We start from the raw sequence: 72089 nt of genomic DNA, 5'->3' as shown, positions 1-72089 counted from the left end.
AAAATCTGTCCTTAACTCTTCTTTCTCTGACAGGCCCATGCCCAGGAAGCATTACCAGAGCAAATGACCTTGAGGCTATACAATGGAATGAAAAGTGTCGACCTGACTGGGAAGTCACCTGGCTCAAGTGAACAGATTGTTAAGGAGCAGTTCATAGTTTTTATGTCAGCCCTTTTAAAAGGCAACGTAGAGGAGAAGAGTAGCATAATAATGAGAATGATATCTAGTACCGAAGGGCCTGTGAAGGGAAAACAAATCCAAGAGGTAAAGGGGAAAAAAATCATGTGTGTGTATTTTGGTTTTCTTAAATGTTTTGGGGAGGTAGTGGTTAGAGCCCCGGGCTGAGATTCAGGACTCCAGGGCTTTTCCTAGCTCAGCCACTCACTCACTCTGACCGTGGGGAAATCATTTGAGGGCCAGATTGCGTATGGCAGTAGTGCTGTGGGGATGGACGTACGTAGGCCCCCTGTGAACCAGTCTCAAGAGTCAGTGGCTGCACTGGGAGGAACAAATAGACTGCTCCCTTGAGGCACACTCAGGGTTCACACACCCAAAGCGGGTGTAGAGGAACCCAGAGGGAGAACAAGCTGCACAAACAAACGGGATGATGCAGCCCGAGCACTCCCAAGTTCCTCTGGGGGCAGTGTAGCTCCACTTCACCCCCAATATGGGCCAGATTGTAAATTACACGGTCTGACCCTGTTTCTTCTCAGTTTACCCATGTGTAAAAGTTGTTTAATAGTTACTATACCATGGAAGGATGTTTGAGAATTAAGGTTTACACTTGAGATCATTGGGGGAAGGGTGCTTAACAAATGCGAACTATGATTATTTATGAAATTTAACTATACTAGACAGGTGTTATTCATAACATTTACTTATGGCAACGACGTCCATATCACCCAGACCACTGTGATAAGCACCGATTAATGCCCTTGTGGGGTGCTCTGTGGTGTTCTTGACAATTTTCTTTTAAATATGGAATTAAGGTTGTAATGGCAACATTATGCCCTTTAAGTTCACAGAGGATCTGATCACTTCTGTAGTCCATGTACTGAGATACAGGAATCTGCTGAAGGGCTGGAATCTGGAGATGACTCAAGATCCTGCCAGTGGAGTAAAGGCTCTGGCTTCTCAGCTGTTATCAGAACTGAAACTTGAAGGTAAGCAGTGAAAATACTGAAATAATTTATGCCAAAATGGTGCAAATATTGCAGAGTCAGCTGTTTTTGCAAGATATTTACTCTCTCTGACTGGGGTTCGAAATTCAGATCAAGAACCAAAACAAGAGGGTTGAATTCAGATCTGGAGATTTTAATTACCCACCTACACTTCCTGACAGAATTTGGGATCCGTTTGGATTTGAATTCCCAGTTCACTCTAATTTGTAGTCATGCAGATTTATAGCTACGTGTTTTATCTCATTAGGCCTCGTCAGCATTGTAGAATTACTTGGCTTACAGTTGATTGGTGTTTTGTGCATTTATATCCATTTATGGCTGTCTTTGCTTATGCTTTGAGACCATGCTTTCTATGCCATGGCACCATGCTTTGCTATGCCATGGCATTAGACCTGGTTTGAGCATTGGCCTGCTAAAACCAGGGTTGTGAGTTCAGTCCTTGAGGGGGCCATTTAGGGATCTAGGGCAAAAATCTGTCTGGGGATTGGTCCTGCTTTGAGCAGGGGGTTGGACTAGAGGACCTCCTGAGGTCCCTTGCAACCCTGATATTCTATGATTCCATGATCTTGTAGAAGCCATCTGATATGTTATAACTGAGGCATCATATTTTTCAACCATCTTTCCAACACAGCTAGAGGATGTCCCAGATTAGCAAGTGCTCTGCCCCTTTCCAATGCATACGTTCACTTAATCTTGCGGACAGTATTAGCTCCTTCCGTATGCAGTTTAATATTTGTTTGAATAATGAACAAAAGCGAATAAGTGTTTCCACTGTAAAAAATTAGAAGGCAAGTAATTATATACTTGGATGCTATAAGCAGCTTTGCAGATCCCTTGTGAGAAATGTACAAACTATCTTGTGTTAATGCGTTCATTATGTAGATGGGAAGAAACTCGTGGGACCTCCTCTCATGGATGCCATGTGTGATCAAAGTACCATTGAGAACTGGGTGTTCCAAGTTCCACAGATCTCTACTTTCCTCAGTGTTATCATCAGGCAGGGGCTCCTTGTCCTGCATTCACTCCCAGATCAGGCTAACGACCTAGTCAAATTGGTTCCAAAGTGCAAGGGCATCAAAGGAAGAGGATTTGTTAGTCTTCTTGACATCCCATCCATCATATACATCAACTCCCACCTGCCCTCGGAACTACAGCACAAGTGGAGGCTTTTGTTTTCTTCTCGGGTTCACGGAGAAAGTTTTTCACAGGTCTGTGGGCAAATCATAAACCAGGGTCCCTGTATATTGGTCTTAAAGGACTTGGATGGGTATATCTTTGGTGGGTTTGCATCAGACTCATGGGAAGTTAAACCACAATTTCAAGGTAAGAATTTCTTTATTTTTCTGCAAAATCTCATGGCTTAGAGTAGCTGCATGGCATGTGTTAGTGAAGACTTTATCAAGGAAGCGAAGGGAAAGGAACTCTTGCAAGACAGTTGAATCTGTCCTCTTCCAAATGTTAACATGTGGCTATCTTTTGACTTAATTTCAAAAGCTTATCTGTCTCAGTGGAAGAATAATTTGTTGACCCTGTAGTTCTTCTCCACTCCTTATTTTCTGTTTTCTCACATACAGAGTTGCCCATGATATTGATACGACAACATCCAGTAGATGAACCCTTACAAAACATAGTTTAATCAAACCATTCTTTCTGTCATTTATTGTTTCCCTTAGAAAATCTCTCTTCACCTGCTAGGTTGATGCTCTAACAAAACCAGAATGTAGCCATACTGGTCGTTGATGTGTGATTCATTGGTATCTGTTGCATTGCATGTTGTTTAGCAGGAATACCTTTCTATATCTACTTCTTGAACTCAGGAATTTTACTGGGCTAACACATATCTTGCTTCTCTAAAACATAGGAAATGCTTGCTTCCTTACTTCAAAATGAAACTATAATTCTGTATGTTGGTAAAAACATGGCTAGTTCCTCTGCCCTATTGCGAATGCAGACCCAATACTGATGGTTGCTTTATAGTTTGTATCTGTTATTCATTGACAGTTTTTAAATCCGCAGGACTTACTGACCACAGAATAAATACCCTAGAACAAATTATCTTTTCAGTTCTACCCACTGACTTCACTGGAGCTCCATTGGTATAAACGAGAGAAGAATGTGACCCACCAAACTTCATTATTTAATAGATTAAAATAAACGTCCACTAGATGGCGGTCTTATGTTTGTTTGGCTGTTGCTCTACACAGTGAAAAAATATACCAGTACACACACACATGGCCAAATTCTGCTCTGTATCACTGGAATGACTCGATTTACATTGCTGAAGCTCAGCAGAATTTGTCTCAGTATGTTTACATCTAACAGATGGATATTTCTGTATATGGATGGATGGATTTATGTTCCTGTTTAAAATACAGCAACAAGGGGTTTCCCTTGGATCTAAAAGCTCTCACTCATGCTAGCTGAACCCTTTATTTTCCCTTTACAAAACTTGGGCAGAGGGGACTTTAGCTTTTGAAGTAGTACCTGAAGAAAAAATATACACAAGGTAACATATAAATATGATTTTTGTGTTTCTCTCACTCCAGCAGGTTAATTTACAAAATATATTGCCATGTCAATTGCTAATCATGTGGTTTAATTAGTGCCTTTGGGTTGGTTGGAATGTGAGAGGCAAGGATTTGAAAAATTTTAAATGGCCAAGTTGTTGTCTTTTAAAATGCAGCTTGCCTCATGCATTATCACAGTTATTTTCTGGTGAGAATTCATGCAACAGGTCTTTTGCACTTGCCCTTAGAGAACAGTTGTGGTAGACAGGTTACAGAAACTGGTGACATCTTATTGCAGGAGACACTTTTTAACTTGATTTGTGAGTGTAGAAACTCTGTTTGCATTGATTTAATAGATAACTTACCCGGCTGAACATTCTCATTTATTAATACAACTCCCTAAGTTATATATTTACTCATTTTACTTCATATTACTCATTTTTAAAACCTTGCTGGTTTTAATTAACCTTTCAGTCTGGATCCCTTGCCAACTGTTCAGTAGGGCATTATCCAAGATATTGTTTCATGTTTTTAGTTCTGTGTTTCTTAAACTCAGGGAAAATGCTAGCTGAGGTCTTGATTCAGCAAAGTACTTAAGCACATACTGTGCTAAATTGGGGCCTAATTTGGGAAAACGTAGGCCCTGATTCGCCAATGTCTTGTACTGTGTGTAAATACACCTGTACAAAATAAAAATAATATGCTACATGCTGATTAGATGGCATTTTACACCTAGCTTGTACAGGTGTAAGCAACAACAGCGGTGCAAGGCGGTGAAGCATCAGTCCCTTACACCTTCTCTACATATAAAACTTGCATCAAGCTTAACTAAAAGTTTTTTACGTCGATCAAGCTGAATTGATGCATCCCAGTTGTAGATAGACCCAAGAGTGTCCACACATAGGGGTTTGCACTGCTCTAACTGAATGGATTTAAAAACTATGTAGGTGAACCTGTGCATGTTTTGTGGGTAGCCCAGTCGTTACATTGTAATCAAACATACCCATGATCCCTAGATTCTGTCCTCATTTACAGCTATGCAATCCCATTGATGTCTGTGGTGCTGCACAGCTATAACGGAGAACTGTGGCTATGTGTCTTGACCAAGCATTGGTACTGGTGCTGCTGACATATCTGTACTTGTTCTGAACTGTTTTGCTGCTCCTTTTTGGGATCTTGCTTTCCTGTCCTATTCAGAAGTAAGTCACACTTTGTCCATTGTTTTGTCTCTGACACTTTACACGGCTGCAATTTATAGGTGACAACAGATGCTTTTTGTTCTCCGTTTCTCCCTCTCTCATGGTGTACACGTACACTGGATACAATGACCACTACATGTATTTGAATCACGGGCAGCAAACTATCCCAAATGGACTCGTAAGTACTAAGAAATGACAGTTTGGAAATCAGATTTGTGGCTGGTCTTTGAAAGTGTCTTGTGTATTTGTTTCTGCCTTTTTAAGTTGACCTATTTCACGTGCTGTGAGTCTTAAAGGAAGTTTTCACCTTGTGTATTCGCTCAGCACTTTTACTACAAGGATTTCTCACCTTTAATACATTTTCATTCAGAGTAAAGATGCCAGTTTATCTGATTATTTACAGCTGATGTTCATATTTAAACAGTAAATTATTTAGGGTAAAATCCATTTGATGCATTTCTAACCCAAGTAACTGGGCTTTGGGCAGGTGAAGTTTCTGGGGAGTTAAGGAGTAGAATCCATCCTCAGGTTGTGAACAATGTTCAGTGTTGGCATGGACCCGTCTGGATGCGGCCACTCCAACCTGTTGGCTGGAAGAGTTGGTTGCACGTGTCCACACCATTTACATGGTGTTAGATTCCCTAGACCTGCATAATTGAAGATCCATATGACCCATCCTTAGTCTCTTCTCACTGCCACCCTCATGCTGGTTTATGCATGGCTGCATAAAGAAACCCCCATCAAAAACTATGCACAAAGGTTGTAAAGTCTGTCTCTGTGTGACTACCCCCTGGAAGTTCTCTGTTGAGTCCCACACAGGGTCTTACAGGTGGAGAGGACTTTGCACCAGTCCTCAGCACCATGGTGGATTTCAGTTATTTTAAACAAGCAGGCAAATGTTTTAAGACAGAATGTGTCAGCATTGCCTCAATAGTTACTTCAGTAATCACTGCATCCCAGTGAAATCTTGCTTTAAAGAAAGCCACATCAAATTGTTCTTGTTGCTTTAAATGGGAAAGACTTGGCTAAAATGGGTATCGCCTTGTTAAAACGGGCGTGTTGTCAAACAAACAGTAGCTGTTAGACTACATGGCGGGTTACATTTCCAAAGCAAGGTACAGCTGATGTATCTGCAGAATTGTCATGCTCCTATAGGACATGCAAGGTGGGTATTGTACAGATAGTTTGCACATGCAAAGATTCAATGTAGATATGTAAACAGAAGCTTATCTGAAATGCCCCATTTTACCAGCTTTGGAAATTTGGCCATAAATACTAAAACTAGCAACTTACAATCTACCCCTGAGCCCTGGCCTAGTTTCTGATTTATATGCGTTTAATAAGTATTTAATGTGATGCTTTATTTCACAGGGCATGGGAGGACAGCATGATTACTTTGGGCTCTGGATAGACAGTAACTATGGGAAGGGACACAGCAGAGCGAAACCTACCTGTACCACCTTCAACAGTCCTCAGCTGTCAGCTAATGAAAACTTTACGCTAGATGCCATGGAGGTGTGGGCAGTGGGAGATCTCCCAGAAAGCGCAGTGGTAAGTGAATACAGTGTTTCAAAAGCTGGCAAAATTCGCCTACACGTGTAGAAGCATACATGGGAGAATATAGTTAACATATTTCTACGATGTTTTAAACATGTTGACTTTTTGTCCATATTGTGAGAAATCACATTTTATTTATTTCTTTAGCACCCATTGCTATGGGAGCTAAATACTTTCAGAAATGTAAAACACATAAAGTACGTATGCCAACTGGAACAGGAGGCATAAATGGAACAAACCAGGACTACTGCAGCTGTCTGCATGAAACATTGGCTGGGCTGTTGTAATCCTTTTAAATGACTCTACGATGCTGTATATTTGAAGTATGTAAATATCAAGGAGGGAGTGGGATTATTTTGGGTGTTAAAGAGAAGGGAATCAAGCGAGCCATAATTTAGTCAGGGATGCAGGAAATCTTTGTGGGGCATGGTATCAATCAGAACAAGTGGGGAAGGTCTTACTGCCTAAGAGGTGCATAAATAGACTTGTGTGAAAGTTTCTCTGCTCCTGAGGCCAGGTTGGGAACTCTGTATAGTAAATCTTCCTCAGTTGTGCCGGTCACATTGTCTATTTTACGCAGCTGATATTTTCTTTTCACATTATGTAAACATGCCAGAGGCTATACAGTGCGCACAGATCTGTAAATAGAAACAGAACCGGTCTTTTAGGAAGATTGTCAAGTTGTGTTTGAATCACTTAAAAGTTCATGTCTGTACTTGAAATATTGGTCAGATTAACCAGTATACTCTGACTGGTTTGTGAACCAAAGCAACCGTAAACAGTAAACTGGCCTGCTAAGCCAACTTTACAGCTCTCTTGTGTCACTGGAGTGGCACAAAGAAGTTTGGTATGTCCTAGTGAATCATTTCCGTTTACATGCACCTGGGAAATCATCATAACAATCTTTAAAACCAAACAAACAGCTTATGGATATTCAAGGTGACTTGACCTTATTGACATTTGTGATGACATTTTAAATTGCCTTTTTTATTTTGTTTAAGATAAAGGGTAAGAAGAGCATCCTCGATACAGACCCCGAGGCTCAGGCCTTGTTAGAAATGACTGGAAAAAGTCGTCAGAGCGATGGTTTGCGAGAGCAGATTGAAGATGATGACGACAACTAAGATGACCCATGTGACTTGGATCGCTCTGCTTGATCCCATCAAGTGCTGATATTCCTTGGACAGGATATTTTCTCATTTGTTTCCACTTGTATAATTAGCTGAAACAAAAATACAGTGTAAAGAGTACTAGCGTAGTAAGTCCAGGAAGATGTCATGACTGCATGTGGTTTCTTTTGGAAGAGTGGGAATTTAGATAGCTGGCTAAGTCCTGGTTGTAGCTGGAAATAAATTTGATAGCATTTGCAATAGGTTCATTTTCCTCTTTGTGTGCAGATATTAAGCACAAATATTATTATTGCTGCTTAGTCACCTGGCGTATTAACTGTTACTATATATAGAATTTTAAAGATGTCAAGCTTTTGATACCTCAGCTGAAAATAATTCCTTGCATGCAGTGAAATCAGCTTCATTATTTAAATGTCTATGCAGTGTACAAATTGTTATTTTAAAATGATATCTGTAGAACCGTCCAGTTCAGTCTTTATAAAGGGTGGGCTTCATTTGATTTGCTGCTGTAAAAGCTGCTTCAAATTAGGATCTATTTCTAAGCTCAGCTTTTCCATAAATTACGGTATATGGATTGTACGCAGAAACATAGAACTCTGGATATACTGCATCCAGTTCTGCACTGACTTATGCTAGACTTCATTTGAGTGAAATTTCACTTAATTAATAAGCCAGCACAGAATTTGGCCCTTTGTAAAATAGTCTTTGTGTCATTCAGGGATTCAACCGCAAAGACTCCTATCAGTGGGCCCAGTCCTGTGGTTCTTACTCAGGCATAACTCCCATTGAAGTCAATGGAAATTCTCTTGGAAAATGCCTTCAGAGGTAGTCTCGCTTGAGACTGGAGTGCGCGATTACGCTATAAGGCATCAGACAGCTAAAATCCGATACAAATGCCTTAAAAATGTTGGAGTTAATGTCTATAACTTGAAAATATTTTCTAATTACAGATTTTGTTGCAATGAAATCAATGATCACTAATTTTTAAAAAAATATGTTGACCTCTGATACACTACCTTTTTTTTTTTTTTTTTGCTCCTTCTCTGTCATTTACAACACTCGTCTGCTGGTGAGTAGCTACAATCAGTCACATTCAGGGCTTTTTTCTACTAGAATCCATTGGTAGCTATCAATATTTCAGTACCTGGAGTATTGCTAACCCTCTAGCTATGTAATTTACTTGCCAACAAACCCACTTCTACTGAGAACTAGAATTTTCACCCCAGCAAGTGACATTGGGAATTGAAAATCAGTATTTATCTCTTTATTGATATGTATAACTGAGGAATCTTTCTCCCAGTAAAGCAGAAGATCACATGAAAGCATCTTTGTATTAGACTGGATTCACTATCATATAAAGGGTCTAGGTTTTCACTGTTGACACTGCATGGTGCACAAAATATACTTTAACAGTGTATATGGTCATTTACTACTTTGATCAGGTTCCAATGAACTCTAATGCCACCCTGAAAGTATTTTCTGGTGTACCCTTAGCTATCTGGTGCTTCTTCATTGGGTGCCAAAGTAGGACATTCAAATTAGCTTGTATTTGTGACTTCGCTTTATATGTGAGAAGTAGGTGGTATTCATGATTACTATATATAAATTATTGTTGAAAGGGGAACATGGACAAATCCCTCCTCCTGTAGACCCTGGTAATCATCTATGCATTTTATACCCTACCCATAATAATGGTTAGCGCAGGGGTCGGCAACCTCTGGCACGCGGATCGCCAGGGTAAGCACCTTGGCGGACCGGGCCAGTTTGTTTACCTGCCACGTCGGCAGGTTCAGCCGACCACGGGTCCCACTGGCTGCGGTTCACCGTCCCAGGCCAATGGAGGTGGCGGGAAGCAGTACAGGCGAGGGATGTGCTGGCCGCGGCTTCCCCTGGGTTAGCGTATATGTGGTACCTATTCGTCAGTATATGTTGGGAAGGCCTAAGCTAATATGTGTTTATCTAAATGATCAAGTTAGGTTCCAGAGTCTTAAATGTGCTCAAAATTCTGTATTGAGTAATTATACTGAAATTTTTACACAATTGTTTTGTCCTCTGAATGTTTTTATAATAATTTTTAAATATGTAGCAGAACTACTGTAGAAAATAAATTAATAAATGTATTTGGTTCTTCCTGTAACAGGTTTTTGTTGTTGTTGTTGTTGTTTTACATCCTGCCTCCTGAAATTTCCCCAACAATTTCAATTAACTGTTATTCACTGCCTGAACTAGACGATTGTGTAGTGTGACTGAGTGCTGTTAAAATAGCTTCTGGGTTCCATGCCAGAGATTGCTACATTTCTGGAATCTTCTAGAAGAAAACTTTAGTAAGTTATTTATGGGTTGTTTTTTTTTTTTAAGCAAACCAAAGAGCCAGTTCATAGTTTATGATGAGCAGGAACAAAAGAATTGTCACCAAAGAATAGCTACTGTGGTTAGTTGTGTTTAATTTTGTTAAGTGAATTGCAGAAAACTGCTCTTCACCAAAAACTTAACATCTGAAGAGCTGACTTGTCTTTGAACCAGTCTGAGTCAGAGCAAAAAGGAGCCACACTGGATTGGTATTGTGAAGGAAATTCATGTTGAGCTACACCTTATTGCAAACCAGCGTAGCATTTGACTGCATTGACGTCCTATGATTTGTGACCTTGGAGGAGCTGGACTTTTTTATCTTTCAATCAGATCATATAAGGTGAAGGTGGTTGGAGGGGGAGAGAGAAATCGAACAGGGTGGTGCTTTTAGTGAGTGTTCTTAAGGAGGATCTATTTACAGACTTGCCCAGCAAGATGATGCTGACACAAGGCACTTCCTGGTAAGTGAACAAGGAACTTTGGATGTTGTAATTGCTGACAGAATGCTTACTGTATTGCAAAAGTTGTATTCTGCCACAATAACCTTGCCCAGCCCTCTCCACACTGTTTAAACAAAGGGAACAAAAACTGCTTTATATTTTAGCAGTTCTAAAAAAAACCCTCCTACATCAGCGAGTGTAACTTTAACAAAGTGAACAAACTTATGGATGGAGTGATGTTCCAAGAAGTGTTTCAGCAATATCTTCTGTATGGAAATGAAGCTCCCAAGTTCTGTAATTACATAGAATCTTATGGATAGAAGGGATCACAAGGCCTCTCTAGTCTATTCCCCCTGCCAAGATGTAGGATTTGTTGTATCTAAACCATCCAAGACAGATGGCTATCCAGCCTCCTTTTGCAAACCAACAGTGAAGGAGATTCTACAGCCTCCCACGGCAATCTGTCCATTGTCCTACTGTTCTTGCAGTTAGGAAGTTTTTCCTGAGATTTAACTAAATCTGCTAAGCTGCAGACATGGGAGTGCAGAAATGGAACATGCCAGTGTACAAAGCAAGCAGTTCATTTGCAAGTGAGTCTCTTTTCCCCCCTGGTCTTGTCTGTCAAGCCGAAGGCTGTTTCCCATGCACCACTGCATTCCAGTGCAAGGATGTAGAAAGGAATGAGCTAGCAATGAAAACATCCCCTCCTAGGTTTTCATTGTTGTTCCGGGTTTTAATAATGCCTCCCTCCCACCAAAATATTGTGCACCTTATCTACTGGCCAACAGTATGCTGTATCACAACCCCTATCCTAGGCTATGGTAAAGGTCTTTGAATGATGAAGGGGAGCAACTCCTAGGTCAGTATAACCGTCTTTCCATGGTGCTCCATTACTGTATTTGGCACTGCAACACCTAACTGATTTAGGAGCCTAAATCTGATTTTCAAAAGGGATAGAAGCATTTAGGAGCTTAAACCCCATCAACTGTCAATAGGATTTAGGCTCCTACGTGCTTAAATCCCGGTTAAAAAATGAGATCTAGGCTCCTCAGTCAGTGCTGAGCACAGAAATGCTTAACTAGCTTTACAAATCTGGCCCACAGCCTGTAAATCCAAGAAGCTTTTGATCTAAAGATTCCTGTAGGGGTGTGAAAGAAGATGAGCAGTGCTGAGTCACAGATGGGGCTGCTGGGTATCTTGCTTTATTACACTCCTATAAGGTGAAGGCAGCTGAAAGGCTTGGATTCTGCAGCCTGATGGGGAGGACAACCTAAAACCAAGCCCCCGTTAAGTCCCTATTCAAGCATGTACAGCTCTTGAAAAAGAATGTAAGTATCCCCAAGCTAGGCACTTGCTTAAGACCTTTGCTGAATCAATGTCAGCTGGTCACAGCCTTCACCAAGGGAAATGGGATAAGGTGTCCTGGTAATAAAGGCAAAAGAATGGAAAGACATTTTTAAAAGTGGAAGTTACTGCCTAAGTCAGAGATGGCTAACCTGAGCCTAAGAAGGAGCCAGAATTTACCAGTGTACATGGCCAAAGAGCCACAGTAATACGTCAGCAGCCCCGCATCAGCTCCCACTCCCAGTGCCTCCCACCCCCTGGCAGCCGATCAGCATCTCCCGTTCCCTCCCCCACCTCCCGATCAACTGTTTCGTAGCATGCAGGAGGCTCTGGGGGAGAGGGGGAGGAGCGAGGGCATGGCAGGCTCAGGGGAGGGGGCGGGAAGGGGAGGACTGGGGGCAGGGCCTGTGGCAGAGCCAGGGGTTGAGCAGTGAGCACCCCCCAGCACATTGGAAAGTTGGCACCTGTAGCTCCAGCCTTGGAGTTGGTGCCTATACAAGGAGCCGCATATTAACTTCTGAAGAGCTGCATGTGGCTCCGGAGCCACAGGTTGGCCACCCCTGGCCTAAATAACAGCAAGATTCTCCCTCAGACAATCACTCGTTAACTTTTTAAATCCAGATTTTATTAACAAAAATCCTTGTGATTTAAATAAACAATCATCAGCTGTGTGCAGTAGATTGTTCTGTACAGGTGCATGGCCACATTGCGCAGAGTGATAGCTCCAGCTCAAACGGACTGGTCAGCGTAGTATGAAAATATATATTAAATCTGTGCAACAGAGGTAGTGTTTCCGCCCCGGGGCAGACCGCTTGAAATAGCCTGGGTGGAGAAAGTGGCAGGAATATTATCTGATATGGGAAGGGCTATCGATCTAGATTCACTTTAATACTTTCCACAAGGATTTGCACAGTCACAGAAGGACGCATTTGAATTACAAAATGGCAGTTTAATTCAAAGAACATTCTTTAGCGAAGTCTGTATCCGTTATACTTCATGAAGATTCTTCACTTTCTTTGTTCTGCAGCAATGCTTTTCACACACTTTGATGAGCTCCGACACAATAAAAACTGAAGACGACAAGCCAGTGAGAAACAACAGATCTGCCCAGGAGTGAGGGAAGAAAGGGGAACACAATGGGTCAGCTGCATTTTTGTGCTGGGCAAGAGTATTCAGATAAGGCTCTGTCTACATTAGAGAAATTTGCACTGATGTAACTACATTGATCTATAGCTGAACCCTGATCTTCTGAGCACTGATCTTATAAACGACCAGTTATATGACCCATCTTTTGGCTGCCAAATGTGACTTCGATCCTTCAGTTAATGGTCAAGCGGCTGTACAGTTTGAAAAGGCTGAGAGATTTGGCAGCAAAGAAGAGATGCTGCTCTCTCAACCAAAGAGAAATCAGGCCCACTGTATCCATTCACTACCAGTTGTTATGTACACTATCACTGAATGATTAAAAAATAACTCAGGGACTGGCCCTGCTGTCATTTGGACATATTCCGTTTTATGAACTTTTGGATTTTATGAACTCCTCATTCCCCAGTTAGTTCATAAAATAGGAGTTCTGCTATAGTAACAGTAGCACGACCATCTATGCACCAGTGGGAAGGAGGCTTTGCATTGCTATGACTTAGTCTGGTAGTAAAAACACGCTCACATAAACCTTGACACAGGTGCATTAGGGGTTTGCACTGGTGTCATGATTCAAGATAGTTCCACCAGCACAAATGTCTCCAATGGAGACTGAGGCTAATCTACAAAGCTGTGTGAAGCACTTGATGTGTCTAAATATGAAAACATGAATACAACCCTCAGATATTCTGTCTGGAATAGGAAGGGAGTTGGATAAGGGTGTGAACATAAACATTTATAACCTATGCAACCAGAAATAAGAACAATCAAATCAAACTGATAGCCTGGAGGGAAGAATCTTCCTCCTCCCCAGCAATGTGCAACATAACACAACTGGCTGGCTGCACTGTTTCCCCACCTTCTTCTGAGTCATCATGTAACAATGAGAGCTGCACGAGATGGCACAGAGGTCTAATCTGATCTGGTAAATCTCATATTTCTCTTAAATAGCTTAAAACCACAAGATTATTGCTATTTCCCTAATAACTTACCTAATGCGCCTAAATTCTCTGTTAGGAAGATCTTTTGTAAAGGCGGGATGTAAATGACAGCCATCTGCCCCAACAGTGACCCCAGCACAGAATATAAGAACATGCGGTTTCGGAAAAAGCCGATCTCAAAGATCAACTTTGTCTGGGGGAAAAAAAAATGAAATGTCAAATCTTTCTGCCTCTTGTTTGTATGTGAATCTACATGTTTGTCAGTCTGCCAGTCCAACAGCCAACATAAATATCCCGTTAACAAATTAAAGTTATGTGTATGCTAACTCAGGCAAGCGTAACTTTGTTGTAAATTGGTTAATTGTTACTGTTGTTATAAAACTTAGTTGGTTAATAAGATAAAACCTGAACTTTTTTTCAGTTACAATGAAGAAAACATGCCACTTCCTGTTCAGAATATTTAGATTACCACTAACATGAAGCATACATTTAAGCTGCTATTTAAAGACAATGCTGACACGGCCATCGTCTGTCTCACCTGAGAACGACATGTCAGGGCATTGAAGAGGTCAAAGAACACAAAACAAGTAAAAGTCATTGTTGTGGTCCTGGGAGTTGTGCCACTTTCAGGAATCTGGAAACACACGTAAAATTCAAGGTTATTAAAAAAAAGTTTGGGCCTTATAAAAGCGTGTTAACACAGCACTTTAGTTTAATAATAGCCACTTTGTTTAAAAAGAAGTCACGGTCAACTTGAAATCTAATCCACTTATAAAAAGAGAGATAACAGTAGTTCCAGGCACTGCAGTGAGCACCAACCTCAGATTTCAATGCCAGGTACCTAAATACCATTGAGGAACTGGGCCTAACTCGCCACTGCCACTATTTCTGTTTTACAATCAAATCTTCAAATATTTTAAAATCAGTGGTGAATTTAGCCAAAAGACCTTTAGAGAATTTATTTTCATGTTATGTCTAATTAGCAATAATTATTTATGTACTACTATACAAATACAATATATTCCAAATCTAGCAGCATAATCTCCCATTTAGGGGTCAAGTGCTGTAATTTTAAATTTCTCAGTAATTGGGATTAACCTAATATTACTGAACCTGGGCATCAGGATCAGTTTGTAGCCCGACATTTCCCTTCAAAAGGGTAATTACTGATACTTATGTGGTTTATGGTGATTTTACTTGGGTACAAATACTCCAGTGAAGGACCCAATTGCAAAGGTTTGCAAACAAAAATAGAGATTACATTGTAGCTGAATTTTGTGGCATAAAAAGTCAGAAGCTAAAACCCTGCAGCCAAAATGTACTCCTTGAAATACCTAATAATAGTATTTGTAGTACCTGACACGTACATCTCTACTACGTACATCACGTACTTTTAATCTCTAGACCTCAATGAACTTTTGAAGGGAGGTTAAGCGTTCTCAGCCTCATATTATAGGTGGAAAACTCAGATACTGAAAGGTGAAGAGACTGCACAGCAAGTTAGTGGCAGAGCCAAGTTTCTTGACACGTCGTCCCGAGTCCTCTCCACTGGACATTCTACCTTCTGAGAAAATTGTCCTTAAAATGTGAAGAATTGTGCTCCAATTGTCCAGTGCAAACAAGATGGGATTAAATATTTATCTCACCTCTTTCCAAAAGACAAAGAGGGTCCCACTGATGATAATTATAGCAGACATAAAGATTTTCAGGATCAACGCTCTGCTGAGAATTGTATCCGTAATATTTCGAGGGGGTTGTTTGATGGCATCTTTGTCAACTGGTTCAACTCCCAGGCTGTCATCAAACAAAACATGTAACACGTTTAGCAGATACAGATCTGTTACATGTGTTCTAAAACTTTAGTGCTGGTGTGAGGAAACAGACAGAGCCCAGGAGGCTAAAATCTTTTGCTTAGTCGCTGAAGGTGCAAAGCACGAGAAACATTAGTGCTAGCTCCTCTATGGTGTCATCATGCCTCAATCCTGTCCGGGATGGGTGGGGTGAATGTAGGGGTGTCTGGTCAGGAGTTACTGATTTGTGTCCCAACATGTGATTTATGTATTCGACTTGTAAAATGTTGTGCTGGATTAACAGAGGGGAGCTGACAATTTCTATACACCATCCCACAGGTAGATTCAGTCACAAGACCAGTGATTACAAGGCATGATGGCTTTCTTTCAACTGCTACCTAAACATATTTTGTTTTTAAAAAGCTGCTGGGTGCTATATTACTGGACACAGGTTGCCGAAGGCAAGAAACCCAGATGACCAAAACCCACCTGGACCTGCATCTGATAGGTGGTGGGTACACACAAGGTAGTGGATCCACTCCCAGTCTATGGGTGGAAGAATTTGGCGATTCCACCCCAAGAGGCCCAGCACCTGACCATGACAGCTTTTGTCAACAAAGCCTTGTTAATGCCTTTCAAGTCAATGGAGTTGCATCACTTTTCTCCAAGACTAATTTTGGCTCATTGTGTAATTTCATTACCTTTGAGCCGGGGGTCCATCCATTATAATGTTGATCCACAAGATCTGCATGGCGTTGAGTGGATTTGGTAAATTCAACACTGTCGACAGAGTGATTAAGCTCAATGCTGAAATGCTCCTGCAAAGCAGATGAAGCAGGAACACCACAACATTACTTCATCCAGCCGAGCCAAAAAGCTGCCCATCACTGGAGCTTCAGCAAGTGTCTACTTACGTGCTAAGCTGAAACCGGACAAAATTTTTTATATTGTAAAATATTCCCTTTCCCTCCTCTATGGCATTCCTGGAAAGGAGAGATGTGGTAATTTATAAACTGGGTTTATAAACTGATGGGTATTCATGATATTTCATATCTAACCTAGTAATCACCTAAGAAACTTTATAGACAAGAGAACAGACTCTTAGTTTATATTCTCCCCTTCCCTTTCATTTCAATTGAAGTCCAATACCAGGTTAGTACAACTCTAACATGACAGGGATATCTATACAACCCTTTGATTAAGGGGCTGCTGTTAGAACTAGGAAGCCTGAGATGAGATCTGTCCATTCTGTTTTGGTACATGGACATAAGTGTACATGAGGTATATGTCATTCTGACCACTCTGCCTGCTGGCTCTATTCTTGTGAGCCGCAGGGCATTACAAGCTACAGGAGTCCTTTCTATGAGCTTCCTGGGGAGGCAGGCAGAATGGAGCAAGATATGGCGGACGTAATCCTCCATATGTGCCTCCAAAGACACAATGGGCTAGACCTGCAGTGGGTGTAAATTGGCATAACTCCATAGATTGCATGCAGATTTGCACCAGCTGAGGATCTGTCCTTTGACATATTTTCAGTGCTAGTCACATAGAAACTCATTGCATTCAATGTCAAGAAAGTATCTGAAGCGCAACCTACATTATAGTTGAGAAGTCATCGTCCACCAGTATCATGTTGGCAGCCTCCTTGCTGACATCTGTGCCTGCTTGTCCCATTGCAACCCCAATATCAGCAGATTTTAGGGCCACTGCATCATTGACCCCATCCCCTGTCATTCCCACAATGGCACCAGTGGCTTGCAAAGCCTGTGGAAATGGAGAGAGGAATAAATTCAATGCTACCAGGATGGGCTCTTCAAAATAAACGTGGTCCTGCAGCGGTTACAATGTTTGTAATTTATATTCCGCCGCAGAAAAAGGGTTGCACATCTCAGATGGGAATATGGACTTTAGGAACCCAGAGGTGCACAAAGTACCATGGGTAGTGCACAGAGAAACAACTGAGATATTTTACTCAGGGGCTGGATTCCAGAAGTGCACAGCCCCCATTATTTCAGCTGAAGCAGTGGATACTTCCACTCTCGTAGATATTAAGTTGCCCATGTAACCATAGCTCTATTCTATTGACTCCTGTTTCAAAGAGCCCGGTCCTATTCAGCAGGAGACCTGCCAGTGACATGGGCTGGAACAGGATCGGTGCCCTAGTTTGGGTTTCCATTTCATATAACAGTGTTGGGAGGAAATCAGTACCTTTATGATTTTTAGCTTGTGCTTTGGGCTTGTTCTGAAGAAAACAGAAACCTGGACGATGAAGAGGAAAAAAGGGGAAAAAAAGCTCTCAGACTCATGCTGTTTTACGTGGAATCCTACAGCACTATTGGAAACAGTTTTAAAAGCTTTACATTTTTGACTGCAGATGATAACTCTGACTCTGTCACATGGTCCAGCTCTTCCCCAGACATGGCTTTCAGTTTCCCATTACTGAGTCCAATACTTCGTCCTGCACAGAAAACCCAACAGAAGAGCAGTCCATTACCACCAGGAGTGGCTAATTATTTTCTGATTTGAAACAAAAGACCCCGTTTAAGAGGATCACAGAAAATGACTATGAGCTGGTGTCACCTATGGAGGCATGGGGAAAAAAAATCTCTTTTGAGGTCTCTAATCATGCATTTTTTACTCATTGAGAATTTTGCGTGAGCGAAGCGTTAGATGAACAGAACTGAGTACAATATTAAGGTGCATTTCCACACAAGGTAATTTAGTTTTGCAGGGGAATAACCTTTGGAGAGAACAGGATACTTCCTGTTTCCATTTGCAGAGACTCCTTCTGATCATTTTCTTTGGGTGAAAACGAGGCAGCATTTAAATGCCTCTGCCATGGACTGCGCAATGGATTCATCTCCTGAAGATATAGTAAGCAGAAAAGAATCACAATTTGCTAAGTATGAGATCACTGGGCCAGACCCTCAGCTGCCGTCAATCAGCAAATTTCCAGTGATTATAATTAGAGCAATGAAAATTGACACCATCTGAGGATTTGTTGTTCCAGTTTCTGCTGCTTGCATGATTTATTTCTAACGGCGATTTGAAAACCCTAAATGTAATAATGGGATATACAGAGATGTTTGCATGTGATATTAAAAGAGACACTAATCCCAGCGATGACATTTTTCTCATTTGTTTAAGGGTATCAGCAGTAACTTTACATCATTTATATTGCTGCTACAGTGGATTTTGTATTGCTGGAAATGGATCCATACTGCTTTTGTAATTAGATCACTACAGTTAACTAGATTTGTTTCAGTGGACCAGCAAAATGACCTCATCACACATTAAGTGGTGGGGACATTCGTGTGGCTTGTCGGAAAAGGCGTATTGTCCCTTTAAGGGTGGCTAGAGAGCTGGTTACCTGCTACATTGGAGTGGCCAACCTGTCGCTCCGGAGCCACATGCGGCTCTTCAGAAATGAATATGCGGCTCCTTGTATAGGCACCGACTCCGGAGCTGGAGCTACAGGCGCCAACTTTCCAATGTGCTGGGGGGTGCTCACTGCTCAACCCTGGCTTTGCCCCAACTCCACCCCTTCCTCTGAGCCTGCTGTGCCCTCTTTCCCCCCCAGAGCCTCCTGCACACCACAAAACAGGTGATCAGGAGGTGTGTGGGGGGGTGCTGATTGACGGGACTGCCGGTGGGAGGCACTGGGAGTTGGGTGGGGGACAGCTGATGGGGGGGGGCTGCTGACGTATTAATGTGGCTCTTTGGCCACACTACATTGGTAAATTCTGTCTTCTTCTCAGGCTCAGGTTGGCCACCCCTGTGCTACATGAAGGCAGCTCCATACCAGGTCAGCACGCTGGTGCTAGCCCATGCACCCCACCAGGTGACTGGAAGAGAAGGGGACTATTTCTGCCCACATATGATCAGTACAAGACCTGGGTCAGGCCGAGCAGCACCCATCCTCCCACCCATGGAATTACTTGAAATACCAGGTTTTGTCACAACCTGCTGTGGGGGCATTATGCTAGTCATTCTTTTCTCAGGGAACTGGGGAGGAATTTTTCCATCATTGCCAGATTGGGAAGGTGGGTTTCTTGGCTTTCCCTACAGTGGGCTGGGGGTTTAGTGGGGGACACAGAATGAAAGGGGGGTTAGACTATGATATCACCACTTATTATGTAAGCTTGGGGCAGATGTCCAATGCAGGTATTCCGATGGGAATGGATACAATTATCTGATCAAAGGGATTGGGAAACGATTTAAAGGAGGTATTCTTTAAAGGAGTGGAAACAATGGTAGTTCAAGGCTTCTAGGACTGGTACAGCAAGGAGCCAATGCTGTTTATAACCCCCCTTCCCTCCTTAACTCTTGTTGATGATGGATGAGGTCCCAGCAGCAGACTGGTTTGGGACCAGGATGGGTACAGGGGAGGGCTGCCAGCAGCCCCCCAGGTATATATAAATGATCATGGAATTAGCTGCACTGTACAATTTTATCTGCCAGGAATAAAGCACCAACCTAATTAAACCACACCCAGCATCTCCTGACCTTCCGACATAGCCGGACAAAGTGCACTACTGTATAATGTCACATCTGGACCTCAAGGAATCTAATGCAACAAATCATTAATGATCTGGATGATGGGATGGATTCCACCCTTAGCAAGTTCACGGATGACACTAAACTGGAGGAAAGGTAGATACACTGGAGGGTAGGGATAGGGTCCAGAGCGACCTAGAAAAATTGGAGGATTGGGCCAAAAGAAATCTGATGAGGTTCAGTGAGGTCAAGTGCAGAGTCCTGCACTTAGGACGGAAGAATCTCATGCACTGCTACAGGCTGGGGACCGACTGGCTAAGCGGCAGTTCTGCCGAAAAGGACCTGAGGATTACAGTGGATGAGAAGCTGGATATGAGTCAACAGTGTGCCCTTGTTACCAAAAAGGCTAATGGCATATTGGGTTGCATAAGTCGGAGCATTGCCAGCAGATCGAGGGAAGTGATTATTCCCCTCTATTTGGCACTGGTGAGGCCACATCTGGAGTATTGCATCCAGTTTTGGGCCCCCCACTACAGAAAGGATGTGGACAAATTGGAGAGAGTCCAACAGAGGCCAATGAAAATTATTAGAGGGCTGGGGCACATGACTTATGAGGAGAGGCTGAGGGAACTAGGCTTATTTAGTCAACAGAAAAGAAGAGTGAGGGGGAATTTGATAGCAGCCTTCAACTACCTGAAGGGGGTGTCCAAAGAGGATAGAGCTAGGCTGTTCTCAGTGATGGCAGATGACAGAACAAGGAGCAATGGTCTCAAGTTGCAGTGGGGGAGGTCTAGGTTGGATATTAGGAAACACTATTTCACTAGGAGGGTGGTGAAGCACTGGAATGGGTTACCTAGGGAGGTGGTGGAATCTCCATCCTTAGAGGTTTTTAAGGCCCGGCTTGACAAAGCCTTGGCTGGGATGACTTAGTTGGGGTTGGTCCTGCTTTGAACAGGGGGTTGGGTTAGATGACCTCCTGAGGTCTCTTCCAACCCTAATCTTCTATGATTCTATGAAATGAAAAGAAAGGTAAATGGGCTAAGTTTATCTTATGAAGTTCAATAAAATATAGTGTTGATCTGAGAGACAGACAATGCAAAATGTGGGGAAATAGCTAATTGTTACCGATAGCCATGGCAGTTTCCAAGGCATCTCCAGTTATCATCTTCACAGATACACCACACTCAAAGAGGAGTTGAACGGCTTCTTTAACTCCGGCTCTTGGTGGGTCAATTATTCCAACCAGCCCTAAAAATGTTAGTCTGCCAAGTTCTGGACCTGAAGCCAGAGCAAGTACTAAAGAAAGAAAGAGAGAGAGAGAGAGAGAGAGAGGTGCAAAGGACCAAGTTATTCCACATTAGCTTCCATATAAGAATTCATATTACATTTAGTTTGACATTTTCAAAGATTCTTAATCAGACTTCCACTTTTGCAGATGAAAATCAGGTAGTTAGACCATATCTAGTCACAAATTTATTAGGGCTTAATTGGGCTGGTTAGTTATACCAGTGCAACTTTCGTATGTGGATTCTCTTCTCTCGGTTTAAAATTCGGTTTCTTAGTTCAAGTTGAGTCTGTAAACTTACCAACACTGGTAAGAGAGTGCCTACACACAGAGGTGCACCAATTTAAGTAAATCAGGACAAAATTATATGTTTAAACTTGTGCATAGACCAGGCTCCTTGACTGGAGCTAAACCAAAATAAGCCACACTTCAATTAAAATAAGTGTCTACCCAGAGGCTTGCATCAGTTGAACTAAATCAGTTAAAAATCATATCTTTAGTTAAAACCATGCAACTTTCCAGGTAGACAAGGCCACAAACATTTAGATGCTGTAATTTGTGTCTAAAAATCTAATTCTACAGTTCTTGAGTTTATCGCATTGATTTACAGGTGTAACTTTCAGAATATTTTGTCAGATGTGTGTACGAAAGTGTTTCAAATGATCTCTCTCACCCACCACAAGCTCCACATCAGTTGCTTGGGCCAATCACTTTGCTGCAGGATAGTAATTCAAGATTCATACTGTGAGATCATGGTGATGTTCCTGTGTCGCCTGCTTTTTGTAACTTGTGAAATTTATAAATATTCAAAAATACATATATTTATACACAAGAGAAGGCCAGGGGGTGGGATGGACCTGATAACAGTCTTCAAACTTCTAAAAGGTTGCTATAAAGACAACAGTGGTCAATTGTTCTCCATGTCCAGTAATTGGCTTTGTTTGAAGCAGGGAAGATCTAGGTTAGATATTAGGAAAAACTTTCTATCAGGATAGGTAAGTACTGGAATACGGCTCCAAAGGAGGCCGTGGAATCCCTGTCATCGGAGGTTTTTAAGAACAGGTTAGACAAACACCTGGCAGGGATGGTCTAGATATACTTGGTCCTGCCTCACCACAGAGGACTGGACTAGATGACCTCTTGAGGCTCCTACGACATTTCTCCGATTCTATATAGTCTGTCTGTGGGACATATGTTGATATGAAGTAAGAGTCAAACTGAGGGCTAGATATTTTCCTAATTAAAAAAAAATTAAAAAAATAAAAATCAACCAACTTCACTTGTAAAAACTAGATGCTGAAATATAGGGCCTGATCCCATTCCCAGTGAAATCAATGGGAGGGATTTCAAATGGGGCTGCAGCAGGCCCACAGGGCTAAGTCTTGAAATCCTGACACAGACTATGCTCAGTCTTTACAAAGGCAAGACTCCCATTGGCTTCCATGTATCACTTCCAAATGTGCTTTTTGTTGCGGTTGAAATAGCTTCTCTGACCAAAACCTGGCTACAGAACAGACTATGCAAGGTACAGTGTTCAGTTTGTTAGTGACAACATTAACCTATGTCTCAGACTATTGCAATTGTTTGTGGAGGACAATTGTTCACACTCTCCAGTGGCTGTGTACAGTGACTTTGCATTTCACTGATATAAACCACCAAGAAATAAAGATTTTTATTAGAAAATGAGCAGCCAACAAACTCAGGACAAGGCTCTTGGAAACAGCGGGGAAATATAAAAACCATCAGGCCTGATCCTGCTGCTGTTACTCATATGAGTAATGATAATAACTGACACTATATTTTCTAACAATCTTCCCCAAACACTCCCTAGTGTTAAATACAGTAAGTATTCTTGCGCTCATTTTACATGCGAGATCTGAAGCAGGTAGGTGCTGTGACTTGACTCAAGATACGGTCACTACCAGAGTTGGGCCTAGAAATCAGGAATTCCTGGTTCCCAATCTGTGCTGATTTCCCTAAAACACCCAGCCCTTCCTTGGGACAACTAACATAAGAAAGGGCCAAGTGATTGATCCTTTTATGTTTCACTATGCAGGAACAAGTTGCACTTGAGGGTTTTTTAAATGGGCCAGATCCTCTCCTGGCCAGCACTTTTAGAGACAGCAAGGACACTGGCAGATGCCTGGTTATTGCTATGCAGAGAAGAATTCCATGGGGTGAAAATGGGGGGTGGTTCTCACTGAAAAGTACTTTACTGCTGCTATATAAAGAATCATCCTTCTCCCGAAACTTGTGCATGAGGCAGTAGAGAAGCAAAGAGTTATTCTTATTCTTATTGGAAAATATACAGATAGCTTAAAGGACCTGTAAGCTTAAAGGACGCAATACTAACTGACCCCGCAGGCCTAGAGACCCCATTCTTCTCTCTTCCTGGACGTAGGAGGCTTTCTGCTGTGGCGTGAGAGGCAGTGGGATGCCACCATTGTTATACATGGTACAATACTGAATAACTTCTTCAAAGGCTCCCTTCATAAAATAAACATCTTCCTGCCCCTTTAAAATAAGAAGACAAGTTACGTCATTAAAAAATATTGACAATATTAAACGCTTTACATCTTAGATGTGCAGGTTCCCTTGTTTGTGCCGTTATCTATCCCATAAAACACATGGACACTTGCCTCTTACATAATGCATCATTTCTGTTGTGCACGCTTTATATACTGAATCTGAGTGACCCTGGTAGTGAAAAAGTTTTTTTTTTTTAAATAAAGAATAAAATTAACTCAATTAAAGCAGGCAGGACAACAAAGGATGCAGTTTCTCAGAAATGTCCATTTTTCCCTACTGAAATTTTGATGTAAAAAATAAAATTTAAGTGTTAATGATTTTTTGCTAGATTTACAGTTGTTTGCAAAACAGGATGAATTTTTCTCAAAAATTTACATTGAAATCTCATCCTGTTTTTTTCAGTGCTATCCACAATGTCAAAACAAAATGTCACTGAAATGGTGGCTTTTGAAAACTATGATGTAATTTATGAAAGCACCATTTACCTGTGTCTGAAACCCTTTGTATGGCTACTGCCTATGAAACTTCACTTCATTTCCATTGATATTTACATACAAGATAGGAAACACAAAACCAGTCTATATAACTGTTGTTGTACCTGATTTTTCAGCATGCATTTTACTGCCATCCACTTTTGCTCCGAGCTAAATGGAATTTCCTTCTTTCTTATATAAATATCTTTTATATCACTTAATTCCATCTAAAATAAGGAAATTAAAAATATTATTGTAATACTAAACAATGCTAGTTTTTGTGCATACTCTGTATTGCACTTTTATGTACAGTGAGTTACCAACATTAAACAATGATCACATGTCCTTATGCAGTAGTGTTTTACAGATGAGGACAGAGAAGCAAAGAGAGAGATTAAGGCCCACAGTTTCAGGAGCTTTTGCTTATCTGGGCTGCCTAATTTGATATACCTTAAGCCTGTGTGGAGGTTTGTCTAAAAGATCTGCTCTAGGAATTGTTTTGGGGAAGTTCTATGGCTATGCCGCAGGGTCAGACCAGAAGATCCCAACGGTTCCTCCTGGCTTTGGAATTTATGAAAAGCCCAATTTTCAGAAGTGCTGAGTAGCCATGATGCTCATTGACTTCATCTGCTGTTGTGGATGTTCAATTCTGAAGTTCAGGGCCTGTGTGTCTTAATCCGGGAATGCAGAAATTAATCAACATTTATGAAAATTTAGGCCTATGTAGCTTTCCCAAGTCTGTGTCAAAGCTCAAAATAGAAACCAAAATTCCTAACTCCAGGTCTTGTGCTTTAATTACAGGACTATAATTCTGTTGATTCATTCACATTCCAGCCTTCAAAAAAGAGGGAGATTGCAAATAATGGGTCATGGTTTCATTTATTTCCTGTAGCCTCAGCTTAGAAAGGAACTTGAACTCCAAAAAGCCCCATCAGGGTGTTCCTCTAGGGAGCTGACAACTTGAAAAACAATTCAGTTTAAAAATACATTCTGTCCAAATTCTGACACACATTGATTCATATTTAACATGCTGAATATCACATAGTCAAATAAGCCATGCCCTGCACTGAAGTTGCTACATTCCGAAAGTTCTATTTTGGGGTGTGTTTCCTGCCACTCTGGTTTTGACTGCTTTGTAAAAATCACTCAGCTCTGGTACTTTTCCAAATCACAGTGGTAGCATTCATACAGGCGAAAGTGACTACATAAGGTGCAATGCAGTGCTAAATCAGGCCCATTATTTGTTGTGGACAGTATTTTGCACTCTAGACAAGAAGGTCAATAGAACATTCAACAAGAGTTCTTTGTTTTTCCACAAATGTAGGAAAAAAGGTAAGAAAACCCTATGCCATGACTTCTAATTTGGCTTGTGCCTGTTCATTTGTCTGCTGTTTTCTCGCTGGTGTCTGCAGAACAATGGAAAGGAGCCTGATTCCAGCCCAAAAGAAATCTATTGTGCAGTGTAATTACACAAACCAGCCAAGTAAAACCATTTCTGCTATAGCATGGAAACGCTCGGTGAAGGTGTTTTGCCTGTGGAGGTAGGTGTAGATGCCTGTGTGTGTAAGCTGGGGTAGAGGAGACAAAGGTTCTTGCAAAAAGGACCAAAAAGAAGCAAGAAGAATCTGAAGTCAGTCTGTTCAATTACTCGCTACAATTAATAATGTCCAACAAATTCAGTTTATTTTGCAAGTTTCTGGGTTACTAAAGGATCATATTCTCTCTCTTTCTCCCCAGCGCTTATAAGGGAGCTATTATTTTACTGCCTACACAGAACTTGACTCTAGCTTGAAGAAATCTGCAAAAGACAAACAAATATAAGAAACCCTACCTTCATTGCCAAAGCAATAAGGGCTCCCTCGGTTGGCTGACCCATCACAGTATTTTTTCTGATAATAGCATTATTAGCCACACAGCCAGCCTAAAAGTGATATATTTGCATACATTATTTTTATATAAAATAGTATACATTACATAGCTCCCTCTAATTAATTGGTAAGATACTGCAGAGCTCTAATGGCTGCATTGTGACAACTTTCAATTCATGTCAAGTAGAGCGAAACTAAGGAGGTGGGAATTTGGCATCAAGGCTGAATCTGAGGGCTAAGGATCAAGTTCAGGGCACAACCATCACATAATATTTTGGATCAAAATACCAGCAATTTCACAAGATGGTTCTTGCACTTTTCCACCATTTTGAGGCACTTCCAAATGAGTAGAACTGGTAAAAAATATTTAATATTTCAAATTTTGAAAAATGAACAAGAAAATGTTGGACTATGTTTTCATGATTTCCCCCTCTTTGAATCAGCTCTACAAATCAGACCTGGAAAGATTAGTCCCTTCTAATTGTGGCTTTAACATGAAATATAAATCTGAGGGGTGGGTTTGGATCTAACCCTTACCAAAACTGAAAGGCGATTAAATCTTAGGTTCCAGTTCAGGCCATTTGCCTATGCAAGTATCTGATTTCCACATACAATGGTGTGTGCAAAATTAGTGGTAAAATTGCACGTGTGTGTCTTTAAAAATCAGATCCCCAGTACCCTTTGAAATCAATGAAGATTCTGCCTAACCAGCTGGCTGTATTTTAGAATTGCAGCTACTCTATAGAAATAAAAATGTATAATGTCAATTGCTCCTTGCTCTATGCATCACCACTGCACAAACTCTCATCCAAAACGGCAAAGCATTTCTGCAAGCCAACGTCTCCGGCTTCTCCCTAGACATTCCTGATGATTGTCACCGGCTATAAATCACTGTCATATCTGATACAGTAACTGCACAAAACCCTTCTCTAGGTCCTCTTGCCATCGCAAGGACATGTTCAATTGGAGTCAATAAAAGTGCAGGTTCAGTAACATTCATCGTACAAGGAGAGCATCATAAACTACAATCGAGTGAAAATGGAGCAGTTTGATTTATATTTTATACTTACCTCCACTAGCTTTCCTACTGAGACATTGGAAAATTCCTTAATAACTTCCTTTGATGGTAACAGACATACACTTCCTTTCCCACTGTATCCAACCCCGCTCACCTAGGGGGAAATAAATTTGGAAGGTGCATACATAAAATTTCCCAGCGTCTAGCTGAAATATATGACTATCAACATTTTCTCCTTATACAGCACAACATCTCTGGGGACATTTATGATCTATTTTCAAGGCATGCCGGGATTAATGTGTTTTGCTGGGAGCAATATTTATAGCTAAGGTTGCAACTACTGTAATAATCAAAGTGCAGTACTGTCTAGGGATGAGAAAACTCACTTTGCCGTATTTCAGTCCTATCTGTTCATCATGGGTACTGTTCAATCAATGGGCCAAATTCTTAGTTAGGTGCAGCAACATTAGATTTGCCAGCTGGAATACAATAGACTAACCTATGCTCCTGTTTTATGATTATTGATTGTTGAAGGTGTGATTCTCCACTGTTTTATATGGTAGTAGTTTACACCCAGTATGCACTGGTGTGATGATAACATGTAAGGCCATGGCTAATCAGGCCCCATGGCTATAAATAAAAATAATAAATAAATATAAAAAAGGAGGATCAAGTCAACCTGCTAGAAAATGGTTGAAAATGTTTCTGCTCGAAATGCCAACAGCAGCATTAGCACTGGTGGCAGGAGCAACTAAATATTCTAACATTTGTGTTTATGCTCATGATATTGCTGGGAGTGTTGTGTGCAAAGGATACGTGATTTAATCACACACGCTTTTTCAAGTACAGCATGGTCACTTTGCGTGAGCAGCTTCTGCGACTATGGGGCCTCATTCTGCATTCCTTCGACACCCCACTCTCCCATTCATGTTAGCGGGAACTTCAAATGCACAAGGAATAAGCCCGTAGTCTAATATAAATACACGTACATTTAGAACAACTTATATAGGAATTGACCATGCAAAGAACTGAGACTGTTGGATGTCCTGGACTGGAATTTGAGCAATCTTTTGTGGCCTTGAACTATGACATTTGTATAATTTCATGGACCATACCTCTGCCTGGAATCCATCTGAGGTTACTAGCTGAGTTACTGTCATCTCATTGGCTGTCAAAGTCCCTGTCTTATCTGAACAGATAACATTGCAGCAACCTGATGGGAGGAACATTTTTTTTAATCAGAGCTAATACAATATGCAAATAAGCAACTAGATTAGATGCCATAGAAATGTTATAACATGTTACTTGTATGTTACAAACATGAGCCGTTACCGGCAAAGATCTATGTGAGAGAGAGAACAAAACACAAAAAAGCTGGGTGAATTTTCTAACCCCTCATTAAGAACTAAGAGAAAACCAGTGCAAACATGTTTGTGCCTCTCCCGTGGCTTGATAAGGCATTGTACTACCATGTATAGGATTTGGGTTTGGGATCAGGTAGGAGACAGCTGTTGGAAGGAAGGTTCCATCACTCTTGAACATCACACGTTGCATGGTTCAGAGAAGGTGTTAATTTCTGAGGAAGCGATCAGTTTCTCAGAGCTGCAAGTTTATGACTGACAAGCTGGGAGGAAATATAGGAAAAAAAGATAAAAACCCAGCAGCCTAAGAAAGAGATGGTGAGACAATGGGTGCCCAGGCGCCCAAAGACTCACTCAGCAGTTCATCATTCTCTTGGATGATGGTGCAAGGGGGATCCCAATGACACTTATTTTTGTTTTGGGTCAAGATGGGTTCAAGTACCTGCTCCACCACAAACTTTTTATGGGACCTTGGGCAAGTCATTTAGCCTCACAGGGTATGTCCACACTGCAATAAAACACCCACAGCTGGCCTGTCTCAGCTAACTCAGGCCATGTCAGATGGCCCGTATCAGCTGACATGGACTTGAGGGGATTGGGCTGTGGGCTATAAAATTGCAATTTAAATGCCTGAGCTCGGAGAGCTACACAGCAATTTTATAGCCCACCGCCCAATCCCCTCAAGTCCATGTCAGCTGATACGGGCCATCTATGGGTGTTTTGGTGCAGTCTAGACATACCCTCTGTGTCTCAGGGTACGTCTACACTACCCTCCGGATCGGTGGGTAGTGATCGATCTATTGGGGATCGATTTTCATGTCTAGTGTAGATGCAATAAATCGATCCCTGATCACTCTGCCGTCGACTCCTGTACTCCACCACGGCGAGAGGCGGAAGTGGAGTCAACGGGGGAGCGGCGGCAGCCAACCCCGTGCCGTGAGGACGCAAGGTAAGTTGACCTAAGATACGTCGACTTCAGCTACGCTATTCTAGTAGTTGAAGTTGCGTATCTTAGGTCGATTCCCCCCCCAGTGTAAACCAGGCTTCAGTTCCCTATTTGTACAATGGGGATAAAAGCTGTTCCCTACCTCACAGGGGTGTTGTGAGGATAAATACATTGAAGATTGTGAGGCGCTTAGTTATGACAATAATGGGGGCCATAAGAGTCCCTAAGGCAGATAGGATGCTGAGAGAGGCAATTCCACATTCAAACTCTGCTTTGAAATAATAAAACATTCAATACAAATACAATACAATTCAGCACAAATTCTGGACCTGATTCTCATTTACACTAATGCCTCTTTGCACCGCACTGACAATTTAAGCAGATTTAGAGTGGGAGTGAATTAGACTGATGCCCATTGTAGGGCCAATTTACACTGCTACAGCAGGACAAAGAGGCTTTAATGTAAAGGAAAATCAGGTCCTCTAATTTTAGTCACTTTAATGGACGGAATCATTTCCACTGGAGCTGGCAAAATGGGTTGAGCTCAGATAGGGTGATGACGACGAGGGCCGTATAAGAACCCAGACAGAAGAAAGCAGATTGGCCTGTGATTAAGTTAATTGCAATTTTGAAGGATTAGTGCAGAGCAAATCATTATCTTTAATTAGTCTGAATTTAATTATTTGCAGAATTAAATAAAAAGTTGAATGAAGGACAAATATGCTCTTTACAAAAGTTCTGTGGACTTGTGTCGTTAACAAATAGAAGAACGTCGCTCCTTGTAATGCTTGGACATTATCACAAAGGTTCTAGTTATTGGCTGAAAAGGCCCATTTAGGGCTGGCAATTTTTGGAATCCAATCAATTCTTTATGAGGTTGGGGCAGGCAGCTCCACATGTCCTGGCATTAGAATCAGTGCAGATAAGATGGAGATAAGGGTGAGAGGACTCTGTTGTTTCTTAGCAAACAGGGTCCCTGATCCTGGAGACCTAACAGGGGCAAAAAGGAACACAATTGCTTTCAATATCAGGGAGATAAACACCAGGGAGAGAGAACCACCATTTAAGCTAAGGACAATGTTGGCAGAAGAACAAATGGGGCTAAACTGGCCATGAATAAATTTAGGCTGGAAATTAGAAGGTTTCTTACCATCCGAGGAGTGAGGTACTAGAACAGCCTTTCAATGCAAGGAGAGGGGGCAAACCACCTAACTTGTTTTAAGATGGAACTTGATAAATTTATAAATGGGATTATGAGCCAGGGTTGCCTGTAATAGCCGGGGACTGGACTCAGAGAGTCAGGAGATCCGTTCCAGTCCTATGTTCCGTGTTCCTGAGTCAACGGGAGTTATATCTGTGTCATAAATGACGGGTAAGGCTCCTCAATAGCCATGTGAAGCTGCATGACGCTATCTTGTGCTCCTAGACCCTTGTAGTTAAATGCATTCCGTCATCAGAATTTAGAGTGGTGATCAATATAGGAAACCTGCGTTTCCCCTCATGCAATGCTCCGTACTAACCCACAGGGCCAGGGACCCTACTAGGAGACAGTGATTTTGGGGGTGCCATTGTGAAGAGGAGGCAGAGGAGTATCAGTGAGGTGGGCAGGTAGACAGGGAAGAACAGCAGTTGAGTTGGCCTATACCACTGTGCCAGTTGCTCTAGTGCAGGGGCAGCAGCTGCCTTCCAGCCAGGGACAGGACAGGAGAAGCATATGGACCAACAGAGTGGGACGGAAGTGAAGAGGCAGGCCTGGGTGCATGAGCAAGATAGGCAGGTCTTATGAGGAGAGAACAGCTGGTCAAGGACAGCCAATTCCATGGAAAGAAAGGGTTACAACAGCACATTAGCCTTTTGATCTCAGCAGTGTTCCTGGTGTGCCCCTTTAGTGGCCCTTGGGACTAAAGGAAGAGGATGAAGAACATGGTGGGGAGTGAAGAGGAAGAGAGAGACAATTTTAAAGAATTTCGGTTATTGGGTTGCTCCAGCCCTTGGTTCAAATCACACCACCAGTCCCCTGGGTTAGCTAAGCAAGCTAGTAGCCAATTGAGTTGCAGATTTGTATAGACTGGATAGATGAATACATGGCTTTGTTTTTGGATGCGACCATCATCAGCCTTACCTAGAGTTTCTACTATGGGCAGCTTCTTCACAATCACTCTTTTCTTGGCCATCCTTAGAACGCCCAGCACCAGCGTCACTGTGACCACAATGGGCAGCCCCTCTGGGATAGCAGCCACGGCCAGGCTGGGTTGCAATATAGCAAGAGAATAGGTTTCCAGTTACAACATGTCACACCACAAGGCACTGCACCCAAGCATACACTCGAACATGGCATGAATGTCCTCTTGAATAGGACGGTCTGGAATGGAAATCTTGTGACTGTTGAATATTAACAGCTCAAATTCCCAATACATAATGAAATATAAAATATGTACAATAATCCTCTACGTGTCCTTCTCCATTTAAATGAGTCTAAAGAATGAGCACAATTTTGAACATTGCCAGAGATAGTTCATTTCCTTACATCTGGGAATTTGGGATTTTTAATCTCTGAAGATGAAGGTTCAACCTTGCTTGGCAGCATTGTTCAATCATACCCACTGACCTCCTCTCCTAGATGCATCAAAGCTATTCTCAGAGAGTTAATTCTATTCTGAGCAGCCTGGACTCCCAAATGATCTCTTGGTGCCATTGGCTATGTCTACCCTACAGCTGGGATCGACGCTCTGAGATCGTTCCACCAGTGGTCGATTTAGCAGGTCTGGAGAAGAACCGCCAAATCGACAGCAGATCGCTCTACAGTCCACCCCTGTACTCTACCTCCGACAAGAAGAATAAGGTAAGTCAATGGGAGGGTTTCTCCCTTTAACCCCCTGCGGTGTAGACCACGCGGTAACTTGACCTAAGGTACGTCGAATCCAGCTGCGTTATTTATGTAGCTGGAGTTGCGTAGCGTAGGTTGACTTACTGCGGTAGTGTAGACATAGCCCTAGAAAACCAGACTGGCATTTGGCACTGTGCACAGTTATGCCAGAGAAAATACAAACTGACAATCATTTTATAACCCTCTGTTGTTCTGTAGGCGGGTACGAATGGGTCATAAAGGATATCTGCTGTTATAAGGCAATAAATGTTTATATTAAGCATAAAAACTAACTCAGGATTAAAACATGGGTTAAGGGAAACATTTTCAAAAGTGACTACTGAATTGAATTGCCTGAATTTCCAGGTGTCAAATTTCAGACAACTCAGGCAGGCTCAGTTTCCTGGGGTGATTAGTACTAAAGGCTGGCCAGAAAGCAACAATTCCATTTTGCAGAAAATGTTGAAACTTTGAAATTTGTTTTCATTTAGATAAGGAGTGAAACTGAGACCTTTGGAAATTTTTTTCACAAAAAAAAAAAAAAAAAAAAAAAAAAAAGAGAGCAAGAGACCCCAGAATAGCCAATAAACTGGTGGTCTGAGCACCGTTTTGGGATGTAGTAGAGCCAGATTCAACCCCAACTGGAGCCAGTTGGAGCTTTGTGTCTCAGCACCTGTGAAATTCTTAGTCAAGAAATGCTGACAAACTCTTTTCTCCTTCGTCCTCAATGTCCCCTTTGCCATTGTGAGTATGAAACTGAACTACTTTAGTTTCTTCCATGCTGACCTCCATCCATATTTTTATTTCCACACAGTGCTAGATAATGAATAATCTTAGAGCTATGGCAACACTTAAAGGATACATTTTCCAAATACTACTCAAACAGATGGTTTATAGTATTTGATTAAGGGGTTGTGCATGTATTGCCATGTGTCAGGTACAAATATAACATCCCCGGCTTTATAAGCACGTCAGAGAAGGGCGAATATTTGCAGATGTAACATTCCTCTTAATTTATAGCAAAGACATAAGACTAGAACAGTGGCCATACTGGGTCAGACCTATGGTCTATCTAGGCCAGTATCCTGTCTCTGACAGTGGCCAGTGCCAGGTGCTTCAGAGAGAATGAACAGAACAAGGCAATTTTGAGTGGTCCATCCCCTGTCATCCAGTCCCATCTTCTGGCAGTTGGAGGTTTAGGGACAACCAGAACGCAGGGTTGTATCCCTGATCATCTTGGCTGAATAGCCATTAATGGGTGTATCCTCCATGAACTTATCTAATTCTTTGTTGAACCCAGTTATACTTTTGGTCTTCACAACATCCCCTGGCAATGAGTTCCACAGGTTGACTGTACATTGTGTGAAGTGTGTAAAATTGCTGCCTACTGAGACGTTTCAGGACTTTTATGGCAGGGATCAAGGTGTGGAAGGCTATGCTTATGTGGATGTCTTCCAAGGCAAAGCTCAGTGGAAATATGTTCATGGCAGAATTTGGACATTAGGGAAATTATGCACCAGTCTGTTTCCCCCCCAAAATAAAATAAAACCTCAAGCCTTCTTTTGTTCCTTCATTTGACATTAAATGAATAGTAAGGTCAGATTCTACATTCACTGAAATCAATGGTAAAACTCCCATTGGCTTCTGTGGTGCAGAACCAAGCCACATATTTAGAGACTAACACAAGTATTGAGAGGTTTCAGAGTAGCAGCCATGTTAGTCTGTATCCGCAAAAAGAACAGGAGTACTTGTGGCACCTTAAAGACTAACAAATTTATTTCAGCATGAGCTTTCGTGAGCTGCAGCTCACTTCTTCGGATGCATAGAATGGAACACACAGACAGGGGATATTTATATATACAGAGAACATGAAAAGGTGGAAGTATGCATACCAACAGGCAGAGTCTAATCAATTGAGATGAGCTATCGTCAGCAGGAGGAAAAAAAACTATGGGCCATCTTAATTATCACTTCAAAAAGTTTTTTTTCCTCCTGCTGACGATAGCTCATCTCAATTGATTAGACTCTGCCTGTTGGTATGCATACTTCCACCTTTTCATGTTCTCTGTATGTATAAATATCCCCTGTCTGTGTGTTCCATTCTATGCATCCGAAGAAGTGAGCTGCAGCTCACGAAAGCTCATGCTAAAATAAATGTTAGTCTTTAAGGTGCCACAAGTACTCCTGTTCTTTTTACAAGTATTGAGGGTTTTTTTCTCTCCCCCCCCCCACAGAAAAAAGTGCCTTCCATTGTCTCAAGCAACCTCTTAAACGCAACCACTCGGTGGGACATGTTTCACTGTAATAGTAAAAGAGTTCTTTCCAATCCTCACCTCACTCCAATAGTGAACATACTGAGAAGATGCTTTCCTTGCAACCAGCCAATCAGCATTATTAAACCTAGGAGAAGGGAGGAAAAGCCAGTTGAAAAATGGAAGTTAAGGATCTGTGAGGGATTTCAAGAGATTTCTCATCTCAAGGCATCGCAGGCCGGACACTCAAAAACTGAGGCACTCTACATAAAAGGGCCCTTTCGAAAAAGTTGCTCCAGGGACACGGGAATACATTTCTAATGGAATGCATCATAGTTTATACAGGGCATTCGGGCAAACTCACCAATTATGCAAAAAGAGAAAAGAGTAAGTTGTTTCCCCAGTTTATCCATGCTTTTCTGTAGAGGCGTTTTAGGGGTCTGGAAATGTGACGAGAAAAAAACCAAAGTTGGTTTCTGTTATGTAAAATGAGGTGCGTGTGTAGAATCAGTGACAAGAAATATAACCATCATTATTATCACTGGAGCAACCCTAAACTGAGATCGGGGGCTTATTGTGCAGGCACTGTACACCATATACACAGTGAGAGAATAATGCCCATTAAAGAGTTTATAATCTCAATAGACAAGAAAGAAGCATTAGTCAGTTCACAGATGGGGACCTGAGGCATAGAGAGCATAAGTGACATGCCCAAGGTCACCAAAGTTTGTGGCAGAGCTGGGACTTGAACCCAGCCCTATTAAATCCTACTGCAATGCCTGAAGCTCGTGATCACCCTCCCTACAAACAGCCCTTTGACCTCCAGTATTTGAACAACAATATGGAGACTCGGGTCCTACGACAGTACCACACAGCTCTGTACCAACAAAACAAACAGAATTCGTGTCCCTTACCTCTTCAGCTTGCATCAGTTTAAACACCTCTCCAAACTGTGAGTTTTCGCCAGTTCCGATAACTAGCCCCTGGATTAGGAAAATAGCAATGAGAATCATGCAAAATACTGACCTTACTTAAAAGATTCTCTAGCTATTATTTAGAGGTGGATGATATGGAGAGTATATAGGACTCACTTTTCCCTTCCCATATCGCACCAGTGTTCCCATGAAAACAACATTACTCAGCGTTGTTAGGTCTCCAGCTTCCAGTAAGGGATCATCAGTCTTACTGCAAGGCTCAGCTTCTCCAGTAAAACTAGATTCGTCCACCAGCAGGTCTGTAACCTAATTAAAAATGTAACTATGTGGAGCCTTTATCACAATATAGACGAGCAAACCGATGTTATCGTTTATGTGTGAGCTGGTGTTTACCTCTATCAGTCTGATATCTGCAGGAACCCTGTCTCCAATAGAAAGACACACAATGTCTCCTGGGACTAGGTCTCGGGCGAGAAGATGCTGCAGTTTTCCTTCCCTTATGCTGCATTACATTGAGAAAATGATACTATTTAAATAGGCCAAACAGCGTGCTAGGCAAATATAAGGAGCAGGTCCTTGCCCCAGAGACATTCCGATCTCAATAAGAGTTTATCATCTAACCAAGGATGAGGAAAGGAGATTATATTCCTACTCCAAATTTAGTTTTAATGCACAAACACATGGGTGGATTATGGAAGCTTTAGATTTCAGTAATAATATACATTTAACCTGAATATCCTGAATTGGAGTGCTTTCCCCCGTTTGAACTTTAAAGACTGCTTACAGGCAGATGCAAGGGACTATCATATTTGGCAAGCTGTTTAAAGGTAGAATTACTGAACTGGTGTTTTTCCATGTTGTTGTACTAAATGTTCACCTTTGAAAAGATTAGGTGCCTACTCTGTGAAATTCATTGGAGGAAATAGGCAAAGGTAACCAGAGTATTTGTAAGGTGCAAAGTTCAATGACCATTGAAGTAGAAAAGGCCATGCCTCATTTTTGACACAATAATTATAACCTCAACATGAACCATTTCTTTGTATTCTTTGAAATTCATTGGAGGAAATAGGCAAAGGTAACCAGAGTATTTGTAAGGTGCAAAGTTCAATGACCATTGAAGTAGAAAAGGCCATGCCTCATTTTTGACACAATAATTATAACCTCAACATGAACCATTTCTTTGTATTCTTTGAAATTCATTGGAGGAAATAGGCAAAGGTAACCAGAGTATTTGTAAGGTGCAAAGTTCAATGACCATTGAAGTAGAAAAGGCCACACCTCATTTTTGACACAATAATTATAACCTCAACATGAACCATTTCTTTGTATTGGTCATGACAGAGCTGATTTTCAAAGATACAAGTATGATGTTGCACTCCATATGCTTTATGAATGTGAATATGATGTAACTGGAATATGCTTTATGCAAAAGGTCTCTTGTAAAGTATCATTACAAAGGTTAGGATGAATGTATTCAGTAGATTATATTTGTATGAATGTATCATTCTTGTGTCTGAAGCTAGAAATATGAAGTATAACTCTGAGGTCCTATTGTAATTGTGCAAAAGTGTTGGCCATTAATGGTGGCTTAAAATCTTGATGGCTCCCATTGACTAGAACAATTGGTTGTAAATGGCTGTTTAGTTGCAAACCTTCCAGGGTACATGCAGGCCAGCCCTTTAGAAAATGGAGACATGGGGTCTCACAGGACATGTGACCATGTCACATGATACTGGAACTCATCTTAAACCTGGTGCTTTTCCATTTAGAAGGAGGGTGGGGAGTCAGAGAGACAAAGGATTCCCGCCTTATGCCAAAGCTATAAAAGGGGATGGAGCAGAAGAAGGGAGCAGTCCCAGTTATGAGAAAGCTCTTGCTTTTCACCTAAAATGCCTGCTGGAACTAATGAGGACTGTACCAGGGGAAAGGACTGGGCCCAGACTGGGAAGGAGTCTAGTCTGTGAAAGAAGCTTATTGGAACATCTCTGAGGGTGAGATTTACTTGGGTGTATGCAAATCCCTAATATGCACACCAATGGGCCAGGTCCTTCAGTCCATTAGAGTTGCTTTTTGAGAGTCTCCCAGGGCAAAGGTACCCTAATGTCGGAGAATACGGCCAGTGGGGGATTCTCCCTGTACTGGGGAATCATCATCAGTGTAAACGTGTTGTAGTGACTCCTTTGCCAGTCCCTCCAGCTTCCAGTTTAGGGGGGGTTGTATCCAAGGAAAAGGGGATATGTCTGGGCCATCCTTACACTTCAGGAATTTCTAGATGATGGATTTATCCTTGGGGGGTTGCTGGCAGCTGGTACAACTCAGTCCATATGAATTATAGACAGCAGTGGTGCGAAGATGGTACGGGGGGGCGGGGGAATTAGTTCAAGGATTCAGTCACAGGGCCAAAAAAACAAAAAGGAAATGGAAATAAGATAGATTTGTATAAAATAGGATGAGAAATCCTACTCCCCCCCCCCAGGGCACATTAGTGGGGGTTGGGAAGCCTAACAAATATGGTAGGATCATTTCTCAGCCCATCAGGCACAAATGCCAACCTGGATTGATGGTTATTTCCATATGCTCACTGGCAAAAAATTGTTTACTGCACAACTCAGAAACCAGTATTTGACTTGCAGGTGTAGCTGGACTCTCAGTCCTATTGACTGAAGCTAGCTCGTCCCTTGGATCACGTGTAAGGAACCTTTGGCTACTCATATAAAAACCCCATGCTAATCACTGGGGATCAAACCCAGGAACGTAAGCACCGAAACACGAACTTCAGCCATCTCCACTATAGGGGAACTCCTGCAACTGTGAACACCAAGGCAAGTCATAAGAGGGAGATATAATTGCATACACTAAGGCAATGTATTACCAACTGGACATCCGTAAAATGCCCCATCCAAAGACAGTTATCAGCAATTCATTACATGCACAAGCATCAGAATTGTTGCCTTCATTATCTGGCGTTTCCCCCACAACCTGAACTAAAAGAAAACGAATTCCTATGCATGACTTACCAGTTGCATTCTGGGGGGACTAGTTTGTTGAGCTCTTCCAAAGATTTTTCAGAGCGATACTCCTTATGAGAGAGCAGCATAAAACTAAGTTACAAAAGCAGGATTACTCCAAACGGGCCATAAACTGAGATGCAGAGCTCTGCTGCAAAGTTAAGGATTCTTAGGACGTACCTGAATGAAGGCCACTGTAACCACAATTAGTACTGCCTAAGGAGAAAGAGGTATTAAATTCATGGGCATGTTAACTGCAGCTAATGCAGTGCTTGCATTACAGGTGATTCTGAGATTCTAAGGCCAGAAGGGACCATTGTGAGCATCTAAGTCTGACCACAAGCCATAGAACTTCCCCAAAATAATTCCTAGAGCAGCTCTTTTAGGAAAAAAACATCCAACCTCAATTTAAAAATTGCCAGTGACAGAGAATCCTCCATAAATCTGATCCACTGGTTAATTACCTTCACTGTTAAAACGATACACCTTATTTCCTGTCTGAATTTGTCTAGCTTCAATTTCCAGGTGATTCCACTTCCAGGTGAATAACTTACCATTGCAATACTCACAGCATCCTCATATTCTTTAGTAATTACACTTACTAAAGCAGAAGCCAGCAGCAATAGAATGAGTGGATTCTTAAACTAAAATAAATAAAAATAAGAGATTTTGGTTTTAGTTCAAAAAAACATGTTATTTAAAAAAAAATAAAGCTCATTAGTTCACCGTTAGTGACACATTTTAATGACGGACTTCTTTACAAAGAAGAAGAAACATGTAAATGGGATAAAGAATTCCTTTAATTATTGATTTGCAAGAATGATGCAGTAGCACTATTCTTGCAAATCAATAGGAACTGTTGGATGCTCGGGTCTTTTGAAAATCTTGTCACTTATTTAGAGACCTAAATATGGATTTAGGAGCCTAATTTTAAGCTTCTATTTGTGAAAATCGTTTCCTCAGGGTATGGTCTACACTACCTGCCAATGCGGCGGGTAGTGATCGATCCCCGAACGTGCTCCCCGGCGACTCTGGAACTCCACCAGGGTGAGAGGTGGAAGCGGAGTCGATGGGGGAGCGGCGGCCGTCGATCCCACACCATGAGGACGTGAAGTAAGTCAATCTAAGTCGATCTAAGATACGCAACTTCAGCTATGAGAGTAGCGTAGCTGAAGTTGACGTATCTTAGATGTAGACCAGGCCTTAGTAACCACTGGAAGTGATGTAACAAAAAGAACAAAAAAGAAAAGAACCCCCCCAATGGGTTATGGAGATACACCCTAGAGGAATTCGGGCTTGAGCCAGCGCTCATTGAAGTCAGTCGTGAAACTCAAGTGCTTAGTTCCCATCATTAACAAAAGATTGGGCATAGATGCATAAAATACAGTAAGTGAAAGGAGGCAGGCCATTGTGAAATTTAAAAATGCATGTTACGGGTCATTCAAATTTATGAGTGTGAATTGTGTGCTCCCACAAGGAACACTTCCAAGGAGACTGAAGGGTTGTTAGAGAGTATGACTGTACTAAAAAATCCATTCTGTACTCAAAAGAAAATCCCTTGTTAAAAGGGTCAAGCTGGTGAAGGACAAAGCACCAATGTGTCATTTTTAATTAGGTGCAAAGAATGCTTTAGAAACAAGCTTAGAAAATTTACTGATGGTTATATGAAGCTGCTTAAAAGGACACTGAATAAGTAGGAGGGGGATGAAATCAGTGAAACAAAAATGAACCCTTAGATAAAATAAACAAAATTTACAATCCTTAGGATCCATCTAAAGTGAAACCACAGGCAAAACTGATTAGTAAGAAAAATCAAAACAATAAATCTCTATCAAAACATAACCCCTGTTCTGGTAAAAGCTCCAAGGCACAGACAAGAGTTACATTCAGCTTGTGAGATCCGTTAATACACATGAGATTCCATGTGCTCCTAATAAAGGATAACTCAGCCTAGGACGAATAAGATTAAAGACATCACCCCTATAGTGTGTTTCTTGCATTATTTGAATCACTCGATCTTCAAAGGGATATCACAATATTGCATTTATTACACTAGCACAAGAGCTGAAGTTAACTTTCATCTGAGCTTTAAACTTCATCCTTTCTTGCTGAAAATTTAGTGCTCATCAGTTTCACTCACTGCAATGTGTCATAACTGAAATCAGAATATGCCCCTGTTATCACTTTCTTTATACAACCTTTCTTTCTTTTATCACTGGCCTGAGAAGGAAACGAATATTGTTATTCAATAACAATATTGTTATTGTTTTGCAGCTGGTGCAAAGAATGGTAAGGCTCTTGATTTATACACAGCGTACAGCATCTTAAGAAAAGGGTGGATCTTTAAATCTATCTCCATGCAATACAAACATGGACCATGATCTTGCAATGATTTCCCCCCAGGCAGAGCTCTGTCTCTATGCAGAGCCCATTGCTGGATTGGAGCCATAGAAAGCCATACAATTTCTAATACACGGAAGTGCTCTGATCCAATCAGAACAGATTTTCTCACTGTTGAGTACTACTGCGTACCACAGAAATTTGAAACCACCTTTTAATGGGCTGCACCATAGCTACACATGTAATCCTTACCTGGTCTAGATATTTCTTCCATATTGGTTCTGTATTGTCTACTATAAACTCATTCCAGCCATGTGTTATTCTGCGTTGTAGCACAGAAAACTCAGAGAGTCCAGTTTGTAAATCAACCTGGTGGGAGGTTAAAATTAGTGTAAAATGATCCAGGAAAACTGCATCATGCAATCAAGCTGCATTAAAAATAATAAATACATTTGGCCAGAAGTTCAGGTCTAATATTTGACCAAGTCTTACAGCTTTCAGTTGTCTGTGTGGGGTGTACGACACTGACCAAATATCCAGAACGATCGGACATGAAAAACAACAATAAAAGAGAACCGCTGCTTTTGTACCAACTACAAATCTTTGGAAGCTACTATCATAGATCCAGCAGAGGGAGCACAAATTCATTAACAAATCCTATTTCCAGTAGGGTGACCAGACAGCAAGTGTGAAAAATCAGGACAAGGTTGGGGGGTAATAGGAGCCCATACCAAAAAAGCCCCAAATATCGGGACTGTCCCTATAAAATCGGGACATCTGGTCACCCTAATTTCCAGATTTGTGATGCCGTTTGATGAATGACAAAATAAAAATCAACTAAGAAAATAAACTAACTTCTAGGTTCACTAGAAACACAAGAAAAAATAATCACTGTTTTGCCAAATAAAAAAAGAACAAATAAACATGAAAATAAATTGTGTCTGCAAGTTTGAGAGATGGCAGCAGTGGAGAATAAACTAAAAATTAAAAACTATATCAAATACTCAGTACTACAATATTCCCTGGTTCCTAGCTTTAGTGGATCAGCATTTCCTAGATTTCTGTCCTCCAGCATATTCTTTTCATACATATATGATCATGTATACATTCCTTACAGCATATTATTAGTTTTTCCCCATTGCAAACTGTAATATAAATTGAGTATTTAAAATATTCCTCGAGAGGTAGAATGCAATCCAGTGTTCCTTTCAGGGCGGTGTATATATGTGCTTTCCCCCACATCATCTCTTACACATGGCTATGTGTGAATCACGTGATCCAAGCCCAGTGAAAGTCCCATGTAATATTTCAGGGAATCATCTATGGTTCTAGAGCCATGACATGAATATCATTGATTTAGATGCTAGGAATGCTGTGGGACTACGGGAAGAAAATGGGGCCATACGAGTGTAAACTGGGTATAAACTGGACATAAATTAATTTAGGCTGGAAATTAGAAGGTGGTTCCTAGCCATTGTGGAGCAGCCTCCCAATAGGAGTAGTGGGGGCAAACCACCTAACAAGTTTTAAGATGGAGCTGGATAAATTTAAGAAAGGGATTACATGACAGGGTTGCCTGCAATAACAAGGGGCTGGACTTGATGACCCAGCCGGTCCCTTCCAGTCCTGTGGCCTACATGCACTAAGATTTTATGACGAGTTTGCTAGAACTGAGCTGGGGCAGAGTGTGACACCTGAAGAGCTGTGCATCTTGCACGTAAATTTGCATAACTATGCTAAATCCTCTACCCGTTGGTGATGGACCAAGAGCAGTTAGTTGTCTGTGCTGCCCAAGCTTTAACTCAAGTCATTTGCGGTTCAGAGGTTCACTTAACTCACCATCATCACTGATCAGAACAAAGTAAATCAATTATTCAACTGTTAAGTCTCAGAAAGCCACCCAAATGAAAAGGACAGATCTGAACCCCACCAGACCCTTGAGAAGTTTGCATCTAAAACTAGACATGAATTTCGCAGGTTGGCTCCCTCTCTAAGTAAAATCATGTGGGATATTGGGGTGAGTCCGTATTTCCACAAAGTGCAGTTATGCATTATGCAATGAGCCTTACATGTAAACTTTTTGCCAAGTCTTCTTTATGGCATTTGCAAGCTTCTTTGGGGGGAAGAGCTGTCACTTCTTTCTCTTGTTCAATTGCTGTCAGCACCCGTTCTTCATCTGTCTGAGTAATACAGATAAAGCAACTGTTAGGGAAGAAGAACTTAGCTAGTACAGTCATTTCATTCATCTTTTGGTTCCTCCCTTTATCTGGCCTCTCTTCCCTTATCCTTCAGTCATAGAGGACTTCACACTTATCTAACAGTTAAATAATTAACCCTTGCAACCCCTTTCCCCCTCCTGTGGCAGGTACATATTATCATCTCTGTTTTACAGATGGGGAAAGTTAAGGCAGAGAGGTTAAATTATTTGTCCAAGACCACAGAGGTAGTCAGTGTCTGAGCTGGAATGGCTGGTCTGACTACTCCTCTGGTCTGACCACTCAGTCATGCCTATAACTCACAAATTGTTATGCTCCTGAGAGGGGATACAGTTCTCGCTTGTACTGTGTGTGCGTGCATGTGTCCATTTTATGTTGGAAGTGGAAACTTATTCTCCAACAGTTTCAGGAAATCAGGCCATGCTCCAGGAAGAGGGGAGGAGAAAGAAAGTATGAGGTAAATACGCTGGTAAATGCTGAGAAAAACAGTCAGCCACCTGGCAGTAGTTCCAGGGAGGAGTAGCAAGGGTGTTGCACATAATGGCCTGGAGAGGAAAGAGGCAGAAGGTGAACAGGACCAGGCCTAGTTCCAGAGTCTTCCCCCCAAATAACCAGAAATCCTTCTTGGTACAGAAGAAAGAACCTGTTCCTGGGAAAGAGAGCTGGTGATTTGTTTTAGAGTCAGCTCAAATTAAAGCTCCTTCATGAAGTCCTTGGGAGATGCCTGATGCAAGGAATCGCAAAGCAACCAAGCCAAAAATGCTTACTGCAAACTACTTAAACTCACATCCACTCAAGGGCAGCCCATTGTCAGATATCACTAGGTTAAGTACACCATGTCTAGCAAATATAGGTTTGATGTGCACAATCACCTGTTTTGCATGGTGTCTTAGGCTTTGTCTACACTACGCACCTTTTAGCGACACAGCTGTGCTGCCACAGCCATGCAGCTAAAAGGCATGCACGGTAGCCGCTGTTTGTCCGCGGGAGAGACAAAACACTTCCACCCCCGATGAGTGGTGGTAACGATGTCGGCAAGAGAGCACTCCTGCCAACAAAGTGCTGTTTGCACCCACGCTTTTCATCTGCAAAACTTTTGTCTTTCAGGGTATGTGTTTTTTTTCCCACAGCTCTGAATGACAAAAGTTTCATCGTTCAGTAACCAGTGTAGACAAAGCCTTACAGTAAAGCTATTTCAGAGAAGTGAGAATAAGTCACGAATGAGGGCATAGTTTTTTCCAGGCAACATAAACAAATCTATGCCTACTTTGCTCCAATGGGGCCAATTTTTCCCATGCCACCAACATGGGCTCTTTCGCTCAACTTAGTCTGTATTTTTAGCACATGCAACAAGGCTTGAAAACTTCCTCAAAGCACTGGTAATTTGAGACCAGTATAAAAAGGTCTATTGGCCTTCTCTTAGATTTTACAATCTCTAAATGACCTCTATGTATCCTTTTTACTATATTTTTCTCGAACGCCTTAAGAATCACCATCCCAGTGTCTTGAAAATCTGACCTCGGAGTGAGAGCTCCCTCTGAATCGGTGACAGGGCCTGGGAACATGCTGCCCTTGTCACCCTGTGCTAGTAGCTTTAATCAGTTTCTGCAGGTTCTCATCCTGAGCTGCTGCTCTGGCAATCACAGTCCACATGGCCTGTGAGACCTGAGAATTTTCTTTTAAAATCAAATTGACATGCATAATGGCTAGCTCTGGACTTTGCTCCATGGTACTTTGGCTGAACGCTCTCCAGAGAGCGTCTGGCGCCATCAAATCTCTCCCAGGTTTGTATTGAATTTGCAAATCACGCATTGAAGTGAAAAACTAAGATCTGTATTCTCGGCGGGAGGGAGAAGGGGAAGGAGAAGGGGAAGGGAAAGACCCTTTTGGCAATAATAAGTGGTTTATGGTCAGTTTCACCTAACACTGTCTTCCTGTAAATAAAGACACAAAACTTTTTACACACATGGACTGAGGTCAAAGCCTTCTTCTCTGAGCATATCGACACTCAGCTTTTGTTAGCACCTTTGACGCACAAGCCACTTGACCTCCAGTATTTGAGCATGGTCCAGTTTTGACCATTCTGCTTTAAGAGGACTGCATCGATACCCTGCTTGGAGTCATCTGAGGATAACTTGGCACAAGCGATATACTAACTGTGATGGCTTTATGCTGCCATAACTTGTGTTGACCCAAGCTTGTAGCGTAGACCTGGCTCTAGTGCGTACTGTCAGTACCTCAGGACTGGGGCCTCTTTAATTAACTCATTTAGTTTCTCAAACTCTTTATTCAGATTTGCATCCCAAGTCCATTGGACACCTTTGTGCAGCAGCACGCTCAGGTTGCTGGGTCGGGCAGCTAGATTAGGCACACATTTCCCTACTATATCAGTATCCAGATAAATCAACAGTTCTCCTTTGTCCTTTAAATTTGTTGACTCCCTCTAAAGCACTCAGATACCACCCCAATGAAAGCCGGACATTCCCCTACATGGATAGATAGAAAAAATTCTGCTAGGGAGAAACAGCGTGATTTTCCTTTACAGAAACAGTGGTGGTTAGGAACTGTCGTGTCTAAAACAAATAATACTTAATAATGAACATTTTAGTTGAGGACAGGAATCCATTGTGCTGGAAACTGTACATAAACGTAGTGATAGACAGTACCTTTACAATCTAAATAGGCAATCCAAACAAAGGGTGGAGGAGGAAACTGAGGCACAAAGAAGAAAAGTGACTTTCTCAGAGTCACACAGCTGATTAATGACAGAGCCAGATATAGAACCCAGGTCACCTGAGTCCCAACCCAGTGCCTTATCTAGATGTTTTATAATCTCTTTGATATTATCTATAATTGTAATTCACTCCTTTTAATAAGGTAGACAGATGTCATACCCACTGATCTGAAATTTGGACTGAGGTATACATAGAAAGCCATTACATTTTTTATTTTGCTGATATATAGTTATAGGTTTTGCTTAAATAAACTGTATTGTTACAAAGGCACAATTATTAAAATGAGTTTATCCGCATGTAGTGGGACAGGACACTCAGAATGATCTTTGTCTTGCAAAGCCACAATGTTTGAAATGAGTTGGCATGTGCTAGACCTACTTTATTGTGCTACAACCTACTTTAACACAATAAAGAGTGCATCACTCAAGGATGGGTTGGCAGGAGAAAATAAAAATTATTAGCATAACTATGGTTTGGCAAGCTCAGTCAGTGCTGCAAGTTACAAAGGAGCAGACATTTAGGCTACAAGTCACGCATAATGTTCTGCACCACCACACCTTACAAAATGTCACATCTTCTTTTAGCTCTCTGGCTACTCTTGTTTTTGATCTATGATTCATTGCAGATCACACTGGGACACAAAGCAAATCTGGAAAGGGTGAGAAAGGCAGAGCTGTCTACAAATCTCAAATGCTCAGCTCCTCACCATTCACCAGGGCATATGAAGACTGTTAGTTTCTGGTTTGGTTAGGGTTGTTCATTCTGGGGTATTGTTTGCTCCCTCCTCCTTCCTATCTTTAGCCGGGCTAGCAGGTAGACTGTAATATGGTGAAGTGCAAGCTGCAAGAGTGAAAAGTTCTACCCTGCATGGCACTGCAGCAATGGACATAGTACAAAAACCTGGGAAGAACAGACTAGAATTCCACAGCAAGATATTCCGCGCCCCCCGCCATCTGTGGGGCTGTGTCACTAGTGCGGTTTAATCCTGCTTAAGTACTGTTGCCAATTCTTCCACTCTTGTTGCGAGTCTCACAATATTTGGTGGTGTTTTTCTTACAGCCCTAGCCCCTGAAGCTTTCACTTAAAAAAGTTTCTAGCCTTCATGGTTGCAGAGATAAGCCTGAAATGTGAATGCTGATGGTTCTAAAGCCACAAGACACGTAAACTTTAAATATATTTTAAAAAAATATTTTAAAATGATTTGAAAGCCAGGCTCATGATTTTGGCGGCCTCACTCTTGGCTTTTGAATGTTTGCAGCTAGCCATGCAGTTGACAGGTCCCACGTACAGAGACCCCCTCAGCCCAGCCCACTTGCCCCCCCAATTAGTCAGTTCAACACTGCAGCCACACAGCATCTCACACACAAACACACAGTGCTCACTCACTCTTCCCTTGAGAGAGATTTTAAATGTGTTCCTTCTTGTTCTCATTGTGTTTCCTGACTCTAAAGTAAAGACAGGCAGACTGGAAGTACATGTTCCAGGTCTTCACTCATGCCTTAGGGGGTGCAGATTACAACCACAAGGAGTTTTTAACCTAAACACAGACCCGCACAGAGTGCAGTTCCACCCACACCACTCCGCAACAGGGTGGGACCCTGGAAGCTCAGCTTTGTAAGGTAGCTGCTTATATAGAGTTTCCTGGGTTTCCTCTGAGGGCCTGATTGGGCCTTCAAGTCTCAGCCCTGCTTCATTACTCCACCCTGTAAACCTGTGTGGGAGCTGCAGAGAATGAAATTAACCCCCAGCTTGCTGGAAAACATTAGGGCCATTGGTCCCTTTCATGCCCTGTTGGGGACAAGCTGCTTTTCTTTTTGTTAAAGGAAGTTAGTGTTTGCCAAAGACCTGGGCACCTGACTAGGAACCAAAATGTATTTGTTATAACAATGGACTGGTTTCCATGGCAGCATTTTTCTCCTTTGGTATTTCTGGGGGCAAATTCAGAAGGATCAAGGGCAAGATGACCCCTAAAGAGCTAAACGTGTCAGCCAACAAACTTGTTCCCTTAGAAAATCTTTAATCAAATGCTTAAAGACTATGTAAATAGGCTCTGACTTTTTGCTAATGTGTGATATGCTGTGCTGACCTTTCATGTTGTCTGTTTTTAAACAGCACTCCTTTCCTTCCTGTAATTTTCTTCTAAAGGGCACATATTACCAACTTTACTGCCAGTGTATAAACATACAGTTGAGCAATAACCGTAGTAAGTAAAGAGTGATAACTATGGGCCGTCTCCTACACCTCTGTCGAGAAGTGAATGAGTAGCACGGGAAAGCACTTACTCCATAACAGTAGACGCTGAAGGAAAAAAACCCAAAAAGAACAAAAAAACGGCATATACTGGAATTGTAACTCAGCACTACATTTAGAGCAAAGAACAAAAGCCAACCCATTTCCATTGCCTGATGGACAGGAAACTTGAGTTCTGATCCTGCAAACCCATATATATATATATATATATGTATGTAGAGCTGGTAGAAAAATCTAATTTTGTTTCCTTGAAGAACTTGAATCAAATGGTTTTGTTTAACATTTTTTGTAGAAGATTTTGATTTTTTTTTAAATGAAAAAAACCTCAGGACACCATTTTTTATTTTGCTTTGAATGGAAATTTTAATTTTGTTTTGGGTTTTCAAACACCAGAATTAAACAACAAAAATAATTTGAAATGAACTGCTTTGTTTCCTTTTTATTTTTTTTCTAAAAAAAATATTGAAATCAAAATATTTTCAAAAAATATTCCAACTTTCAATAAAATTGCATTTTTTGTTAAAAAACAAACAGGTTGCGACATTTTGACCCAGTGTGTATGTATGTGAGGAATCCTTACAGTCCTAGAGCTATGTGTGAATGTTTGCAGCACCAGGTCCACTAAGAAGAAACTAAATTAAGAAAAATTCATTGACATGAATAAATTGCAACACAGAGAATGAGCACAACAAGTACAAGGCACAGTAGAATGAAAGGAATGGAAAAACAGACTGAGCAATAGAACTGGTAGAAAAATGGGAAACAGTTCATGAAATTTTTCCTTTTTTTCCCCATCAAAAAATGTCAAAGCTTTGACATTTTTTAACAAGTGCTACTGTTTAAGAAGTTCTTCAATGGAAAGGGACAAATTTTCCAATCCAGTTGTGGGAGCAAACATTTAACTGGAGATGCAAGGAATCTGATTTGAACCCTAATTCATTTTGTCAGGTCACATATATTTTAGGTGTAAATTCTGCCTGCAAACAGGGGTGATGGACCTTTTGAAAATCCCATCCACAATGTTGGACAGTCAACTTTGTCTTGACTTTAATTCAGAAGTATTGATTCAGGGTTTACACTATCTTTGCCTAAGGCTTTGGAAGGCCCATGTCATTGTTAGTGGCTTTTGTGTAACTGCAGCAAATGATAATTCCAGACAAAGAGGGCGTTTTTCCCTCTTAAAAGAGAGGGAAACGCCTCACCTATGTTCATATATAACTCTGAGCATCTGTCTCTATCCTCTCTACAGTATTTACAATGCTCATGCACACAAAGCTATGGGAATCATAGAAATGTCGGTCTGGACGGAACCTTGAGAAGTCATCAAGTCCAGCTCCCTGCACTGAGGCAGAACCAAGTAAACCTAGTCCATCCCTGACAGGGGTTTGTCCAACCTGTTCTTAAAACCCTGTTCTGGGGATGGAGATTCCACAACCTCTCTTGGAAGCCTATTCTAGAGCTTAACTAGCCTTCTAGTTGGAAAGTTATTCCTAATATCTAACCTAAATCTCCTTTGTGGCAGAATCTCCCAGGGCTGAATGGTATCCAACAATGCTCACAGAGGAGAGAAAAAGAAGGAAGCAGCAGATTAATGGCATGCTGGTTCCCACTCCAGGAGCTCATCAAAGGTCCCTCTACATGCATACTATGTGTTGGGGTCTCTCTGTATTTGTGGAGGCATGTTGGAGAGCTAGGGAGCAGCCACTCAATGCATCATACTCCCCTTTGAGCCTCTTCATAAACCTTTCACCCTCCCACTGACTTTTCTCTCCCTTCCAGCCTGAAAGCGAGGAGGATGGGGGCAGGGGTAAGCCAGTGGCAGCATAAAAAAATAATTGGAGATATACCTATCTCCTAGAATTGGAAGGGATGGTCATTGAGTTGAGCCCCCCTACCTTCACTAGCAGGACCAAGTACTGATTTTTGCCCCAGATCCCTAAGTGGCCCCCAAAGGATTGAACTCATAACCCTGGGTTTAACAGCCCAATGCTCAAACCACTGAGCTATCCCTCCTCCCAGCAGCACCCTGATGATACAAACTATGGTCTGGAGCACCATGCCCTTGAAGGGAAGTTAGATAGGAAGCAAACCTTGCAGGCCAACCATCATTCTCCTCCTGGGAGTGTTGATGCAGTATGAGACCCATGATAGCTACTGAACAGATTCATCTCCATTTGACATCAAGCACCATCTGTGTAGGGAAAGCACCATTAGAGATCTGTGAAGCTACTATAACAGCTCAGAAACTGATCTCTACAGTTTGGTTTTAGGGTTTAGAAGAGACCAGCACTTGGTGTTGTGCATGGAGGTTAGAGGTGGACAAACTCCAACCTCTGTTCTAAACTTTCCACTTTTAAATTTCCTGTTTGAATCATGTTTGTGCCTTAGCTCACATATAATTGTTGTTTGGGTTACTCCTGCCACTGAGATCAGAGCACCATTTTCCTAGGCCCTGTGCACATGTATTTTTGGAAACAAACTCAGATCTGAGACGTTAACAATTTTAAACAGAAGTTTAAACAAGTTTAAATAGAAAAAACAAAGAATTATTATTCTCATTTTAGTGATGAATGACTGAGGCAAACAGATATTAAATGACTTAGAGTGTGATGACATAAGTAGGAACTGAACTTCAGTATACTAGATCCCAAGTTAGTGCCTTAACCATTACACCATAACAGGCAAAGACTGTTTTAAATGGGGCTTAAGCTTTTTTAATCCTTCTATTTATCACTGTAAAAGTGTTTCCAACTAGAAAGTAGACGGCGTATTAGTCAATTACCAGATAATAACAAAAGCAAGGAATTTAGTCTTGAGTTATCACATTGTTTAAATTATGCCATGTTAATGGTTATAATAATAATTGTCAATAGCACCAATATAATAAAGTCTTGGAGCACTTGTGTGTGTAGTAAATTAAAACCTTTCTTCCATTTGCATGTAACAACCATATTTGGCATTATGCTTTCAGAATATAATGGCATCCGAATGGATTCTCCATGGATTACCACTGAAATTGTTTTGATGTGTTAATATCACATCCTAATGACATTGTGGAAAGGTCTCCAGTTGTACATTTAAATGATTTTAGTAACTTTGTAGACTTGCGTTGAAATCATTCTGACGTATTTGCATTGTAATGAGGTCTCTGTGGACTTGAATGGAAATCATTTTCCCATTGTCTCAGATTCTTCCCAGGCTTACACTGAAAATGTAGGCCTTTAGGGACATAGGAATGGTCATACTGGGTCTGACCAATGGTCCATCTAGCCCAGTATCCTGTCTTTTAACAGCAACCAGTGCTAGATGCTTCAGAGGGAATGAACAGAACAGGGCAAATGTCAAGTGATCCACCCCCATTATCCGGTCCCAGCTTCAGGTAGGCAGATGTTTAGGGAATCCCAGAGCATGGGGTTGCATCCCTGGCCATCCTGACCAATAGCCATTGATGGACCTATCCTCCATTAACTTCTCTAATTCTTTTTTTAACCCAGTTATACCTTTGGCCTTCACAACATCCCCTGGCAATGAGTTCCACAGGCTGTGCATTGTGTGAAAAAATACTTCATTTTATATTTTTTAAACCTACTGCCTATTAAATTCATTGGGTGACCTCTGGTTCTTGTGTTATGTGAAGGGGTATATAACACTTCCTCATTCACTTTCTCCACAACCGTCAAGATTTTATAGACCTCTATCAGATCCCCAGGCCCCTCCCTTAGTTGTCTCTTTTCTAAGCTGAACAGTCCCAGTCTTTTTCAACTTTTATATGGAAGCTGTTCCATACCCCTAATCATTTTTGTTGCCCTTCTCTGTACTTTTTCCAATTCTAATATATCATTCTGGAGATGGGGTGACCAGAAACTGCATGCAGTATTCATGGTGTGGGTGTACCATGGATTTACATAGTGGCATTATGATATTTTCTGTCTTATCTATTTTCCCCCTAATACTTCCTAACATTGTTAGCTTTTTTGACTCCTGCTGCACCCTGAGTAGATGTTTTCAGAGAACTATCCACACTGACTCCAAGATCTCTTTCTGGAGTGGTAACAGCTAATTTAGACCCCATCATTTTCTATGCATTGTTGGGATTATGTTTTCCAATGTGCATTACTTAGCATTGATCAACAATTAATTTCATCTGCCATTTTGTTGCCCAGTCACCCAGTTTTGTGAGATCCCTTTGTAACTCTTCACTGTCAGCTTTGGATTTAACTATCTTGTGTAATTCTGCATCATAGAATCATAGAAGATTAGGGTTGGAACAGATCTCAGGAAGTCATCTAGTCCAACCCCCTATTCAAAGCAGGACCAACCCCAGCTAAATCATCCCAGCCAGGGCTTAAACTTTGCTACCTCACTGTTTACTCTCTTTTCCCGATCATTTATGAATAAGAATACCAGTCCCAGTACAGATCCTTGAGGGACCCACCTATTTACCTCTTTCCACTGTGTAAACTGATCATTTATTCCTACCCTTTGTATCCTACCTTTTAACCAGTTACTGATTTGTGAGAGAGCCACCCTCTCATCCCATGACTGCTTACGAGCCTTTTGCATGGGACATGGTCAAAGGCTTTTTGAAGGTCCAAATACACTGTATGCACTGAATCACCCTTTTTCCACATGCTAGTCCACATTGTAGTGTCATATTATAGTGGTATCATGTTCTGCATAGACTTAAACTGGAATTCAAGGAGATCATGTGCTCACAGAGATCCCAAATATTCGTAATTATTTACAATGCTGTAGAGAGAATGGCAGAGCCAGAAGACTGCAAATTCTAATTCAGAATAAGTTACTGACTGACTATAATTCCCTGACTGTGGACAAGTGACTGGACCTTCACTCGAATATTGGCCAGATCAGTGGACCGGAGTTTAAAAACTGCATCTACATTCCTCTTTATTGGGTTACCAAAAGAGAGCAAAATAATCTCTATCTTAATCTCCCATTACAGCAAGATCAGAAATAATTTTTGGCATCCCAGCCATGTCTCTATTTTACTCTGTGAAGTTGGGCTGTGTATGCTGTAGCATCACATACAGGCGCAGAAAGAGGATGGTCTCGGTCTTCCTCTCCCTCTCTCTGTGTAGCACTAGTGAGGCTACACATATAATACTGGGCCAACAGTTTTGGCCAACTTGAGACTAGAAAGAAGATAATAAATGAGAAGGAATGAAGAGCAGATTAGAGAGTTGGAGGGAATAGCTTTTGAAGAAAGATTAAGAATATTATCTGCGATATACAGAGCTTGGGCAAATGATGATTAAGGGGCACATAACTGCCTATAAGTATTTGGAAGGTGCAAATGCCCAGGAGGGAAAGCAAGGTAGTGTTATAACCAGAAGGAATCAGTCCAGGTATGGAAGAAAGGATGGAATCAGATTCCTCTTACCCATGTGAATGGGTCCAAAGGTCAACACCTCACATGAGTGTGGCAAGGATCAGGATTCGGCTCACACTTTGTTACTTGAAAATATCCAATCCTGTCATTATTATTAATTCTATTACAATAGACCCTAGAGACCTCAACAGAAATCAGACCACCATTGCACTGGACAAATCCGTAGTAATAAGAGGCAGGCACAGCCCCAGAGAGCTTACAGAATGGCTAGAGGAAAAATGTTGAACATACAGAAAACCACAGAAACCAACAATTTCATTCTCTCACATTCAGTGGCAAATAGAGGGGACACTAAAAATGTATATTTCAGAAATGTTCCAAACCACATTTCAAGAACATTTTTGAGAAAACAAAAAAATCATTCTAAAAATGAGTGATGTTTTGAAAATGTCCATGGATTATTTTGTAATAAAAATAATGATAAAGTGCCATCCAAGCAGCTGGATGTCTCATCCCACCCATTGATAGGCTCTATTCTGAACTGAAGGAATCACCCATTTGGAAGTTCAGCCTCAGGACTCATTCACATCCTTGGGCCTTTTTGCTCAGAATATTGGCCTGCATTGTTTAAATCTGTTTGACCCTAAAGTCAGTGCAAACACAATGACATATGCTTCAAATCTGAGTATAGTTAGCAAAGCCTTAACATAAAGATGAATGTTAATACTTAGGATTTATCATAGAAGTATTCAGTTTGCACACACTTTAATTAACCCACACAACACCCTAATAGGCAGGTCAATGTCATTGTTAATATTATCCTCCATTTTACATATGATGATAAAACAAAGTAGCACCGCAAAACTGCCATAGCTATAGAGATGTAATGTTGCCAGCAATGCACTGTAGGCTCAGCCCCATCTACACACCGCATTTCATAACTCACAGGCAAGAGGCATAGGGAATCCTTACCTCCCCTTCTGGCTCCCCATTCCCAACTGGCTGGTAGTTCTGGGCTAAGTGGAAAAGTGACCCTTTCTGGAAGAGTTTGGAGAAGCGTCTTTCTACCATCTTCGCTTTGCCTCAGCAGCAGCAGCAGCTCCTCATTATTCTGCTGCTGCTGCTCGAATGTCACCTGTTCCTGGCTGGTGGCTCAAATTCCCTTGCAAGCCTAGGGTTGTAGTTACACAAGAGGGATAGGCAGGTGTTACCTGATGCCTACAGAGGAAGCCACGCCCACTACAGGTGCTTAGGAGAGGCTACACCCCCCTCCCCCTTCTCTCTGGCTGCTCAGAGCAGCAGATACCTACAGAGTGTGTAGCTTATTCAGTGCCATGCCAAAGGATTCCTGAGCGCGCTTAGTCAAAAACATGGTTAGTATTTGTATGGAGCAGTCTTGGCTGTAAAGCTGTTAAGGGAGTGTAAAGCAATTAACTTTTGCACAAGGAAGTCTTTCAGCTCTATTGTTTTCCACACTCTCTAATAAAATGCAACAGCAGCACCTTGTGCTGCATTTCAGCATTAGGCAGAAATGGTGGATTGTTTTCCACAGGCAGCTCCACGCAAATGCAGGTTATAGTCACTGCTGACCTGTTCTGTTCATTCCCTCAGCTCAAGTGATCCGCCTCCCTGTTATCCAGTTCCAGCTTTAGGTAGGCAGATGTTTAAGGACTCCCAGAGCATGGGGTTGCATCCCTGGCCATCCTGGCTAATAGCCATTGATGGACCTATCCTCCATTAACTTATCTAATTCTTTTTTTAATCCAATTATACCTTTGGCCTTCACAACATCCCCTGGCAATGAGTTCCACAGGCTGACTGTGCGTTGTGTGAAAAAATACTTCATTTTATTATTTTTAAACCTACTGTCCATTAAATTCATTGGGTGACCCCTGGTTCTTGTGTTATGTGAAGGGGTAAATAACACTTCCTCATTCACTGTTTGTAAGTTCACAAGGTGAGTGTGGGGAAAAGCTTCCTTAAGAAATGTTTGAATCAGTGTGGGTGTGTGAGTGAGTGAGACAAGGGTGGTGAGGGAATATCTTTGATTGGACCTTTTTCCCTTAGTGAGAGAGACAGCACTCTTCTCCAGGTCTGGGAAACTTATTTGGTGTGTCACAGCTAAATACAACATGGAACAGATTGCTTAGCATATAGAGTTAACTCATATTTAAAGGATGTTTCAAGGTGAAGTATATCAGTGTCAGGGGAGACGGAGGAAACCACAAACTCCTAATATACTTGTTGGAAGACTGTGACACTCCCAACTTGTTAAAAACTGGCATGAATTCAAGATGTTTATCTCCCAACAAAAATGTCCTGTTTAATTTTATGTAGGTTTACTTGTATACCCTTTCCCTATTTGGGGAGCATTTCTGTGGTGGATTACAACCTGCTGGAACAATACTTAATCAGTTACCCCTTTCCTGTGCTCACAAATTCTCATCTGTTGACATGGAGCATTGTCTTGTGGTTTGAACCAGGGCAGCTGAATCAGAATTCCTGGGTTCTCTCCCTGATACTTTCATTGACTTGTTAGGTAACTCACTTAGCTCTAAATTTCTAACTTTGTTTAATTAAAGCACAGCCCAGAGTTTTTGGTGGTATGAAGATTAGAGCTGTGCTGGAAATGGAATTTCCCTCCCCCAGCAAATTTTGCATTTTGGAAAAAAAAATCCTTCTGAATCTGAATGAAAAGTCAGATATGCAAAATTTCCCACAAGATGGTCATTAAAAAAAATCAGTTTGGGAATTTTTCAAAAGTCCCAGCTTCCTGGCTCCATTGCAACCCACCTGGTGAGCTGTTAAGGAGCCATGACCCAGGATACCTTAAAATCCTTGAAGCCCCAGGTTTGTGGCAGCCTGCCAGGTAGGAATCCTGCCTTGGTTCTGTCTCAAATTTTGTCAAAAGCAACACACTGACAAAATTTAAATTTTCAATTTCAATGATCTGTCCTTTTCTAATGGGAAGATGTTTCATTAAAAATTTCCAACCAGCTATAGTGGAGATGGGATATCTGGAAGCTTTATGTCTCAGGCAGGACTTCCAGGAGCCCTGGGCATCACAGAAATTACATCTCATTCAAAGAGTATATGCTACAGACCTATCTCCATTGAGCCTACCTCAAAGATTATGGGGACAGCTACAGGTGGAGAAGGCCAGGGCTAGTTCTTACTTCAGAGGGGTATTGTGAAATGTAATTGATTGATTGCAGATCATTTGGAGACCATTAAACAGAATGTGCCTTAGCGTATTGAGCACAGTTATATTATTCTTAGCCATCTTGCTGCCTACTGAGAAGTCCTTGCCTGCTGAACTGATCTGGATGTGCCATAGGCTAAATGAAAGGAGTTCATGAATTGCTGGAATGTGGTTATGCTTATTCACCTGGGAAGACAGCAGAGTATGGTGTTAGACATCTACTTTCAGATCTGTAAAAAGCAACAAAGAGTCCTGTGGCACCTTAAAGACTAACAGATGTATTGGAGCATGAGCTTTCGTGGGTGAATAGCCACTTATACTTTCAGATCTGCCACCCCCAGCTCTTGTTCAATTGTTTGAGGGAGGGCCCTGTGCAAGGTTGCTCGGTATTTAGAGCCATGGTGTCACCAGGATGTTGAAGACACTAAGTTCCATATCTGCTTTACCTCTGTTTCCTGATTTCCTAAGAATAGGTAAGGATCTAGACAAAAGCCAGCTGGCTCAGCTGAGTGCAGATAAAGCATAAGTGGTGCTTTTTCTCAGGGAAATAAATTCTGTTCAGAAGGTGAGTTATTAACTACTCCTTTGAACGTGTCTGTTGTAGTTTTTAGTCTCAGGATCATACCAGATGGCTCCCGGTTTCCCAGGTAGCAAAAGCATCTGGAAATATTTTCTTTCATCATTAGTTAATAAAGAGACCATTTTGTCTGATAGAGCTCACCAGACACCCACATGTCTAGTCTACTGCAATCACTCACTTAGGGACCTACATGCAGGACCAATATATAGCTCATGAAAGTGATCAGGGGGCTGGGGCACATGACATGGAGGAGAGGCTGAGGGACCTGCGCTTGTTTAGTCTGCAGAAGAGAAGAATGAGGGGGGATTTGATAGCAGCCTTCAACTACCTGAAGGGGGGTTCCAAAGAGGATGGCGCTTGGCTGTTCTCAGTGGTAGCAGATGACAGAGCAAGGAGCAATGGTCTCAAGTTGCAGTGGGGGAGGTTTAGGTTGGATATTAGGAAACACTATTTCATTTGGAGGGTGGTGAACACTGGAATGGGTTACCTAGGGAGGTGGTGGAATCTCCATCCTTAGAGATTTAACAGAGCCCTGGCTGGGATGATTTAGTTGGGATTGGTTCTGCTTTGAGCAGGGGGTTGGGACTAGATACCTCCTGAGGTCTCTTTCAACCCTAATCTTCTATGATTATGTCAATTTCCTACCGGGTATACAATTCATGTATTTTGTGCAACGTGCCTGAACACAGGTTTCCTTAGCCAGGCACAGGTGGCTGGCAAGTTATTATCTGCTGATTTCTATATTTCACTGATTCGTTTGGCAAAAGTAGATGGAAGGCCAAATTGCCTGTTTGTGTAAATGGGTGCAGCACTATTGACTTCTAATCCAGTTATACCACGGGACCCTTTGGCCTGGAATTTTCATTTCCTTGACATTATATGAGCTGAGAATAACCAGTGCGGAGGAGATGGAATGGTACAGCATGACAAAAAACACAGACAGCCCGACCACAGAAGTGGAGTGGTACAACTGGACAAGCTTTGTCAGCCTTTCTGTGTTAATTTAGGCCTGTTTGAATCAATTATATTTCAGTACCCATTTAGCTGAATTATACAACTGAATAAATGCAGATTGAATGTGTACTCAGAATATTCACTAGACATTTCATAGGAATTATGGAGTGGATGAAGTTTTCTCTTCCTATTGCCTTCGATTTCTATGTGTCATGCCCTTAAAAGGAAGTACCACTCCTTTGGCCATTACAATGCACGGAAAATTTGTGGCGTGAAGAATCCTTGTAGAGACAGTAACATTAACAACAGGCCCCTGATACAACTTGTATTTCCTAAGTGCTGGCACAGCAACTCAGATCCTTATTATATCATATGATGATGATTATTATATCATGCCTGGGTTTTTGTTTTTTTTAAGTAAAATAAATCTAGGAAACTTTTTCTCCAAAGCACACAGAAGGCAGAACCATTATAAATTAACATTCTTCTAGGCTACGGGAATGCAAAATGGCACATCAGGGGAAAGTAAGATGCCACCCGATTGCCAGTGATCTAAAGCAAAGCTGATCACTATTAAGGCGAGTAGTCTGTAGTTACATAAGGTGACAAGGCGCAGGGAATCATGTAATACACAATTGCACCCTCTGTCAAAGAGAGCAAATTGAGGGGTGAAGGCTAACATCTGGCTCCACAGTATTCTAAGGAGGCTTCTCTGCATACTGTGTTAATGAGGATAATGTATACATGACTCATAGCAATGAAACGTTAACATTTAAGAGAGACTAAAATGGAGACATGCTTGCAAAAATGTGTCGTCACCATTTCAAGATCGGCTGACTCGTGGCTTTATTTAGTCTTGGCAGCCAGCTTCTGGCACAGGCCAAGTCCTGCCCTCAGCATGAAAAGGCATCGACACAAGACTTTCCAGGGAAGCTCTCTTCTAGTAAGTGATAGGTCCTGTGCAGAGCAGAGAACTCAAGGTTTGTGTGTCGGGGGGTATTGTGTGTGGCTAGTGCAACAGCTATTGCAGCCCTATGCAGCATCTTTGGGGACCGCTGTATTGCATTTATGACTGGTTTGTGTTTTATTCCATGGGGCATGGTTCCCACAGCTCCTTCAGGAACTAAAAACAGGTGAGGGGTGATTACCCCTGGGGACTGTAAACAACTGCCGCAAAGCACCCCCCGAGGAAAGGACTTTTGGTATGAAAAGCTGAGCTTGAACTGACATGGGGTCTCTTTCTGATCCAGCAAACAGGCAGGATCTTCTGTCCACGGAAGGTCCCACCAGGGCCCCACCAACTGATGGGCGACTCCTGGGATGTTTAGTGTGCCGTTAAATCTGTGCATTGTTCTTATCATGGTTTTTCTCTGTGACGCTTTTTCCTTCTACAGGACTTGTGTTTCCTGCTGTTGGCATTTTACAGCAATTCACACCATCATGGACCCCACACCCGCTGCCACGATAGTGTCACAGTTTCAGGGGTAACTGCACCTTTGACAGCCCCCGCTCTAATTTTTCCCATCCACGTGCAGAATGAATTTTGTTACGTGCAGCACTATCGAGGTAATGTGCAGATGTGCGCCATCAGTAGAAACCAAAGACCTAGATATATGTCCCTTCCAGTCCTACACTTCTATGCTTCTGTGCTATGAGCCTCACAGTGAGATCTGTTCTGCCATTGTTGGGAATATTTTGCTAGCTTGGCAGATGGTAGTGTGGGAAGCTTGAGATGTTTAGGTTTCTAGGTTGGGTTAATTAGGCTGTGAGTTTTGTTATGAGAAGTTGGCCTTGGCTAACTTCTCTCTAGCAGGCAATAATAGGATAATAAATTAGAAAGCTGTCTAGGATGATGTTACCCTATGAAGTTATAGCAGTGCTTGTGTGTATTTTGTTAACCAATTAGCAATTGCTTGCTTGCCTGCTTCAAGAGTATAAAGATGTATGCTGGAGAGAAATAAATGACTCTGCTACCAATCATACTGACTGCTGAGCATATGTCCACGCCCGCATGAGGTGCACTGAGGTGCAACAAATGGTGACCCCGACGTGATTCGAATCGAATGGTGACAGTGTCGGTGGCCTGACCCAGGCAGAAGAGCCGCGGCGGGGAGTGCTGGAGAAGGGCCAGCCCCCGGGCGTCCAAAGGAGAGGCGCATCTGAGCTCAGAGGTGAGCGGCTAATATGGGGACCGCTGCATCAGCGGAAGAAAAAACGGTGCATGAACGGCAGGGAGAAAAGCTCCCCTCTGATACGTTATCCCGCCTGCTACGGTGGGGACAGAAAAGGGGACTTTTCGTTAAGCCGAGTACAATTTTTGATAAAACTGTTTGGGAGCAGCTAGGCTCCGAGCTTTGGAAGTCGGTGGCTCAGGGCGATAAGGAAGCCTTCTCCCTGAGCCCAGTATGGGACAAAACGAAGAAGATAGTGGAAACTCTCGCGGCCGAAGCAGGAGTGCAGGCGGCTCTTTCTGAGATTTTCCACCCACCGCCCGAAGTGCCTTCTGTGTTGCCGGTTGGAGCCCGGGAGTTTTTCGGTGGCGAGCCCACGGTGATACCTTTGGCTTCCGACCTGGATGATTTTGCCCCTGCTACGGTCCCACTACCCTCCAATGTGGCCCTTGGCCCCGATGTGATTGATCCTGCTACGGTTCCGTTACCCCCCGATACGCCCGAGCCTATGGAGATAGCTTCGCCGTATGCACCCCCCCCAAAGCCATGCCGTGTCCACGGGGTCTGGGGGTGTCACGATTGCGGGGAAGCAGAGGGGGCTCGGCTGGAAAATGCGCCATCAAAGACATATCCCGATTTGACTACGTTTACCCAATTTACTCAGTCTGATGCTTTTTATAAGGAGATGGAGCGCCAGGGTCAACAGCTACAAGACATTTATAATAAGTTGGATCAAATGCAAGGTTTTCCACCTGGATCATCGCGTTCGCATCTTCACGAGTGTTTTCACCCGACTAACCCTAGCCCTTCCGCCCCGCCTGGCCCTGGGGATCCTTCAACTGGGGACCCTCCGGATCCGGTGCGGCGCTGGCATGGAGTTTTAAAAGAAGCCATCCTTGAAGGTTTGACACCCGAGGCTTTTCCAGTGGTCACGCCAGACCCTCAACATCCTAACCGTCGGCAGTGGGCTCCTTTGGATTGGAAGTTGATTCGTGAGGCGCAGAAATCGATTATGGCTTATGGACTAGATAATCCGTATGTACAGTCTATAATTGAACAGGTGTTTACTGGACAGGCAATGTGTCCATATGATGCGATTAAGCTAGCTGATATGCTTCTTACACCTACCCAGAGACTTTTGTGGAAAGATGATTGGGCTAAAAGAATTGATTTGGCCCTTGTCCGCAATTTGGATTTACCGGACGATGATGTTCGGCGTGTAGCCACCGTCGATATGTTTTTGGGGACCGGCCGATTTGTTGACCCGCATCTGCAAGCCCGCCTTGACCCCCGAATCCTGCAGCAATCACAGGAACTGGCTCTGGCTGCCCTTAAAGCGGTGCCCCAGATGGGGAAGCCGGCCCCTCCATATGCTAAAATTACACAAGGCCCGTTGGAACCTTATGCCACCTTTTTGGATCGCCTTCGAGAGGCTATTGATAGATCCCCTAATCTGATGCCAGAGGCCAGAACCGCAGTTGGACTTGATCTTGCCACCCAGAATGCAAACCCCACTTGCCGCCGCATACTAGCCACCTTGCCAAAGACTGCGACCCTGATGGAAATGATTGAGGCATGTAACAGGGCCGCTATGTTTGAAGAAACGGATAAAGCTACAATTCATGCTAAGGCACATGCCACTGCACTGGCCGTTGCATTACAACCTCTGATCGGGCGGAAGCGAGGGGCCAGACGGCCAGCCCGGTCAAGCGGCCTCTGTTTTGATTGTGGAAAGCCTGGACATATCCGGCGGAACTGCCCTGTGCAAAGTGGGCAGCGACCCCCTGATGTGTCGCCTAAAGCCGCTACCGGCGTTTGTGCACGATGTGATAAGTTTGGCCATCGCGCCTTTGAGTGTTGGTCGCGCCGCAGAAAGGATGGAACACTGCTGCCGGGAAACGGACCGCGGAGCGCCCCTCGGAGGAGCGCGACGACACAAATGCCTCCAGCCACCAATCCGGCTGCCTGGAACGCCTCACCGGAGCAACCCGTGGCAGTGCCGGAGTGGATGTGGCCACAGCGACAGACGCAGTCATAGAGGATGACAAAGTCCATGTTCTTCCTTCTAATACTGACGGCCCACTAGGATTTGGACTGAGTGCCCTTTTGATCGGCCGCTCGTCAACATCAAAACAAGGTATTTTTGTTTTGCCTGGCCTTATTGATGCTGACTATACGGGAAATCTTGGCATTATGGTACGTGCCCTTTGTCCCCCTATAACCATCCTCTGCTACCAATCATACTGACTGCTGAGCATATGTCCACGCCCGCATGAGGTGCACTGAGGTGCAACACTGCCATGAGAGAAGCAGCACCCATTAAAATGAAAATTGCTTTGCCACTTGCCAGTGAGCCTTCTGAAGCCAAGCCTGCTACACAAATCCTCTCTTTGGCCCCAGGGAAGTGTGTGCGTGGAGCCTTCAGACCTCACTATGCCTCTTGTGTTTGTGTAAGCTTGAAAAGTCATAAAATAAACAGGAATCTGACTTAAGCCCACACAGAAGAATGTAACCGGAGCGCTCAGTGTGGGTGTGAGATGGGTGTACAATCAATATGCATTAGCTAGATCCAACCAGTTGGATTGACAGAGGCTCCCCAGCTAAACAGCCAAACCAGACTTTCTTGCTCTGCTGGGCCATGCTAAAAGCAGAATATTTCAGGACTAGCACTAGATCTACTGCAGGGTTTCTCAAACAGGGGACACCGCTTGTGTAGGAAAAGCCCCCGGAGGGAGGGGCCAGTTTGTTTACCTGCCGGGTCCGCAGGTCTGGGCAAGCGCGGCTCCCACTGGCCACGGATTGCTGCTCGAGGCCAATGGGAGCTGCTGGAAGCGGTGCGGGCCGAGGGATGTACTGGCTCCCGCTTCCAGCAACTCCCATTGGCCCAGAGCAGCAATCCGTGGCCAGTGGGATCCATAATCGGCTGGACCTGTGGATGGGGCAGGTAAACACACCGGCCCAGCCCACCAGAGGCTTTCCCTACAGAAGCAGTGACTCCTGTTTGAGAAACCCTGATCCTATTCCCATCTGATCTCATCCGACCCCAATGCCATTGAATGTCTTCCCCAAACACAATTAAAAACTATTCTCTTTCTCCTTGGTGGGTAAACTGATGGTTCGTTGTTCCTGCTACATTTATAATTATGGAGATGTGAGAAGAGCTGCACCCCTTGCTATACCTATACAGCAGGAGCAGCAAATACAGTGCACCCATCCAGAGTGTGGGTGGACGAGCAGGGGGAATGGGGTCATGGCTCTCCTGGCATCTAGAAACACCTTGGTTAGCAGCATCCAGCCCCACCCCCTCCACATTGAGCTGAGACCAGCCAGTGCTGAGAGCCGGTGTCTGGTGGGAGAGCTGGGGTGGACTCTGTGCCCTTCCCCCTTCTTTAGCTCAATCACGTAGGGGAAGGTATAATTTAGCCCTTACTCTCCTGAAACATTCTTGTTCACTCTGATGCAGAGTAGGGCACATCTAATAGGATGTGAAGCCTCTCGTTGTTCAAGCCCATCAGTAGTGACCAAACATTTCCAAGCCGATGGCTGGTGAGGTAAGTGAAATGAGCTGGGTGGAATCAGTTCCCAGCTGGCAACATCGCAATAATCCACCCTGATAATTGGTGGGCTCTTGCAGCAGAAAAGCCAAGGACTGACTGGGCCATGGCAACTCAACCTTCTGGCCCCTCCAGGCATAGATGCTGGAACTATGGGTGCTGCCACACCCTGTGCCTTGAAGAGGTGTCCAGCATATACAGGGTTTACAGTTTGGTTCAATGGCTCTCAAATTGTTCCAGCATCCCTGCCTCCAGGTGGTCAATGTACATTAGTGAGAAGGGCAAAGATTAAGGAAAGCTCAGGCTGCTGCCAGCTATACTGTCCTACAGATAAATGAAGGGCTTCGGTCACCCGGGCTTTTGCTCTGGCAGCTTTCACAAGGACTCAAATTCATCGTAAAATTTACTTTCTTTTACTTTAAAGAAGAGCGGAGTTGGTGTTAAAAACACACACCTGAAACTAGATAGAGTTGAAAAATATACTGGATTTGTTTTTATTGAGCACCAAGGTAGGAGAACCTACATTTCTAATCACAAGCAGTGCAAAACATGAGTGATAGTATGGAATGAGTCATTGGGCCAGATTCTCACATAGTGGAGGTCAGAGCGGCTCCATTGAAGGCATCAATTGACACCAGCTGAGACTCTGGCAGCTCATGAGCACTGTGAGCATATAACATTACACAAAAAGTTTATTGTAGCACCAGACAAGCCTTAAAATATACCAAACACACATATTTAAAAGCTAACATTACCAATTTCCTACTGAGCTTTTACAGTGTTGCCTTAAAACCATTTGTTTTCTGGGCAGCAGTAAGAACCCAGAAAAATTTGTCTTGCAAGATATGGTGTCGTCAAAAGTAGTATGAATGTTAATACTGGAAATGTAGCCTTCAGATCTCCACTCTGGCTGATTTTTTCTCTGTTTGACAATTTAAAAGAACTTTAAAAGAAAAATTAACACCCTAGCACCATTAGGTAGGCTGGATTTTCTACAGCATGTAGTAAACAGCAAACATTCAGCAGTACCTTATTTTATCAGTTTTCCACCTTTTTGTTTTTTTAGATTCATTTTGCAGTGATTAAATTCCTGCTCTTCAGCTCCTATCCAGCAAAGTACTCAGCCATGAGCTTAACTAGCATTGCAAAGCAAAATGCCCACCTCGAGTTAAGCATGTGCTCGAGTGTTTTGCTCAATGAGACCGGAGGCTAGGTGTTAGATCCTGAAAGGTCCTTAAAACACATAACATTGACTGAAACCAATATGAGTTGAGGGCACTGAGCTCTAGAGCTGATTTAAAAATAGTAAAATGTTTTGTACATGTTTTTCACTGGGTTTTTTGGGGGAGGAGGGTCAGGAAGGAATTTCATTGGCAGAGACCCTGGTTGGTTTTTTTTTTTTCTCCTTTCACTGCAGCGTGGGCAGGGATCACTTGCTGGCTTAAACTAGAGTAAATGGTAGAGTCTCTGTAATTTGAAGTCTTTAAACGATGATTTGAGGACTTCAGTAACTCAGCCAGAGTTTAGGGGTCTATTTCAGGAGTGGGTGGGGTTCTGTGGCCTGCGATGTGCAGGAGATCAGACTAGATGATCACGATGGTCCCTTCTGGCCTCAGTTTCTCCTGTTCTTTTAACACTGGAATGAAATTTTTCAAAACCTGACAATTTTAGCTGGTCAAAAAATAAACAGAAAGAAACACTCAGTATTTTCAACTTCCCCTTTGCCATATAGGGATTCCAAACTCTAGGGGAAGAATAAACATTTGCATATACTGTAGTACTTAAGGGAATATCAGACAAAGCACCATGGTAGGCCATTTCCAGCCTCATGCTGTTGAATACATAGATCACCTTGTAGACTAAATCATAAAAGGATAGTTGTTCACTGGGGCAAATTCATCCCTGGTGTAGCTTCCACTGATTTCAATGGTGACACAACAGAGACAAATTTGTCCCATTTTCTTTAATGAACATATTAAAGTCATTTATGCTATTCATAAACTACCAGTTGATTCATTTCCTTTTAGGTAAGAGACCTCTGAGTTCTGTTAATATGATATACGTGCAGTATGAAAGTCATTGATTCAGCACACATATATTAGAAACATCAAGCAGGCTGTATATACCTAGGGCCTGATTTTAAACCCGTGTGCACCATTTTTATACCAGTGTCACTCCTGAACTACACCTACGTAAGCGAAATCAGACTCTTCGTGTGCATTATAGTGTGTACTGTGCTGATACAGATCTGAAATGAAATTGTGGATCAGACTGGTTATCTGTTTCAGTTGTAAAGGTGCTGCTCAAATACTACAGCTGCCATCAAAGGAATGGATTTCTCCCCCTCTTCACTGGGCTGAGTTCTGGAATAGCTGCTCTTGCACCAGGCAGGTCTTTAATCAACAACTTGCAGAGATCAAGAAGATGCTGAATAGCTGTATCTGGAGACCGAGGGCTGCAGTTCATCTGAATCAGACAACTACTGGGTATTTCTTTCTTTAAAAGCTCCTTAATTGTTAGGTCCCACTGAATGAAAATCAAATTAAAATAAAAAAGGAATTTAAATGTTTATCATTGCTGTGGTGTTTGCATAGAACACATTCTTACCCAACCAGGTAACCTCAGCAATTGGCCTCACTTAGGCCTAATGAAAAGTTAACTGATTCATTTTGTCCCTGTTGTTTTAACGCAGCCGCATCCGATTCTGAAAGATAAAGACACCACCAGTTTGGGACAGATTGTCTGATAATGCAAATTCTTACATCTGAGCCTGACCCAAAAACCTACTGAAGTCACTGGAGGTCTTTCCACTGATTTCAATGGGCTTTGGACCAGGCCCTGTGTGAGTGTGCGTATTCATGTGAAGAATCCATGGTGCTCAGTAGCACTGCTATAAAGTTATTCCCATGCCTAAGTGTTTGCAAGGTTGGGTTCCGCTGTAGTCTCCTTCTAACCTACCAGTCTCTGCGTTTTCTCATTCAGGATCAGAAGTGGCTGCCTTAGAGTTGGGCCCTTAGATGTGCAGTATAAAGCATTTGGGCATTTACTATAAAAAGAATTGTATACATTGCATGGGCATGAATGTTAATCTTTGGCTAAGTGCTGTTTTGAAATGTTTGAGAATCCCCAAATTCTGCTGCATGGTCCTATTCTACATGAGAAAAGAAAACCCACCAAATGTAAGAGGTTTTTTCAGGAAGCCGGACAAATATTGAGAAATCAAAACCAAATGAAAAGGAACCTGAAGAGATGAATTTCACCATGAATATTTTGCAGAGATCCCCCTGCAGCACAGACCAGCCTTGGGATGGTGAATACCATTTCCTGTTTGTCAGCATATGCCTTTCAACTAAATTCACTTAGGGTATGTCTACACGGCATTGTAACTCTGGGGCTGTGGGACCTGCGCTTTTTCCAAGCCCGTGCTTGAGAATCCACACTGTATTGCAAACCTGGGTTTACAATTGCTGGATCCAGGTCTCACAGTCATGCTACCGTGGCCACACTGCAGTACGCAGCTCTTCTGACTGGAGTCTGTGGCTTGAGCTGCATCCACACTGCAAAATGACAGGGTTTGGACTCAAGCCTCAGCAGGACTCAGGCTCTGACCCACCCCTCCAGCAGGGTTCACATGCCTGAGTCCAGTGGGTGGGCCTGGCCTGAGTCAGACTGATTTGTGTGTGGATGGAAGGTGGGGTTGGGCTCAAAGCTGAGACTGAGTATGGGCTTACAGTGTAGTATAGACATACCCCTAGGGTGAATTTCAACCCTGTGCAGAGGGCCTGTATAATCTGTTCATTCCCTCTGAAGCATCTGGCACTGGCCACTGTCAGAAGACAGGATACTAGGCTAGATGGACCATTGGTCTGGCCCAGTATGGCCATTCTTATGGTCTCAGCACCATTAGGGCTTCAAGGACACCTAAGTGAACAATATGCCTGATGCTAGAGAGGGGTAATTTCACCTGTAAAAGACTATGTCTTTAAATCACTGTACATTGAGGCGCTGTCAGGTATGAGGGAGGAATAGCTCAGTGGTTTGAGCATTAGCCTCCTAAACCCAAAGTTATGAGCTCAATCCTTGAGGGGGCCATTTAGGGATCTAGGGTAAAAATCTATCAGGGATAGTACTTGGTCCTACTGTGAAGGCAGCAGACTGGACTCAACTTAACTCAGTGATCTTCCAAGGTCCCTGCTAGCTCTATGAGATCAGTATATCTGCATATAATTCTCACACACCCATCCCTTTATTCAGAAGGTACTTACCCCAGTTAACCTAAGTGCTTCTGCTGTTGTTTCACATAGCCAAGTACATTATTGGAATTACTCCCTGTAAAATAAAACTCTGCCAAATTAGGGTTTACGGCATGTCCTTTCAGTAATGAACGCTTCAGAAAGATTTCTAGCTGCATATTTTAAATGGTCTGTGTCTTATTTTCCAGTTCTTTGGTGGGGCTGTTGTAACAGTGGTAGGTTAAAATTACACCAGTGAAGTCCCCAAATTCTGCCTTTGGTTACTCCCAGCACATCAGTTAGGTTGCATAGGACTAAGCAAGGGGAGATTGACCATTCCATTCTAGAGCTGAGTTATCATGATCTAAGGTATGGAAAACCAGCAAGGGGGAAAAAAAGGTACAAAGTAGTGGGTAGCTTTTCCTAGCTTTTCGCCTTCCAAGAACAGGATTCCTTTCCTGATTAAATCAAAGGTTAAAATGAATTTGATTGGGTGTTTCCCATTCCAGACGTGACTTCCCTGTCATAAACCCACCATACATTGCAGCACTGTTGGCAGTCTCAGATCTGGAGGACCTTGTGGTAGGGGCCTCACATGTCTGCTCTGAGATGCACTGGCAAAGAGGTGCTGAGAAGCTTCCGAGGAATGTCTCCCCACTGTGCTATTTCATAAGCAGCAAATTCCTCATAAACAATTGGACCAGTGTAAAGCTCAGCAATACCAAAGACCCACAGATGGTGTCTTACCAAAATACTCCTTGTAATATTTATGCCTTAGGTTGCGTCCATCTGCAAAACAAGAAGATACATTATGATCAGGTTTGGCAGAATTTGATTTTTTAAAAATTGACAGATGCTAGCCATGTTTATTTTTAAGCATTTTTTCTCTATTTTTATTGATTTTAAATGTTTTACAGTTGTGCAAAATTATGGTTTCTAAGCAATTTTGTTGGCTATTTTCATCAATTTAAATTTTCACAGTCGCTGGAAATTGGGGTGTGTGGGCGGGGGTCAGACAATAATTATTTAAGGACAGTAGGTGTTGAGATTCAAAAAGATAAAGCTTGATAACCATTAACAAAGTGTCAGCACTGCATGTCAAAATATATAAGGTAAATATCTTTAAGTCAAACTCTGATAAGTTCACAAGCAGCACTTTTCTTACTTCGTCAATTTTGGATGTATGGTGAAATCGACATTTACTGATAAAAATGGAATCCGTCCAAGCCTAGTTATGATAACGTAGCCAACCAGGCTTCACACTTAACTGCTTCCTTTGGATTAAATCCTGGCCCCTGTGCAGAGCCTGAAAACTCCTCAGGGAACTAAGGGGACCAAGATTCCTACCCTCAACATTTGGGTGGGGAACAGAGCATGCATCTCGCCTTCCCATGGCTGCACCTGTGTTGTCTGGGTATCCGTAGGCTGCTATGCAGCTCCTACCAGTACATTTCGACCAGCGGATCCATGCAGTCACCTCCTCCTCCTAAATACTCTGACCATTAAAAGTAGTCATGATCTAAGGAACCAGTCTTTCTTACACAGAAAGCATTTATTAAAGAAAACATAGCTAGAATTTGAGACACTATAACAGGCTTCTGCACAGTTCAAGTTCCAGCTTCATCTCCTTTGTTTACCACTGTGTCTGAAACTTTTACAGCTCAAAGAGACATCTAGTGCACAAACACCATAAACACAAGTACATATCATTACATTAGTGACTAGAGCAGTACTTCTCAAAGTCGGTCTGCCGCTTGTTCAGGGAAAGCCCCTGGCGGGCCGGGCCAGTTTGTTTACCTGCCGCGTCCACAGGTTTGGCTGATTGTGGTTCCCACTGGCTGCGGTTCGCCGCTCCAGGCCAATGGGGGGCTGCAGGAAGCCACGGCCAGCACATCCCTCAGCCTGTGCCGCTTCCCGCAGCCCTCATTGGCCTGGAACGGTGAACCGTGGCCACTGGGAGCCGCGATTGGCCGAACCTGCAGACGCAGCAGGTAAACAAACCGGCCGGGCCCACCAGGGGCTTTCCCTGAATAAACGGCGGATTGGCTTTGAGAACCACTGCACTAGAGGACATTAAAAAAAAACCAAAAGACACAAAAAAGGCAAAGGAAGTTAAAATTCTTAAGCCTTTAGTCTTTATTGCTGGAAAAAAACAATAACAAAAGAGGGCTCTGGTTTGATACTTCTACTGGTTTTTATTGTGGTTAAGTAGGAAAAGGGGCTGCTGATGTTTTTGGCCTGTGATGAGTTGCATCAGAGTATACAGTCCATTAATCTTTCACAGAAGCTGCACACTCTTGTACAGGTTAAAAACAGTCTCAGAAAACACATCGTGTGTGAGCTCCCTTATTGGTAAACAGTCCAGTGGAGAAAAAAAAGGATGATCTTTGTGACTCAGACAACAACAGAAACTATGGTCAGATGACAGAAAACAATTTCAATCTTGATTTTTCTACTGTCGTTTAAGAACTTTACTGTTTGGTATTTAAATAGAATGCACTGAGGTTTACTATCATCTGTAGATGGGAATAAATGCTTTCCTGTCCCAGCCAAAATGCAAATGCACAGACATTGATAAAATACATTTACAGGGCCTATTCCTCAGCTTGTAAATTGGCCTCGCTCTATTGATGCCAAGTAAATTAAAGAGCTCAGTGGAGCTGTGTTGAGAATTTGGCTTACAGTCCAAAATGTCATGTACTGCAAACATGAAGAAAAAGAGAGAAAAGTGAATTGCAGCTAGGATTTATTTAGGATTTATTGATCCTGAATGGTGCCAAACACTCAACTCCCTTTGGCTTCCATGGGGATTGAGGTCAGTCAGCACCTTTCCAGAAGCCCCGAAAGGCCATGAACATGTGCTGTTTATATTGATTGGACCCTTTGCATTTTTCAAAGGCAGCAGTTTAATTTTCTCTTGTAATTTAAGGCGTTACACATAGACAGCTTTTAGCTGTTCAGTGGTTCCCCCAATTAAATGGTTTCCTATCCTACATCCTCATGGTGCCTTATCCTTGAGTATCATACTAGTATGATCAAAAGAACACACAGTAAAGACTAGCCACAAAAACATATGCTCCGGATTCTGCCCCCCAGTTACATAATGGCAACCTACTGTTCTCTCAGTGGGGTGGCTAATGTATAACTAGGCCCAGATGTTAGCCCCCCACGTTTATACAGGGTGTTCATCTCACTCTGAACTCCCCCACTTCCCCCTCCCTCCCCGAATTTAGCTCACATATTTGGTCTTATGGCATTTTCTTTTCAGGCCAAAGCAATGACTTGGTTGCCAGCATCACATGCATGTGAGACTTGAGTTCTGAAGCATTCACTCGACTGAGACAGCAGAGAATGGAGAGGCAGCAAGGGGCGATGATGTTCACTCTTGGGGGGATAGCTGCCTGCAACGCAACAGGAACATTTCCTTTGTCATATGGAAGTGTGATGAAGCCATGGTGGAAAGATCAAATACATCGCTGAAGAAACCCAGGATTAAAAGAGGGAGGAGGTGAAAACCCAGGAACTCTACTTAGCTTGACTTGACATTTTGAGCCGTTCTCTGCCTCAGGGCAGGCAAGAAACCCCGCAGCATAGCCCCTAAGTTGGATAGAGCAAGCGAGGATGGATGTTTTTGAATGAACTGACCGGGATTTCCACGTAGCTTGATGCACTGACCCCTGTTGGGGATTCCTTCGGCTGTGTTGCCCGGATTGATGATGTGGCATTCATATCCCGTAGGGCAATGCAAAGGCTCATCCCCATCCTCAGTGGTGCTGCAGGCCTCCGCTGGAAAACAAGCCTGCGTGTCATAAACCTAGATCTTATTACGCTGGGCTAATCGGAGAAGGATAATCCTGCTGTGTTCTTCGGTAGCCCCTCCCACACAAAG

General features: G+C 42.5%; 3 protein-coding genes across 3 annotated transcripts in view; 1 reads left to right on the top strand and 2 right to left on the bottom strand.

Moving 5' to 3' along the window:
* Window positions 1-9702, top strand: part of MEAK7 (MTOR associated protein, eak-7 homolog) — a 20791-nt gene extending 11089 nt beyond the window's left edge. Inside the window, exons 3-8 of the mRNA XM_044987099.1 lie at window positions 34-264; window positions 1019-1163; window positions 2064-2504; window positions 4947-5065; window positions 6259-6438; window positions 7446-9702. Of these exons, the coding sequence (XP_044843034.1) occupies window positions 34-264; window positions 1019-1163; window positions 2064-2504; window positions 4947-5065; window positions 6259-6438; window positions 7446-7568 (1239 nt within the window). The 3' untranslated portion in view covers window positions 7569-9702. The remainder of the gene's footprint in view (window positions 1-33; window positions 265-1018; window positions 1164-2063; window positions 2505-4946; window positions 5066-6258; window positions 6439-7445) is intronic.
* A 2652-nt stretch (window positions 9703-12354) lies between these two features.
* ATP2C2 (ATPase secretory pathway Ca2+ transporting 2) lies at window positions 12355-54676 on the bottom strand. Its single transcript, XM_044987098.1, has 27 exons — window positions 54480-54676; window positions 43026-43136; window positions 41209-41325; window positions 39171-39260; window positions 38797-38832; window positions 38626-38687; window positions 36002-36110; window positions 35765-35914; window positions 35588-35656; window positions 35038-35113; window positions 34755-34821; window positions 31678-31802; window positions 28364-28461; window positions 27301-27402; window positions 26194-26283; window positions 24488-24589; window positions 23718-23874; window positions 21201-21371; window positions 17939-18036; window positions 17787-17837; window positions 17176-17342; window positions 16493-16561; window positions 16280-16396; window positions 15435-15582; window positions 14327-14422; window positions 13840-13981; window positions 12355-12810 (listed from the first exon to the last, which is right to left on the bottom strand). The coding sequence occupies exons 1-27, from the start codon at window positions 54576-54578 to the stop codon at window positions 12695-12697; spliced, it is 2835 nt and encodes a 944-aa protein (XP_044843033.1). The 5' UTR covers window positions 54579-54676; the 3' UTR covers window positions 12355-12694.
* A 9770-nt stretch (window positions 54677-64446) lies between these two features.
* WFDC1 (WAP four-disulfide core domain 1) overlaps window positions 64447-72089 on the bottom strand; it is a 25253-nt gene continuing 17610 nt past the window's right edge. Inside the window, exons 4-7 of the mRNA XM_044987857.1 lie at window positions 71846-71986; window positions 68948-68989; window positions 68234-68297; window positions 64447-66494 (exon numbers count right to left, since the gene is read on the bottom strand). Coding sequence (XP_044843792.1) covers window positions 68239-68297; window positions 68948-68989; window positions 71846-71986 — 242 coding nt within the window. The 3' untranslated portion in view covers window positions 64447-66494; window positions 68234-68238. The remainder of the gene's footprint in view (window positions 66495-68233; window positions 68298-68947; window positions 68990-71845; window positions 71987-72089) is intronic.

The sequence above is a fragment of the Mauremys mutica genome, chromosome 14 (genome assembly GCF_020497125.1).
Source record: "Mauremys mutica isolate MM-2020 ecotype Southern chromosome 14, ASM2049712v1, whole genome shotgun sequence".
NCBI classification, from domain to species: domain Eukaryota; kingdom Metazoa; phylum Chordata; order Testudines; family Geoemydidae; genus Mauremys; species Mauremys mutica.
The sequence above is the reverse complement of the archived record's forward strand: the minus strand, read 5'-3'. Positions and strand labels throughout refer to the sequence as shown.

Bases quoted from the DNA above. Each gene is read 5' to 3' on its own strand.
- ATP2C2 (XM_044987098.1), bottom strand. From the start codon at position 54,578: ATGGTAGAAAGACGCTTCTCCAAACTCTTCCAGAAAGGGTCACTTTTC. The intron at 35,657-35,764 runs GTGAGTCCTATA...TTCCTAATCCAG, and splicing joins TGCGATATGGGAAGGGAAAA to GGGCTAGTTATCGGAACTGG. The intron at 24,590-26,193 runs GTAGGGTTTCTT...TCCTTATTTTAG, and splicing joins TTATTGCTTTGGCAATGAAG to ATGGAATTAAGTGATATAAA.